Genomic DNA, 71274 nt, shown 5'->3' on the forward strand with positions numbered 1-71274 from the left:
TCAATATTTAACTTATTTCTTATCAACCTAGAAATACTGTAAGAACCCCTGCAATTGTGTAGAAAGGCTGGCACAAAAGTCAAGCAATATAGCTTCAAATTCTGGAGAAAGACAGGTAAATGAAACACAATATTTGATAAAGATGCTGGTCATTTACCCTGGCTTGACCCTTCACAGTATCCTACAGCATTACAATACATCAAGTTGCTTTTTTGCCTACACTGTATTCACATTGTGTCACAAAAATATAGAGTCAAAAAGTTATCTGTGGTTACATTACAATACGGTTGAGAGGTTTTTGGTTTGAGGAGCAGCACCAAAAATACTCAAGTTATTATGATGTAATTACTGCATTATTTCACAAAAAGCAACTTCACATTATAGTACCTCTGACAGTATTACCTGACTGCTTTTAGGTAGGAAACACTTCAAAGTAAGGAACATCGAAACCATAATTAAATGAAGGATTAAAGAAAGATGTAAGGACTCCTTTGAGAAAGATGGAGGTTAAAGGATGAGTCAGTCCCACTGGATACCGAGCTGTTCGCAGCTGACGTCCCACAGCCTCCTCGACGTCTCCTCACTTCTGCCCTGAGGGGCCACGAAAGCAGGGGCGCAGTCACTGTAAAGGGAGGAGAGAGTTATTACGTAATAAAGTGCTGCACGGATTATATAATTCTGTAGTGGACCCTGAAGGCAGCATCTCCTCGTTTCCCTCTGCAAATGCCCCAATGTGATTTTCCATTGCATTTTGGATTTTTGCTGAAAAATAATCTCTCGTTTATGATATTTACATGTTTTGTTCAGCGGATAATCTCCACATATCAACACCACTTACGATTTCTGAAGTAAAAGGCTAAGACTAGTGAGCCTTAGAAAGACTTGTGACGCCTTAGAAAGAACTAGTGACGCCTTAGAAAGACTAGTGACACCTTAGAAAGACTAGTTACGCCTTAGAAAGACTAGTGACACCTTAGAAAGACTAGTTACGCCTTAGAAAGACTAGTTTACGCCTTAGAAAGACTAGTTACGCCTTAGAAAGCTATTACGCCTTAGAAAGACTAGTTCGCCTTAGAAAGACTAGTTACGCCTTAGAAAGACTAGTTTACGCCTTAGAAAAGACTAGTGAACGCCTTAGAAGACTTGTGACGCCTTAGCAAAGACTAGTGACGCCTTAGAAAGACTAGTGACGCCTTAGAAAGACTAGTGACGCCTTAGAAAGACTAGTTACGCCTTAGAAAGACTAGTTACGCCTTAGAAAGACTAGTGACGCCTTAGAAAGACTAGTGACGCCTTAGAAAGACTTGTGACGCCTTAGAAAGACTAGTGACACCTTAGAAAGACTAGTGACGCCTTAGAAAGACTAGGACACCTTAGAAAGACTAGTGACGCCTTAGAAAGACTAGTGACGCCTTAGAAAGACTAGTGACGCCTTAGAAAGACTAGTGACGCCTTAGAAAGACTTGTGACGCCTTAGAAAGACTAGTGACGCCTTAGAAAGACTAGTGACGCCTTAGAAAGACTTGTTACGCCTTAGAAAGACGTGTGACGCCTTAGAAAGACTAGTGACGCCTTAGAAAGACTAGTGCACCCTTAGAAAGACTAGTGACGCCTTAGAAAGACTTGTGACGCCTTAGAAAGACTAGTGACGCCTTAGAAAGACTAGTGACGCCTTAGAAAGACGTGTGACGCCTTAGAAAGACGTGTGACGCCTTAGAAAGACTAGTGACGCCTTAGAAAGACTAGTGACGCCTTAGAAAGACTAGTGACGCCTTAGAAAGACGTGTGACGCCTTAGAAAAGACTAGTGACGCCTTAGAAAAGACTAGTGACGCCTTAGAAAAGACGTGTGACGCCTTAGAAAGACTAGTGACGCCTTAGAAAGACGTGTTGACGCCTTAGAAAGACTAGTGACGCCTTAGAAAGACTAGTGGACGCCTTAGAAGACGTGTGACGCCTTAGAAAGACGTTGTGACGCCTTAGAAAGACTAGTGACACCTTAGAAAGACTAGTGACGCCTTAGAAAGACTAGTGACGCCTTAGAAAAGACTAGTGACGCCTTAGAAAGACTAGTGACACCTAGAAAGACTAGTGACGCCTTAGAAAGACTAGTGACGCCTTAGAAGACTAGTGAACGCCTTAGAAAGACGTGTGACGCCTTAGAAAGACTAGTGACGCCTTAGAAAGACTAGTGACGCCTTAGAAAGACTAGTGACGCCTTAGAAAGACTTGTGACGCCTTAGAAAGACTAGTGACGCCTTAGAAAGACTAGTGACGCCTTAGAAAGACGTGTGACGCCTTAGAAAGACGTGTGACGCCTTAGAAAGACTAGTGACGCCTTAGAAAGACTAGTGACGCCTTAGAAAGACTAGTGACGCCTTAGAAAGACTAGTGACGCCTTAGAAAGACTAGTGACAACCTTAGAAAGACTAGTGGACGCCTTAGAAAGACTAGTGACACCTTAGAAAGACTAGTGACGCCTTAGAAAAGACGTGTGACGCCTTAGAAAGACTAGTGACGCCTTAGAAAGACTAGTGACGCCTTAGAAAGACGTGTGACGCCTTAGAAAGACTAGTGACGCCTTAGAAAGACTAGTGACGCCTTAGAAAGACGTGTGACGCCTTAGAAAGACTAGTGACGCCTTAGAAAGACTAGTGACGCCTTAGAAAGACGTGTGACGCCTTAGAAAGACGTGTGACGCCTTAGAAAGACTAGTGACGCCTTAGAAAGACGTGTGACGCCTTAGAAAGACTAGTGACGCCTTAGAAAGACTAGTGACGCCTTAGAAAGACTAGTGACACCTTAGAAAGACTAGTGACACCTTAGAAAGACTAGTGACGCCTTAGAAAGACTAGTGACGCCTTAGAAAGACTAGTGACACCTTAGAAAGACTAGTGACGCCTTAGAAAGACGTGTGAACGCCTTAGAAAGACGTGTGACGCCTTAGAAAGACTTGTGACGCCTTAGAAAGACGTGTGACGCCTTAGAAAGACTAGTGACGCCTTAGAAAAGACTAGTGACGCCTTAGAAAGACGTGGTGACGCCTTAGAAAGACTAGTGACACCTTAGAAAGACTAGTGACAACCTTAGAAAGACTAGTGACACCTTAGAAAGACTAGTGACACCTTAGAAAGACTAGTGACACCTTAGAAAGACTAGTGACACCTTAGAAAGACTAGTGACACCTTAGAAAGACTAGTGACACCTTAGAAAGACTAGTGACGCCTTAGAAAGACTAGTGACGCCTTAGAAAGACTAGTGACACCTTAGAAGACTAGTGACGCCTTAGAAAGACTAGTGACGCCCTTAGAAAGACTAGTGAGCAACCTTAGAAGACACCTTAGAAAGACACCTTAGAAGACTTGTGACGCCTTAGAAAGACTAGTTTAGAAAGACTTGTGACGCCTTAAGAAAGCTAGTGACACCTTAGAAAGGACACCTTAGAAAGACTTGTGACGCCTTAGAAAGACTAGTGACGCCTTAGAAAGACTAGTGACGCCTTAGAACAAGACTTGTGACGCCTTAGAAAGACTTGTGACACCTTAGAAAGACTAGTGACACCTTAGAAAGACTAGTGACACCTTAGAAAGAACACCTTAGAAAGACTTGTGACGCCTTAGAAGACTAGTGACAACCCTTAGAAAGACTAGTTTAGAAAGACTAGTGACGCCTTAGAAAGACTTGTGACGCCTTAGAAAGACTAGTGACGCCTTAGAAATACTTGTGAACGCCTTAGAAAGACTAGTCTTATCAGAAACAGGTTTATCACCAGGTAGTTTGACACGTACGAGGAATTTGACTTGATGTCGTGGTGCGTACATAAAAGTAAAAAGAAAGTAAAAACGCAGACAGAGAACTAGAAACGTCTGTACCTCTTTCCATCGCAGACTGAAAACACACCTTTTTCAAACTGCACCTCGGCCAATGAAATCTCTATACATATTGTAATAATGTACTAGCACTTGGAACGGATTGGCTTAGTTGAAGCTAAGGTATTAGCACTTGGAACAGATTGGCTTATTTGAAGCTAAGGTATTAGCACTTAGAACGGATTGGCTTAGTTGAAGCTAAGGTATTAGCACTTAGAACGGATTGGCTTAGTTGAAGCTAAGGTATTAGCACTTAGAACGGATTGGCTTAGTTGAAGCTAAGGTATTAGCACTTTAAATGGTTTGGCTTAGTTGAAGCTAAGGTATTAGCACTTTAAATGGTTTGGCTTAGTTGAAGCTAAGGTATTAGCACTTGAAATGGTTTGGCTTAGTTGAAGCTAAGGTATTAGCACTTAGAACGGATTGGCTTAGTTGAAGCTAAGGTATTAGCACTTAGAATGGATTGGCTTAGTTGAAGCTAAGGTATTAGCACTTAGAACGGATTGGCTTAGTTGAAGCTAAGGTATTAGCACTTAGAACGGATTGGCTTAGTTGAAGCTAAGGTATTAGCACTTTAAATGGTTTGGCTTAGTTGAAGCTAAGGTATTAGCACATGTAATAGTACCTACATGACTCTTGTTACTCTGTACCCTCCTGGTTGAATGCACTTATTGTAAGTCGCTTTGGATAAAAGCGTCTGCCAAATGAAATGTCATGAATAAAATATGGAATAAAATCTGCAGTAATACAAAAAGAAACGGATATTGTTTGTAACATTGTGTGCATGCTATGATGATCCTATACGCTCAGAAAGTTGTAATAAAGACAAATAATTTATGCTTCTTTAATTCTCATCACAGATCAAAGCCTACTTGCTGTGCGGAAAGCTGCGCCCGGCGTACCTGCTGGCGGTGAAGCTGGAGGCGGGACGCGCCGGTCCTCTGGTGCAGGACGTCCTGCAGGCAGCAGAGGGAGTGCAGGACTCTGTGATGCAGAACATCTGCAGCCAGTGGCTCTCGGAGCACCACAGCAAGTCTGCTCAGCAGCGCCAGGCCCGACCCAGCGCCAGGTAGAGCAGGATTCACAAGGGATCACACAGAACAGCACTTAAAAACTGAAGAGAGGATCCAGGGTGATAGAAACACGCTTTGAGATAGAAAGGACTGCAGGTTTTATACTTTTTGGTGCTGTAATAGTTGACATATAGCGCATTTAAGGCCATTAAAGTCAACGATGTGAACTGATGACCTAAACTACATTTGGTGTCTCGCTCAAATTTGACTTCTACCTGCAAAAGTTTCAAGGGACAGTTCACACCAAAATACGAAATGCACAATCCTTTCTCTTACCTGAAGTGCTTTATATTAATCTAAATTTCATGTAGGAACTATTTTATTTCAACACCTGAAAACCACATGCGTGAAAACATGGATTGTTTTTGTAACCAGGTCATGATTTCTTGACATCACTCTGGAGGTTATACAATAGAAAAATACATTTGAGAAAGACAGCAGGAATGTCTTTTTCTCCATTGATAAAAAGCACCACCGGGTTTTATTTGAAAGGTGTACTGTCCCTTTCAATTCTCACTGATCACTGTGAAACTGGGCGTGGCCTCAGGTGAAACACAATCTGATTTCCAGCCTGGAGTTGAGTTTCTCTTTGAGTAGAAACATCTAGAAGACCCTGATGATCACTTCCTGTGTGCAGCCCTGAAACTGTCCAATCACCACTGTGCTTTACTGCCAGTTTGCTTTGATCTCTCATCTCCACTCTGTTTGAGAGGGAGCAATGTTACAACAACTAATAGATTCTTACACATGACTGTATTGGACGAAGATTCATCTCCTACCTCAGCAAAAAGGGAAAATATCTTTAACTGACTGGAAGGCCTCGGACGAAATGTGTTTTCTGACTTTGTTTTTGTTTAATTTGTATGTCTATCGTTTCTGTGTGTGTGAATTTACTCCGCAATGAGATGTCGTCCGCCAAGAACGGTACACGAAACTGAACAAATGTTGTACTGTGTTTTTGTTAATCCCCATGAAGATGTTTACTGTTTTACCTGATGTTATATTGCACATGTAATGGCCAGCTTTCAGTGATTATTCCCTTTTTGGTAAGGGGAATTCATATTTAAAAATAAGTATGTTTGAGATGTTGAATATAGAAAGGGACTTCAAGATCATGTTATCAATCAAATTGATTTCTCATTATCTGGTTTTGATTTCTCATCTTGTGTTTCCCGTTTTGATAAGAGTGTGCCTAATTTTAAATCATGCTTTACACTTTGTTATAATGTCTAAACTCTATAAATCCACAATGATTAATTTACATAGTCAATGAGGTTAAAAAAAAAAAAGGGATTCAACTTTTGCCATATGGTTTCTTTTGCTGTTTAATGTTGTGTTCTCACCCTGGCAGTGCAAAAGGTAACCGTGTTTTGATTTACACAACTATCACCAGGTTGCAGAAACTGCCTTTTCAAGGATGCGAGGTTATGGATGTGAGATTAATTTATGATATAATCAAGGTCTTCTTTATTTTTATGAAGATCATGTGTCGCTTCCCTCTGCTGCGCGAGACTGACGGATGTTCCTGTGACAGTAAAGTCTCGTTGCCAGCCGAGTGAACCCGGACGAGTACCCCAACGTTGTATGTTAGAAATGTATAGTACGGGTCCAGTGCATGCCAACTTGAAAATGTTTGGCAATTCTCACAATAAGCATAAGTTCCATTAATTAGTATATGCAGACGATAGCTAAAAAATGTCTTGCCGATTTGGACAGTTTTTGTGGTTGCTGAAGTTATTGAGGATGTTGAATCAATCAAAATGTGCAGTTTTGAGTCCCGGAAAACTTTAATTTGACTCAAAAACAGCGAGTCTGTTTATCACTAAGCATATTTACAAATATGGCCACATTTCAAAAATGGATTCAACATCCTCAATACTCTCCAAAACTATGTGTCCAAATCGGCAAAGCCATCCTTTAGCTATTGTCAATGCAACGCAATTTATGCGAATTGCCCATCATATGCAAGTTAGCATCCGGTCGTCTCTATGTGCTGGGGACCCGTACTGTACATTTCTAACATAACACTTTGGGGTACTCAACATTTCGGGGTTCCCAATAGGACTCTGAGCAGACGGACTATTAAACGGAAAGAGATGAATGAAGACGTTCTTGCACTCTAATCCTCCTGACTGTTGTTTGATCACTGCCGCACTTTAAACTTAGTAAATACACTTCTTTTGGTAAAAAAATGAATACATCTAATTAAGTTACTGCTTTGACGATGCAGGTACAAATGATTTTGAAAAGTAATTGATTTCTTCATCCCCTGTAAAATAACATGTTGTAAAGATGATAATAAACATTTACAAAAATGTGGAATATTTGTGGATGGTTTCTTTAAAGGAATGGGAAAGTTTTGGGATACACTTATTTACTTACCTGCCATTCGTTAGTTAGTTAGGTGAAAAAAAGGATACCACTCTTTGTACGGTATGAAGCTAAAGCTAGCAGCCAGCTTAATATCATCTTAATGAGTCATTGAACTTTCTCAGGGTTTTATGACGTATGTTTCTGATGTTTTACACCTTGAAATCTACGCCTTCAATTTGCAGGTAAGATCGTTTTTTATACGTCTTTCTAAACACATCGATATCCCTGCAGTAGCTTAGCATATTTTAACCATTGCATTTAAAATGTCCACTTCTCTCCGTTTTATTTCACAATTTAAACTGTGACGATAGAGCCCTTACCAATGTTTTACAATTTCAATGTACATGAAGTAACAACGGACACCGGGATTTGTAGTCTTTCTAGTTGCGTATTTTTCATAGTCTTGTATTTCAACAGTTTTACGACAAACTGACTTTTTTGACATGGAAATTATTTTTTAAGATTGACAAACATGTGTGTAATTCGTGGCACAAAAATCAGGTCCCATAGGTCGGAAGTAGATGGGCGGGACTTCGCCTCTCTATTTGATTTAATACATAACTGAATGCCTCTCACATTAAAGTGCCGAAGATGATAGTGAATCATTTCTATTTTATTCTGGGTGGCATCAAAAACATTCTGAAATCTAATTTCCTTTAATATGAAGGAAGCCTGTTCTTTTTGCAATAAATAAGCACATTTTCAAACTTTTCCTTCCACTATAACACTTATCAAATTGGACTCCTTTGTTCTGTGGAATAATTACACTTTTTCAAGCATTCGCAGCTCTTAAAATGACCCATTTCTCCATTGTTGTTGTGTATTAATCCAGACCAATACCAGCACTTATAGTAATATCTCCGTTTATTTACATCAAATGTAAACATTCAATTCTTAACATGAATGTTCGTGTAGTAAAAGGCATGTTTGACTCGTATAAAACACAGAATGTAAACTCTTGGCAACCTTGCTTGTGAATGCTGAGAAGGAAACATGACGAGGGGGGAGATCCTTAAAAATGGAAAACTGTAGTTCCTCCGAGAAAGTGCAGTTTTTTGGCAAATGGGAAAAGTTCTGTGCAGATATTGCAACGACACGATTCTAACTCTGATTTTGGTTCAAATAGAAAAACCTTCTTATATCCTACATCAACTACATTATCACAAAATACATGTATGCAATTCAAGCGGTAATCATGTCTCAAGCTGACACTGATCCTCAATATTTAACTTATTTCTTATCAACCTAGAAATACTGTAAGAACCCCTGCAATTGTGTAGAAAGGCTGGCACAAAAGTCAAGCAATATAGCTTCAAATTCTGGAGAAAGACAGGTAAATGAAACACAATATTTGATAAAGATGCTGGTCATTTACCCTGGCTTGACCCTTCACAGTATCCTACAGCATTACAATACATCAAGTTGCTTTTTTGCCTACACTGTATTCACATTGTGTCACAAAAATATAGAGTCAAAAAGTTATCTGTGGTTACATTACAATACGGTTGAGAGGTTTTTGGTTTGAGGAGCAGCACCAAAAATACTCAAGTTATTATGATGTAATTACTGCATTATTTCACAAAAAAGCAACTTCACATTATAGTACCTCTGACAGTATTACCTGACTGCTTTTAGGTAGGAAACACTTCAAAGTAAGGAACATCGAAACCATAATTAAATGAAGGATTAAAGAAAGATGTAAGGACTCCTTTGAGAAAGATGGAGGTTAAAGGATGAGTCAGTCCCACTGGATACCGAGCTGTTCGCAGCTGACGTCCCACAGCCTCCTCGACGTCTCCTCACTTCTGCCCTGAGGGGCCACGAAAGCAGGGGCGCAGTCACTGTAAAGGGAGGAGAGAGTTATTACGTAATAAAGTGCTGCACGGATTATATAATTCTGTAGTGGACCCTGAAGGCAGCATCTCCTCGTTTCCCTCTGCAAATGCCCCAATGTGATTTTCCATTGCATTTTGGATTTTTGCTGAAAAATAATCTCTCGTTTATGATATTTACATGTTTTGTTCAGCGGGATAATCTCCACATATCAACACCACTTACGATTTCTGAAGTAAAAGGCTTACGTCAGGCTCTAAAGGAACTACAGCACGGTCACATGACTTTACGTCACCACCGCTAAGCTAAAGGTGGCTAATGTTGGGTTATAAAGGAACTACAGGTCGGTCACATGACTTTACGTCACCACCGCTAAGCTAAAGGTTGCTAATGTTGGGCTATAAAGGAACTACAGCACGGTCACATGACTTCACGTCACCACCGCTAAGCTAAAGGCTGCTAATGTTGGGCTATAAAGGAACTACAGCACGGTCACATGACTTCACGTCACCACCGCTAAGCTAAAGGCTGCTAATGTTGGTCTATAAAGGAACTGCAGCACGGTCACATGACTTCACGTCACCACCGCTATGCTAAAGGTTGCTAATGTTGGGCTATAAAGAACTACAGCCCGGTCACATGACTTCACGTCACCACCGCTAAGCTAAAGGTGGCTAATGATGGGCTATAAAGGAACTACAGCACGGTCACATGACTTCACATCACCACCGCTAAGCTAAAGGCGGCTAATGTTGGGCTATAAAGGAACTACAGCACGGTCACATGACTTCACGTCACCACCGCTAAGCTAAAGGCGGCTACTGTTGGGCTATAAAGGAACTACAGCACGGTCACATGACTTCACGTCACCACCGCTAAGCTAAAGGCGGCTAATGTTGGGCTATAAAGGAACTACAGCACGGTCACATGACTTCACGTCACCACCGCTAAGCTAAAGGCGGCTAATGTTGGGCTATAAAGGAACTACAGCACGGTCACATGACTTCACGTCACCACCGCTAAGCTAAAGGCTGCTAATGTTGGGCTATAAAGGAACTGCAGCACGGTCACATGACTTCACGTCACCACCGCTAAGCTAAAGGCGGCTAATGATGGGCTATAAAGGAACTGCAGCACGGTCACATGACTTCACGTCACCACCGCTAAGCTAAAGGCTGCTAATGTTGGGCTATAAAGGAACTGCAGCACGGTCACATGACTTCACGTCACCACCGCTAAGCTAAAGGCTGCTAATGTTGGGCTATAAAGGAACTACAGCACGGTCACATGACTTCACGTCACCACCGCTAAGCTAAAGGCGGCTAATGTTGGGCTATAAACCAAACCAAGATTTTCAGATTTTACTACAAATGTATATCGATTCCAAATATCTAATAATCGGTATCGGTATCGGCCTTGAAAAAGCCGTATCGGTCGATCCCTACTGTGTGTACCTGAAGTGTTTCCCAGAGATGGAGTGCAGCTCGTCGGCGATGGCGCAGTAGATGCTCGTCTGCGCTCCTTCCCGCGGCGTCTTGAGGAACGTGGAGAAGACGGAGAAGAATATCGTCATGAGGGTCGAGTGCCGGGTCAGGTCAGAGTTCACCGTGCCCGGGTGCACGGAGTTCACCGTCACATTAGTATCTGGGAGGAAGAAAAACACAAACAACAAGTTGTGGGTCTCTTTCTAAACAACAGTCATCACTGTTATGACTTAGCTTGCCTCTTTGTCCACGTGTTGTGTGTTTGTTAAAGGACACATGTTGATGTAGAAGAGACATGGAGAAGAGGGGACACATGTTGATGTAGAAGAGACATGAAGAAGAGGGGACACATGTTGATGTAGAAGAGACATGGAGAAGAGGGGACACATGTTGATGAAGAAGAGACATGAACAAGAGGGGACACATGTTGATGTAGAAGAGACATGAAGAAGAGGGGACACATGTTGATGTAGAAGAGACATGAAGAAGAGGGGACACATGTTGATGTAGAAGAGACATGAAGAAGAGGGGACACATGTTGATGTAGAAGAGACATGAAGAAGAGGGGACACATGGTGATGTAGAAGAGACATGAAGAAGAGGGGACACATGTTGATGTAGAAGAGACATGGAGAAGAGGGGACACATGTTGATGTAGAAGAGACATGGAGAAGAGGGGACACATGTTGATGTAGAAGAGACATGGAGAAGAGGGGACACATGTTGATGTAGAAGAGACATGGAGAAGAGGGGACACATGTGGATGTAGAAGAGACGTGGAGAAGAGGGGACACATGTTGATGTAGAAGAGACATGGAGAAGAGGGGACACATGTGGATGTAGAAGAGACATGGAGAAGAGGGGACACATGTTGATGTAGAAGAGACATGGAGAAGAGGGGACACATGTTGATGTAGAAGAGACATGGAGAAGAGGGGACACATGTTGATGTAGAAGAGACATGAAGAAGAGGGGACACATGTTGATGTAGAAGAGACATGGAGAAGAGGGGACACATGTTGATGTAGAAGAGACATGGAGAAGAGGGGACACATGTGGATGTAGAAGAGACGTGGAGAAGAGGGGACACATGTTGATGTAGAAGAGACATGGAGAAGAGGGGACACATGTGGATGTAGAAGAGACATGGAGAAGAGGGGACACATGTTGATGTAGAAGAGACATGGAGAAGAGGGGACACATGTTGATGTAGAAGAGACATGGAGAAGAGGGGACACATGTTGATGTAGAAGAGACATGAAGAAGAGGGGACACATGTTGATGTAGAAGAGACATGGAGAAGAGGGGACACATGTTGATGTAGAAGAGACATGGAGAAGAGGGGACACATGTTGATGTAGAAGAGACATGGAGAAGAGGGGACACATGTGGATGTAGAAGAGACGTGAAGAAGAGGAGACACATGTTGATGTAGAAGAGACATGAAGAAGAGGGGACACATGTTGATGTAGAAGAGACATGGAGAAGAGGGGACACATGTTGATGTAGAAGAGACATGGAGAAGAGGGGACACATGTTGATGTAGAAGAGACATGGAGAAGAGGGGACACATGTTGATATAGAAGAGACATGGAGAAGAGGGGACACATGTTGATGTAGAAGAGACGTGAAGAAGAGGGGAAACATGTTGATGTAGAAGAGACATGAAGAAGAGGGGACACATGTTGATGTAGAAGAGACATGAAGAAGAGGGGACACATGTTGATGAAGAAGAGACATGAACAAGAGGGGACACATGTTGATGTAGAAGAGACATGAAGAAGAGGGGACACATGTTGATGTAGAAGAGACATGAAGAAGAGGGGACACATGTTGATGTAGAAGAGACATGAAGAAGAGGGGACACATGTTGATGTAGAAGAGACATGGGGAAGAGGGGACACATGTTGATGTAGAAGAGACGTGAAGAAGAGGGGAAACATGTTGATGTAGAAGAGACGTGAAGAAGAGGGGACACATGTTGATGTAGAAGAGACATGGAGAAGAGGGGACACATGTTGATGTAGAAGAGACATGGAGAAGAGGGGACACATGTTGATGTAGAAGAGACATGGAGAAGAGGGGACACATGTTGATGTAGAAGAGACATGGAGAAGAGGGGACACATGTGGATGTAGAAGAGACGTGAAGAAGAGGAGACACATGTTGATGTAGAAGAGACGTGAAGAAGAAGGGACACATGTTGATGTAGAAGAGACATGGAGAAGAGGGGACACATGTTGATGTAGAAGAGACATGAAGAAGAGGGGACACATGTTGATGTAGAAGAGACATGGAGAAGAGGGGACACATGTTGATGTAGAAGAGACATGAAGAAGAGGGGACACATGTTGATGTAGAAGAGACATGGAGAAGAGGGGACACATGTTGATGTAGAAGAGACATGGAGAAGAGGGGACACAAGTTGATGTAGAAGAGACATGGAGAAGAGGGGACACATGTTGATGTAGAAGAGACATGAAGAAGAGGGGACACATGTTGATGTAGAAGAGACATGAAGAAGAGGGGACACATGTTGATGATGAAGAAGAGACATGAACAAGAGGGGACACATGTTGATGATGAAGAAGAGACATGAACAAGAGGGGACACATGTTGATGTAGAAGAGACATGAAGAAGAGGGGACACATGTTGATGTAGAAGAGACATGAAGAAGAGGGGACACATGTTGATGTAGAAGAGACATGAAGAAGAGGGGACACATGTTGATGTAGAAGAGACATGAAGAAGAGGGGACACATGTTGATGTAGAAGAGACATGGAGAAGAGGGGACACATGTTGATGTAGAAGAGACGTGGAGAAGAGAGGACACATGTTGATGTAGAAGAGACGTGAAGAAGAGGGGACACATGTTGATGTAGAAGAGACATGGAGAAGAGGGGACACATGTTGATGTAGAAGAGACATGGAGAAGAGGGGACACATGTTGATGTAGAAGAGACATGGAGAAGAGGGGAAACATGTGGATGTAGAAGAGACGTGAAGAAGAGGAGACACATGTGGATGTAGAAGAGACATGGAGAAGAGGGGACACATGTTGATGTAGAAGAGACATGGAGAAGAGGGGAAACATGTGGATGTAGAAGAGACGTGAAGAAGAGGAGACACATGTGGATGTAGAAGAGACATGAAGAAGAGGGGACACATGTTGATGTAGAAGAGACATGAAGAAGAGGGGACACATGTTGATGTAGAAGAGACATGAAGAAGAGGGGACACATGTTGATGTAGAGGAGACATGAAGAAGAGGGAACACATGTTGATGTAGAAGAGACATGAAGAAGAGGGGACACATGTTGATGTAGAGGAGACATGAAGAAGAGGGGACACATGTTGATGTAGAAGAGACATGAAGAAGAGGGGACACATGTTGATGTAGAAGAGACATGAAGAAGAGGGGACACATGTTGATGTAGAAGAGACATGGAGAAGAGGGGACACATGTTGATGTAGAAGAGACATGGAGAAGAGGGGACACATGTTGATGTAGAAGAGACATGAAGAAGAGGGGACACATGTTGATGTAGAAGAGACATGAAGAAGAGGGGACACATGTTGATGTAGAAGAGACAGGAAAACGTGGATTTTGCATAATAGGTGACCTTTAATACAAACATATTATGTGTGTGTGTGTGTGTGTGTGTGTGTGTGTGTGTGTGTGTGTGTGTGTGTGTGTGTGTGTGTGTGTGTGTGTGTGTGTGTGTACCTTTGAGTCTGCGTGACAGCTCTCTGGAGAACAGCACGTTAGCCAGCTTGCTCTGGCAGTATGCTAACCCGCTGTTGTAGCTGCCCTGGCTGTGAAGGTCGTGGAAACGGATCCAGCCGAAGTTGTGAGCGAGAGACGAGACGACCACGATCCGAGCGGGAGCGCTGCGCTTCAGCAGACCAATCAGCAGCGACGCCAACAGGAAGTGCCCTGACACAGGTAACACACACACACTTTAATACCATCAGTAAATACAAGACTCTAACCGTCAAATTCTCTTGATAAATTGAATTTATGTATTAATATTATTCTGGGTAAGTAAAAGATGCTGAAGTGAAAAACGACTTTTAATTGTAAATTGATTAACTTTTAAGGAAGACTAAAGCTGCCATTTTAATACATAATTAAATTCCATCATCATTAAATAAATGTGCAAGCTAATTAAGTTAATGAGGATATGAATAGTGAAAAAAGATATAAAATAATACGGAAATAAAAAACTTAAATAAATTTAAAGAATACATTGGAAAATAAATAAAATACTTTATTGTCAAATAAATATATGGATTTTTACTAATGCTGTCAAAATTATCGCGTTAATGGCGGTAATTAATTTTTTGAATTAGTTGCGTTAAAATATTTAACGCATTTAACGCATGCGCAGAATGGCCCGCCCCATACATCCCACCAGTGGCAGGCAGCGCCAGGGTATGGCTGGAGTAGGCTACAGCCATACCAAGAAATGGCTTAGCCCCACCATGAAAAATGATGTTAAAGTAAGCAAAATAAAGTCCGCCAACTCGCGCGGAGTAAATTGCACAGACAGCAGTTAGTAAGATTGATTTCAGCAGCCACTTGTCTGGAAATACCGAAGACTAGAAACGGTTTTGAAAACTTTTGTCACGTAGTGGTTCGTCTTCTCAATAGAACATCTTTGATAATGTCTTCTGGCCAATCAGAATCAAGATAACGGCGTGGTGTTGTTGCAGGAAGGCCCGACGGAGAATACTTTTGCTGCAGTACATCTCTTCTCTATACATCGATACAACATTGATAGAAATCAAAACACGTGATGAAATAAGACCCCACGGTTTGATGATTGATAGGTGTGTGGGCTGTCTTTCATTTTGACACGCAGAACAATGTTATAATAAACGTATATTAAAATGGATATATCCGCCTTCTTTCATTTATCTTTCCATTCCCACAACAATATACATAAAGAAATGGCATATTTTGGACATAGTTCGAATGGTGATTAATCTGATTAATACATTTTTAAACTGTGATTAATCTGATTAAAAATTGTAATCGTTTGACAGCCCTAATTTATACATTTTCTATTTCTGTGCATATTTATTTACTTTCAAATTAACTTTCACATTCCTTAATTATAGAGAAAACTAATCAATTTATTTCATAAAAAACAGAGGCACAATGTGAACAAATTGCCATTTCAACGGTAACAATTCTGAAGATTAATATTTGGTTGTTGTGTTTAGGACTAAAGTTGGTTAAGTAAATGTTAGTGGGAAATAATATTAATATATAATATATTGATGCCAGTTTTTTCATATTTTTCCACTATGGAAATCAGAGAAACCTTTTTAAATTGAAACACAGAGGTTACATTTAACAGGGTTCATACACTTTTTCACCAATGATTTTCCATGACTTTTCCATGACTTCTCAATGACCTTTACCTCATTTTCCATGACCAAAAAAAAATTCCCACTGAAAATGGTTTATTTTAACATGGAACAGGAAAATAAGGTCTGCATATGAAACATGTGGTGCCTATCTAAAACAAATCAAATAGTAGGCTTACTAGCTTCTACACGCTAAAGCAACTGTAGTCAGGGAGGCTGGTATGAAAAAGGTGGCAAGGACCCGACCCCTGACCCCTTGAAAGCAGCAGTGTCAATAATAACAGAAACGCCAAAGAGTCACATCTCATAGAAATATATAAAAGCATTTATTTTAATTGTGTAGCAGTCAGGTTATAATTCTGGCAGCACTGTTGAGCATTTTGAAAATGTATTGTCATGCCTGTGCAAGGCTTAGTCTTTCTATCTTTATAGCCACTGGTGTAAAGTAACTAAGTTCATAAACTCAACAAGTACTATGCGTGGGTACAATGTTGAGATACTTGTACTTTATTTAAGTATTTCAATGTTTTGCTACTTTGTACTTCTACTCCTCTACAGTTCAGAGGTACATGGTGTACTTCTACTCCTCTACAGTTCAGAGGTACATGGTGTACTTCTACTCCTCTACAGTTCAGAGGTACATGGTGTACTTCTACTCCACTACAGTTCAGAGGTACATGGTGTACTTCTACTCCTCTACAGTTCAGAGGTACATGGTGTACTTCTACTCCTCTACAGTTCAGAGGTACATGGTGTACTTCTACTCCACTACAGTTCAGAGGTACATGGTGTACTTCTACTCCTCTACAGTTCAGAGGTACATGGTGTACTCCTACTCCACTACAGTTCAGAGGTACATGGTGTACTTCTACTCCTCTACAGTTCAGAAGTACATGGTGTACTTCTACTCCTCTACAGTTCAGAGGTACATGGTGTACTTCTACTCCTCTACAGTTCAGAGGTACATGGTGTACTTCTACTCCTCTACAGTTCAGAGGTACATGGTGTACTTCTACTCCACTACAGTTCAGAGGTACATGGTGTACTTCTACTCCTCTACAGTTCAGAGGTACATGGTGTACTTTTCCTCCACTACATGTATTTAATACCTTTAGTTACTCTACAGATGTGGATGAATGATGGTAAATCTAATCAAGTGTTGAATCAGACTTTAGTTCCACCTGGAGTAAATCCACCAGCTACCCTTCAGTCTACAAAGCCATTCAGACTAGCTGCACCTTTACCAGCTTTGAGAACACTTTCATGATCAATCATTATAAAACATATCATATATATTATTCTGAAATGGACCAATCTGCACAACGACTACTTTTACTGTCGCTACTTTACTTTCACTATATTTTGATGATAATACTTTTCTACTTTCACTTGAGGAACATTTTGAATGCAGGACTTCTACTGTAACAGAGTATTCCTACACTCTGGTACTTCTACTTTTACTCAAGTACAAGATCTGAGTACTTCTACTTTTACTACATGATCAGAGTACTTCTACTTTTACTCAAGTACAATACCTGAGTACTTCTACTTTTACTCAAGTACAAGACCTGAGTACTTCTACTTTTACTCAAGTACAACATCTGAGTACTATACTTTTATTAAGTACAAGATCTGAGTACTTCCACTTCTACTAAAGTACAAGATCTGAGTACTTTAACTCAAGTACAAGACCTGAGTACTTCTACTTTTACTCAAGTAAAAAACCTGAGTACTTCTACTTTTACTCAAGTACAAGATCTGAGTACTTCTACTTTTACTCTAGCACAATATCTATACTTGTACCACCTCTGTTTATAGCCTATGAAAAAAACTATTAGAAAACGAAGGCTAAAGCTAACGATAGCAGATAGTGACAATGTATGCTAGCTAGCTAGCTCAACGATTCCTTAAATGATATTGTGACAGAAAAACATTTCAGTTCACATCACGCTCTGCCGCTCTGCTCTGAACACCTGAACGGCCCGTTCTAACAGCTGTTCACCAGCGGAGCAGTCTGTGCCACAGTGACTCCGCACAGTTAAAGAACGCACCGTAGATAATGTAGCTGACCGCCATACCGGAGCAGCAGAGTTCATCCGACAGGCAGGAAGACTCGAGCACACAGCTCGCGCTTCATATATTAAAAAATAACACCATGCGCGTCATGATGGCACATAACAGTTCGCGACCGCAGATTATTTTGGCGATTAGATAAAATGTAAATTATATTTGACGCAACTTTAGTTACATTTCCATGACTTTTCCAAAACTTTGGGATACACATCGTTTTCCATAACTTTTCCAGGTCCTGGAATTTGCATTTTGAATTTCCATGACTTTTCCAGGTTTTCAATGACCGTACGAACCCTGATTTAATTTCTCACCTAAATGATTGACTCCGATGTGCATCTCGAAGCCATCGATGGTCTTTGTGTACGGGCACATCATCACCCCCGCGTTGTTGATGAGGATATGGAGCTGGTTGACCTCTGCAGAAGAGAACATCACATACATTAAACAGGTGATCAAATAAAAACAAAGCGGTGCTCTGTATGTAGACGTCACTCTGTATGTAGACGTCACTCTGTATGTAGACGTTGTCAAAGAATATTTCTGTCTTTACTCCTAGACATATTTAACCTATTCTGTGTGTTGACATTTACGACCATCCCTGCTTCTAATGTCCCGTAAGGAATGTGATAATGGAGTCGTACGTTGATACCAGGTTTTATGGCCTGACCTAGCGGGCACAGGGGGGTTTACGACTGTGAGAACGCTGGCTTCAAAACACCACAGATGTGAGAGATATCTCCTGTGTCTCCAGATGTGTACACCCATCCCTAATATGTGGATTTGACTCTCTGTAAACTAGTTAAAGGGTTCTACCAAGATGCGAGGCTGATCACATTTGACATGGCAACCCACCCATGCAGTCAGAACCTGTGACTGTGTGACTTGTGATGTGAATTTCTCCGGCCGATGCTTGTATTAAATATCAGTGTTTGACATCAGAACTCCTGCTCGTCCTGTGTCTCCTTCATGAGTCGGTGACTCCTACTGCATTGCTACACAGAAGTTTCCTCCACAGACGTCACTCTGTATGTAGACGTCACTCTGTATGTAGACGTCACTCTGTATGTAGATGTGACTCTGCTCACCTGCAAGGAACTTCTGAGCGAAGGCCCGTATGGAGCAGGTGTCGGCGAGGTCGAGCTGCCGCACCTCCACCTGAGCGTGAGCACACGATGCTCTGATGCTGTCTGCTGACTCCTCCCCTTTATCTATGTCTCTGCAGGCCATGATCACACGAGCTCCTGCAGGGGGAACAAGAGAAGCTAAACTATGAACACAGAAGCTGCATTAATACAGAGAAGAGAGGAGGAAAGAGGGAGGGGCTTGTGCTGGAGCAGGAAGACATTTATTTAATTTATTAGGGTGTCTATAAGGATTTAAAGGTCACCTATCATGCTATTTTTAGGCAATAGCAGAGGTCTCAGATATATAAAAATATATAAAAAACATGTCTATGAAGTGTTTTGCTCAAAATAGCAAATAGATCACCCATTCTAGCCATGCCTCATATCCCTCTGTTTCACTTCCTGTTTCTAAAGTGCTGATTTGGGGATAAAGCTTTAAAAAAAGAAATATTGATAAAAAAAAAGGAGGGGTCTGAGCTCATGCGGGACCCGTCAGCTACCGTCTAAACTAAATGCTGCCGTGATGAAACGCCATATCATGGATCATCAAGGATTCTCTCTGAAACAGTCTGGAGCTCAAAGGCTTTCTCTCTTGCCGGTTACACCACAAGGTGAGTTCCTTTCTACTTCCTGCTTCTTCACACACATGCTCTCCAGTACAGGTTAGCTCTGAGTGTTAGCGATGCTAATGTGAACACCGACCATATTACGTCCAAAGCAGTCGGGCATTGTTTCTGATAGCAACGTTTCTGATTGGGCCGTGGGTCCACATTTCAGATATTACGTCATATCGGACGCAAATCTGGATCAGCTCCGTTGTTCCCCGTTTTTAGAGATTTGGGTACGGAGGAAAAGAGAGAGGGTTTTATTTTCTGACGCTGCGTGAGTTCCCCGACACACCGGGGACACATGTTGATGTAGAGAAGACATCACAAAGTGCATTTTGCATGATAGGTCCCCTTTAAAGAGGAAATTGAAATCACATTCAGTTCATCTCTAATTATTTATTTACGTGTATATATTTCCCCCATCTGTTGGCTTCTTATTGTTTTTTTGTTGTTTTTTTAAAGATGTTTTTGTTTATTTTTCTGGTTTTGTTTTTTAACTGGATTTTATGCAGAAAAAAAATTAATGCAGGAAATTATTTTTTCAGACTTAATCAGCGTGTCAGTTTTATTACCAAGTAGATGTACACATATGAGGAATTTGCTTTGGGATATGTGGTGCATACAAAGACACAGAAAGAAGAATACGTAGCAAAACAAAATTAAATTAAAATAGGTCTGTTATGACAGCTATTTAAAAGAACTATTTTAAGACTATAATATATACTGTATTTAAACCCACATCTTATGGCACTTCTAAATCAAAGCATTACTGTTATACCATGGCAAGGTCAACCAAGGACTACCAAGTCTAATACTGGGTTTTAGGATGTTCGGCTAAAGCAAACACACTGACTTTGTTTTAAATATCATTGCAAATCTACCAAATAAGCCCAAATATATACATTAATAGGTAAACAAAAAAATAAACTTGAAAATAACTTAATATGATAATTAATTAATTCATATATAAAAGATAATTGGATCATTTAAAAACAATTTTCAATTTCTAGACTCATGTATTTATTTCCAAATGTAACAATTTGATATTGGGGGCTTTCAATTCTACATGTTTTTATTTTTATTTATCTATTTTCCTATTTTTAAATTAATAAACGTAATGACACCTCACCGAATGTATAAATATGGAAATAAATATAGTAAAAAAAATTAAGGAATATGTTAAAAAATAATTGGGCTAATATTTATTTTTCAATTTCTGTGCTTATGTATTTGTTTTCAAGTAAATTGTATTTCTATTTTTATCTATTCCTTTTTATAATAATGGCAAAAATATGATGTTGTTTTTTTTGTAGATATAATAAATCACCTCTCACTGCGAGTTCCAGGGCCGTCTCCTTCCCGATGCCGGTGTTTGCCCCCGTGATGAGCACCGTCTTCCCCTCCAGAGAGACGGGGGACCGGCACACTCCTCCAGCCGCATACTTCCTGTTGACCAGAGGAGGAAGTATATAAATATATATCCTTTAAATACACCACACTGTGAAAACACTCTGATAAAGTCATGCATTGATAATGGTATCAAAGTAAAAGTATGTGAGTGTAGTCGGGGAAATGCACTTAATGAAAGGAAAGGTACTGAATGCATTACATTGACCTTATATCATGGGATTATTAGTAACCATGCATTAAAGGAAAGCAGGATTTACTGTTGTTCGAGGTGGAGCTCATTTTAACTTTTTGTGTTTCAGGCTGCAACAATTTCTTATATTTTTATAATGGATGAATGTGCTGCTCACATTGGGTTGGGTTTATCAAAATTCAGGGAATAGTGAGAAATGCTGTTGAAATTACCCAAAAGTGACACCTTCACAATGCTCGTTTTGTCCAACCAACAGTCCAGACCTCAAAGATTATTAAACAGAAAATTACATAATTAAAAAGGAAAAATCAGCAAATCCTCACATTTAAGAATTCGGAACCATGACATGTTTTTGCAAGAAAAATGACTTAGGGTTGTATGTCTGGAAGAGCCAAATAATAAAATGTTCATATCATATTTATTATTTTAAATAGGGATTTGTTGAATTAAGTAAAATTGTATCATACCAGATTTTAATATCATATAATTTATTATTAGTGCTGGGCGGTATACCGCTTCATACCGAATACCGTGAACTTTAAACCCTACGATATGAAATTTTCATATACCGTGAAAAATGGCAAAGTGTGCTCGAGCGGTGCGACAGTGAAAAGCGTCCCCTGGTGACTCCTTTCACTGCTGCACTGCTGAAATGCATGCAGTTTCAGGGAAGGGTGGATTTGTTTACATTTTCCAACAGTGCTTTTGTTGTTATGTGGTACTCAACATTACATTTTGCAGCTGATCAGGTGTTTTTTGTGGGGCCAAAATGTATAAAATGTAAATACATTTCGGATCATTGAAAAGTAAATAAATACCGTGATATCGTTATAATTTGGAGAAATACCGTCATATGAGTTTTATGACATACCGCCCAGCCCTATTTATTATCATACAAAATAGTGGCCATAGTTAGTCGATTAATCAATACCTTAACTGTGCTTTTTTGGGACCTTTTGTGTGCAAAAGTGTACATTTGGAAAGCTGAATTTAGCATATAAAAATAAAGCACATTAGGGTTAGGTCATAATTCAATAGCGATCCCTTTCATGGAAACGTATAATGGTCGTAATCAGAGGTGGTAGAGGTACTTTGATGTTATACTTGAGTAAAAGTAGAAGTACTCAGATCTTGTACTTAAATAAAAGGACAAGTACCACAGTGTAGGACTACTCTGTTACAAAAAAGTCCTGCATTCAAAATGTTACTCAAGCAAAAGTACAAAAGTATTATCATAAATCAAATATATATATATAATATACTTAAAGTAGTAAAAGTAGAATCATTATTTAGTTCCACCACTGCTGTTAATACACAGTAACACATGGTGTGGAAATTATATAAGAGAAGTCAGACAGCTCCATGTGACTGACTAGCAGCCTCTTCTGAAGCCATGAGTTACTGTGTCCTCATTATTATGGGACATATGGACGTCCTTTCTTAATTATTCACAGAGGCAAACTTGGAACCTGAACACACACACACACACACACACACACACACACACACACACACACACACACACACACACACACACACACACACACACACACACACACACACACACACACACACACACACACACACCACACACACACACACACACACACTCGGCGTCAGGTCGTACGACCCACGCCACCGTGCAGCAGAAACCAATGGCTCTGCAGGAGTACGAGCTCTCCCAGAAAACTCCTCCTACACTCAGCCTGCTGATAGGCCTGACTCTGTGCACAGTTAAAAAACTACCATCATTCTATTTCATTGATTTTCCTCCAACAATATCAGCCAGCATCGTGTGAAATGTAAAAAATCCTCAAAAATGGCGAGGGCACAGTGTTTTATGTAATGTCACCTCATCGATATGATTACATCAGTGCAATGCAAAGCCCTGAGTGCATCCGTGCTATGTGTGTTTCAATAAATGGATTTAAATGAGAATGCACGAGTGGTTTAATTGCATTCTTACCTTATGTGTGGAGCAAATAAAATGACCAGTAGCGTCACCACTCCGAGCCCCGCGACTATCACTAAAAGCACCATCATAGCACGGATACCTTCCTGTCTCCTCCGCGGCTCTGTGGGCTGAACAGCTGATGTCAAAGCAGAGAGGGTCAAAGAGCCACCGCGAACTGCATCATGGGATTGTAGTTTTTATTTTTTATTAGAATATATATAGATTTCAATTTACTATAGGATGTATTATAAATTAAACCATTCAAGAGGGAAAACTATGTTGACTATAAATGAAATACATACGTGGATAATGAAAAAAGTAAAGCAAAGATTATATATATATATATATATATGAAATTAAATAGATATTTAAAAAATAAATATATATATAGGCTACTCGATATGAGATAAGATTTTTTTTTTTTGCCCACAAAGGGGAAATTAAAATAAATGTTACCCAAGCAGTCGAAAACAAAACAAATTGATGGAATAGATAGGATTAGATTAAATATATCCTCCTGGGACCCAGCCCATTGATTAACATGCATCTCCTTTTACCCTTTTGAGGTACTCTATCAATCTGTGATGTACTGTACAGAGGACATCCTGGGCTTTCCAGTGATATGTCATTGGTTAAAATTGCATGCTGGGAAGTTCCTCTTTGTTTTCATCCAAAATGGCTGCATACCAAAAACAACATTTTATAGAAGCATGAGGAGAAGTCAAATATTGTTGAATAATTGTTATTTTTTGTTTATTAACACGTGAGGAACTATATAATTAGTTCTGAAAGCAATTAAATAATTCAAGTTTGGAAATAACAGGTCTTTTATAAATGTCCATTCTAGTGGACGTCATGACCGTCTTCATGGACTCAATATTGTTGCAGGAGACGGAACCAGATAGTTCAGGGAGATTAAGACGTTGAGCTCTCAGATGATGAGAGAGATGAGGATTTCACACCTGCAGGGATAGAAGAAGAAGGAGGGGGGAGATGCAGGAGGCTCCATGAGCGCACAGATACAGACAGAGACAGATAGGGACGAGCTGGAAAGACATGTCCCTCTGGGCCAAGAGTAGCACGTATGTCTTATTGTTGTTTTTATTTTAAGTGGAGCCATGAAAAATGAGAGTTGCCTCAGGAATGCCAAGTGTGTTTCTATGAGCAGGTCAAATGAAGACCACATCCATAAAACTAGTCAAGATGACCCTACAGCCCGTGCCGACTGGAGTCAATGACTTTCCCAATTTTTAAGTCCCCGACCAGACCTAAATATGGAGTGTGGACTGCTACTAGGAGAGGTCCCAGTTCACCTCCTGCCCTGCCGTGGTGCCCTTGAGCAAGGCACCGGACAAGCCCCCCCCCCCCCCCACTCCCATTGCTCCCTGGGTGCTGTACAATAGCTGCCCACTGCTCCTAGTACTAGACTCCTGGTACTAGGATGGGTTAAAAGCAGAGCACACATGTCACTGTGTGCTCTGCATGTGTGACCATTAAAGAGGGTTTCATCCCTCTGATTCTATCTAATATAATATAACGGAAACAAATTAAAACAGATTTTTCCAAGGAGTTTTTCAATTGAAACCAATGAAAAAATACAATACTCAAATTTGACATGTTTATATGAGGACCCCCTTAGTGGTTGTAGAAATATTTTATATCAAATTGTGTTTTCTATTGAACTTATTGTACTAATATTATTTTTGTAATCATGCATGGTATTTTTTTAATTAACCTTTTTATTTATTTTTAAATCTCACGTACCCCCTGCAGTACCCCAATGTACCCATAGGGGTCCACGTACCCCCATTTGAGATTAACTACTCTAGGAAGCTAATTTAACCTTAAATTATCAAGGAGAAACCAAAACGGAAGCAATTCTACAATAAGCATAAACAAAAACAAACAAACACTACATTACTTACTAGTAAAATTGTTGTGGAGCGTTCATAATTTAGTTAGAAAACATCATATCCCATGATGCACCGCGTAAACTGTCTGCGTAGTGCCTGGATAACGGTTGTTTAAACATGTATTTCATCAACATGTGTTATAATCTGTGTACGTGCTATTCCTATTTGGTATCTTAAATGTAGTTTATATTCCTATTCTATGTTTTAAATAAATAAAAACCGAGTTATTTTTATTTTTAATCCGGAGTTTTTGCCGTTGTATCACGAGGACCTCAAAGCGGAAGCGTCTCGTGCATCTGATTAACGTCAACATCAAAACTAACAATTGTGCTTTTAGATTAACCTCTTGAGAGCTGTTTTTAAAAACAACACCACACCATTATCTTTAGGATAAAAGGCAGTTTAGCTACTCAGAAATGTCGTCGGAGGAATTTGAGAAGCTCCATGAGATCTACAAATCTCTGTTCGAGGAGCTGAAGCTGCTGCCGGAGAAAGCTCTGAGGAGCCAGGGAGGTAAATGTTGTTGTTGTTGTTTTATAAGCTAATGCTAACGGTAGCTAACAGTGTAATAAATGTGTTTTCTGTGCTGTGACACTGGATGTTGTTGTTGTTGTTTACAGAGGAGAGGAAGAGACTGGTGAGGACCTTCGATGAGAGGAAGGGAGAGGCTGAGGAAGTGGTGAGCTGCTCTCTTTATTATCTGTTCAATATCTGTTGTTTTGTATGTGTTATATGTGTATGTATAAATAAGAAAGGATGTACCTAAAACATAAAAATACCTCCAAAAGTACAATAAACATTTGATAAATAGCTGTTAAAAAATATGTACACTATGTCTGATATATATCTACTGCTTTTTCCTCAAAGCAATAGGACCACCAAATAAATAAGAGACGACACACACTGCAAAATATGCATTAAATGCAATTAGATTTATATATATTTGTATCGTTTTTCTTAATGCATGTATGTGTTTTTTTTACAGCTCTTACGTCTTATTCATATTATTCTATTTTACTTGTGTTTTTCTTTTTTTCTTTTATGAACTTTAAAGTGGCAGGGTAAATGCACTTTCCACCACTATTGTTATAACTAGTTAAACACTGTCACTTCACAGAGACGGAGCTTTCTCTTGAATGTCTCCGTCTTTATGTCTTCAGTTACAGGGAATGGATGAAGAGCTGCGTTCTGCTCCGTCCGCCTTCAGAAACATGATGAGCACAAAGCTGCGGATGTACAACCGAGACCTGGGGAAGCTGCAGAGAGACATGAAGACCTCCGATTCTGGGTCCTCTTCTCAGGCGGGGGTGGGGAGTCATCCAGGCGTCTACTCGTACGAAAACCAGCAGAGTGTGAGTGTGTGTTGGCTGTGATATGTTAGAAATGCTGTTCGGGCACCGTGTCATCTCATCATGAGGGTTATCAACTGGAAAATATCCCTCGTCCCCGGCTTGAGCTTCAGCCTCAGGATCCACGTATCTGTGATCCTCTCCAGAATGAAAGGAGTCATCACATACAGAGCATCAACTAGTTCCTGAGCAGTGTCCTTCACATGCTGATATCAAGAGAGGGAGTCACACAGTCACAAGATGGAGGAATAGAAAGCAGTCTTCAATGTTTACTTCAGATTAGCTCCACGTCAGAAATGAGCATGCTTGATGTCTCTCTCCATAGAGGCTGAATCCTCATGTTAATCACATAGCTATCATCTGCCTCAAACAGTCCTGATGCTCTTCCAGGTCATCACACATGCTGTCATGTTCACAGCTACAGTTGGGATACCTTTGTTAGCATGCTACTCTCATGTTGGAAGAGGACATTCAGTATTTTCCCAACATGAACAATTACAAGGAAGTGTGAAGCAGGAAATGTTTCGGGTGTAAACGAATGTGGAAAAACTTATTTTCAGCCACAGATCGAAAGCAAGACTTCTCTTTTCTGCTTTATGTAAAAACTAACTCGAGGTGAATGTAGAAGTTCAAGGAAAAGTTGACACATTTCCTTTCCTACAGACTAACCCCTGCAGACGACAGTACACATTTATAAGGAAAGATTAAGGATGTGATTTTGAACGCTTTGTCATTTTTTTTAATCGCCCGCCCATTCTCGTAAAACAGGATATCACAAGAACGCCTCGAGGGCATTTCTTGATGATGGGTCTAGTCAATGCGTCCTTAAACAACACATTTCTGTCCATAACGCAATAGCTTTTACACGACAGTCCACACAAATGTCTAAAAGGATAATAATGATGTTACTTTTGACGAACATGGATTTTAATGAAACTTCTTCTACAATCTGAACCCTCCAGAGCTCTCGGGTGGTCTGCAGGTGGTCTGCTTCAGTGTTATTGAGTGAAGACTATCGTAATGTAAAATGACTGAAACACACAGCTGTCGACAGTGTGAGGTGCTCTATGACCTGTGAACAGAAACACCGTGAGAACTAAACGTGGAGAAGCAGCGTTCAGATATTATTCTGTTATCTCCCAGAAAGCTGCAACTCTCTCTTCTTTTACATCTATTTGTTTATTTGGCAGGGACACTAATGAACACTTAAAACATGAAATATGCCGGATTTAGCTTTGAGCTACTTTCCATCCGCTGTCGCTCACATAAAACATTAAGAAAATGAAAATTACAAACATAGCAGTACAAATACATAAAATGCAAGAGTAAGAATACCCAAGTATTTAGGACATGGTAATACAACATAGCAGCATCGATACATAAAGTGCGAGAGGAGATACCCCTGTGTTAAAGTGGTGATCGTGTGTTTCTCAGCCATTGTTTGAGTTGACCTTTAAAACTATTGAGAGGCACGATCCAAAGCTAATAGCATGTACCGTACTTTCCGGACTATAAAGCGCACCTGCATATAAGCCGCAGCAGCTAAACTGTCCGTCGGTCTTGCTCTCGTTCTGTCTCTCGGTTCCACTTTTACTTTGGCGCGCGACCTGTCTCACTCTTTTCCGGCCTCCAGCTTTTCCTGCTCGAGCCCGCCCCTTAAAGGTGGCGGGCGCGGACCGGTCATAGAGCCCGTAGCGTTAAAGGTGGTTAATTTGACCTGTAAAACCCATAGATTTAGGAGGTTCCCTAGTGGCCGTTAGCTGTACACAAAAAATGGGGAAAAAAGTCGCGGCTTATAGTCCGAAAAGTACGGTAGTTTCTCCACTCTACTTTCCTGGTTTTCCGCCTGGTTGTAACGTGCTCCTCTCCCTCAGACCCAGACCCAGACCCAGAGAGCGCTGCTGCTGCAGGGCACCGACTCTCTGACCAACGCCAGTCAGAGCATCGAGAGAACTCTTCGCATCGCAGCCGAGACGGATCAGGTCGGCACCGACATCATCGAGGAGCTGGGAGGGCAGCGCGAGCAGCTGGACCGCGCCAGGAGCAAAGTGAGATGTTGGGTCCTTATAACCAGGGGTGCACATAACCTCTTTAGTGACTTACTCAGAAGAGCACCAGGAGACAGCGTGTGGTACTCACCCCACACGAAGCGGGCTCCTCCTCAGTGTCTCCTTCACTGTCCTCTATTTACACTTCTTGCATGCTCGATGATGAAGATGATGAAGATGCACCTCCCTGTCTCTTTTTAAGCCTCCGATTTGCTTTCTCCAAAACTTGTTGCCAAAACTGTGAAGTCCTTGCATTTCCTGAGGTACAATACTAAGAAATGATCGCATGACTTGAAGTCACATCTGATTTCAGATGTGGGAAGTTACGAAGTACACTTCTTCAAGTACTCTACTTAAGCACAATTTTGAGATATTTGTACTTGACTTGACTTTGATCTAATTTGTAAAATTAGCTGCACCTTTCATGATCAATCATTATAAAACGTATCATATATATTATTCTGAAATGGACCAATCCAAACGACTACTTTTACTGTCGCTACTTTCACTAGATTTTGATGAGAATACTTTTCTACTTTCACTTGAGTAACATTTTGAATGCAGGACATTTACTGTAACAGAGTATTCCTACACTCTGGTACTTCTACTTTTACTCAAGTACAAGATCTGAGTACTTCTACTTTTACTCAAGTACAAGATCTGAGTACTTCTTCTTTTACTCAAGTACAAGATCTGAGTACTTCTTCTTTTACTCAAGTACAAGATCTGAGTACTTCTACTTTTACTCAAGTACAAGATCTGAGTACTTCTACTTTTACTCAAGTACAAGATCTGAGTACTTCTTCTTTTACTCAAGTACAAGACCTGAGTACTTCTTCTTTTACTCAAGTACAGACCTGAGTACTTCTTCTTTTACTCAAGTACAAGATCTGAGTACTTCTACTTTTACTCAAGTACAGACCTGAGTAATTCTTCTTTTACTCAAGTACAAGACCTGAGTACTTCTTCTTTTACTCAAGTACAAGACCTGAGTACTTCTTCTTTTACTCAAGTACAGACCTGAGTACTTCTTCTTTTACTCAAGTACAAGATCTGAGTACTTCTACTTTTACTCAAGTACAGACCTGAGTACTTCTACTTTTACTCAAGTACAAGACCTGAGTACTTCTTCTTTTACTCAAGTACAAGACCTGAGTACTTCTTCTTTTACTCAAGTACAGACCTGAGTACTTCTTCTTTTACTCAAGTACAGACCTGAGTACTTCTTCTTTTACTCAAGTACAATATCTGAGTACTTCTACTTTTACTCAAGTACAGACCTGAGTACTTCTTCTTTTACTCAAGTACAAGACCTGAGTACTTCTTCTTTTACTCAAGTACAGACCTGAGTACTTCTTCTTTTACTCAAGTACAAGATCTGAGTACTTCTTCTTTTACTCAAGTACAAGACCTGAGTACTTCTACTTTTACTCAAGTACAAGATCTGAGTACTTCTTCTTTTACTCAAGTACAAGACCTGAGTACTTCTACTTTTACTCAAGTACAAGATCTGAGTACTTCTTCTTTTACTCAAGTACAAGATCTGAGTACTTCTTCTTTTACTCAAGTACAGACCTGAGTACTTCTTCTTTTACTCAAGTACAGACCTGAGTACTTCTTCTTTTACTCAAGTACAAGATCTGAGTACTTCTTCTTTTACTCAAGTACAAGATCTGAGTACTTCTTCTTTTACTCAAGTACAGACCTGAGTACTTCTACTTTTACTCAAGTACCAGATCTGAGTACTTCTTCCACCTCTGTCTGATTTCAAACTCTTCCATTAACCCCCTGAGGAAGTTTGTAACTGTGTGTTTTACTCCACTTTGTTGTAAATGAAACTGCAGCAGCTTGACCACAGAGCGTGGACGTTGTGATCAGCTGATTTTGCCCAGTTCTCCAGTGTGTGCGCGCAGGGCACAGAGTGTGCTCAGGGCACAGAGTGCGCGCGGGGCACAGAGTGTGCTCAGGGCACAGAGTGCGCGCGGGGCACAGAGTGTGCTCGGGGCACAGAGTGCGCGCGGGGCACAGAGTGTGCTCAGGGCACAGAGTGCGTGCGGGGCACAGAGTGTGCTCAGGGCACAGAGTGCGCTCGAGGCACAGAGTGCGCTCGGGGCACAGAGTGCGCTCGGGGCACAGAGTGCGTGCGGGGCACAGAGTGCGCTCGGGGCACAGAGTGCGCTCGGGGCACAGAGTGCGCTCGGGGCACAGAGTGCGCTCGGGGCACAGAGTGCGCGCGGGGCACAGAGTGCGCGCGGGGCACAGAGTGCGCGCGGGGCACAGAGTGCGCTCGGGGCACAGAGTGCGCTCGGGGCACAGAGTGCGCGCGGGGCACAGAGTGCGCGCGGGGCACAGAGTGCGCTCGGGGCACAGAGTGCGCTCGGGGCACAGAGTGCGCTCGGGGCACAGAGTGCGCTCGGGGCACAGAGTGCGCGCGGGGCACAGAGTGCGCGCGGGGCACAGAGTGCGCTCGGGGCACAGAGTGCGCTCGGGGCACAGAGTGCGCTCGGGGCACAGAGTGCGCGCGGGGCACAGAGTGCGCGCGGGGCACAGAGTGCGCTCGGGGCACAGAGTGTGCTCAGGGGAGTCTCCCACCGCAGCCAGTTGGCGGAGTTTTGGCACAATTCTGTTGTTCATACCGACGTTAACCCCGTCTGTGCACACGGCACCAGCTCTGTCGTCCGGTGCTCTAAGCCTCTGCCTCCTGTAAGCTGCGCAGGTCCGTCGGTTATGTCCTGCGCGGCTCGGCCGGCTCCAGTTCAGTCAGTCACAGAAAGTCCGAAGAGTGTTTGCAGGGATCGAAGCGGCACCGTAGCTGCTTAATGTCTTTGTACATGTCTCCTAGTTTACTCCATTGACTGTTGACAAGAAACACGTGTCGACAAAATATGTTTTGTTTTGAGGTACGCAAAGGCGCGTCGTGACACAAGTGACGTTACGCAATTCAGATTGTTGCCGCGCATGCGTACCCGTTATGTGCACCCGTTATGTGCACCCCTGATTATAACGATGTATAGGAAGAGATGTAAGATACTGTATGCTAGATATCTGAGTGCCCTGATTCAGCTTCTTGTGGAATAGAGTTTTGAAAGCAGTCCAGCATTTTTACAACATTTGGTGTCAAAAAAAGTGAAAAGGCCCAGGTTTTAGTAAGAACTGTAAGTAAAGAGACTGCGGGGGAAACTTCTGAAGCAATTGGAAACAGGACTCAGAGGCCCGAGGAGAGCTGGAGCTTTGATGGCAAACACTGACGGTTTATTCGGAGATTTGGCCGGAGAACTGACAAAACCGGTGGTGTGTCACGAGTTGACACGGCGGCTGCCAAACCAATTCTGAAGAACTCTTCTGCAGCTCGAGGTTTTAACTAGTTCGGAGTGTAATAATCAACATTCTTCATCAGCGAGACTAAACATTATGGACCCTGAATCTAACGAGAGCTGTCGTCCATAGGAAAGAATGAGCGCCAGGGAACCTACGTCCCTGAACATGGCGGCTTGTGCTCGGTCATAGACTGGCAACAACAATGCGCCCAAGCTGCCCCTCCTTAAGAGAGATAGCAGCAACACCCAAGGCCGTAGACCTGTGCCGTGGGAAAGAGACCGTGAGAGGAGAACATGATGAGCTGTGTCGAAGGTCGAATACCTAAGCAAATGATTCCCTAACAGAGGCTATTTGTTGTTGTCAAATTCTGTGTCTTGTTTTATTTAAGTTGGTGGATACCGGAGAGAACCTCAGCAAAAGTAGGAAGATTCTTCGTGCGTTATCACGACGGTAAGTGCTTCCCCTGAAAAGATTATACAATTCAGTTATCTTGTTTTATTTGTTCCCAATAAATTGAATGTTGAGAAATCGTGTTTCCATTATTCTCTGTTTTTGCATGCTTTCATTTTGAGGACGAGAGAAGTCTCTGTAGTTTGTATGACCGTAGACTTTCATTAAAAACCACTCATTAAGTTTATCGCTGTGAATTAATTAATTGCATATTTCCTCGGGATAATGATGTGAAATGAAGTTGTTTTTGTACAGGATAATCATGACATGATTAAATGTTCCTATCCTCCCATGTCTTCAACTAAACATCCGTCTCCTTCTTCTGGTGCTGTAGGCTGATGACCAACAAGCTGCTGCTCGGCGTCATCATCATAATGGAGTTGGCGATTCTAGCAGCTGCGGTTTATCTCAAGTTCTTCCGATGATGAGCAAACTTACAATCCAGAATCTGACTTCCTGCAGTAAATACTTTTCATCTATTAAGTGAACTTTTACTCAGCGGGGATTCCGGGACGAAACGTAAATCTTTGAACTTGTTAAAGGACCGAATCTACAGAAACGGGACCTGGGATTTGCACTTTTTCATCAGACTGTTATTACCCCGGATGCTCTGCAGGGGGCGTTTCTGGATTTGCTGCCACAGACCCCAGAAGAAGCTCATCAGGATGTATTCACCCCTAAGTTCATGTCAAGATCGTCTGGTGGCTGCACTTGAGAAGTGTTACTGATGGTGCAGACGGTCTGGGAATGGGATTCTTTATTATTCGTCACACAAACACTTTTGCTTAGGGCTGTCCTCGAGCAGACATTCTTAGTCGACTACGATTTTCCTGCAGTGCGTACTCAAAAGTAGAACGTGTATGCAGTGTGTGTTTTAGAATTGTCCGTAGAATTGTTCTTGTGAACGTGCTATCTCAATCACCTGGAGGAAATGTCGTGGCACAAACATCCATTTTGGGCCAAGAACAAACTGATTACAATGTGTTGGTAAAATGTCAAAGTCATTGTGACCTTACCGAAAATAGTTGTGTCCATAACCCAATAACTTGTTTGCTTATTATGATAATTCTCCCAAATGTCTAACAGGATAACATGATGGTGTTTAATATCTGTAAAACTAAGCTCCTCCACGAAGAATCATGCAGAAGCACCACATTTCATCTGATTAATAGAGATTTGCACTGGAATAAGTCATTCAGCCTGGAAAAAAAGCATTTAAAATGAAGAATCAACTCCGATATCGACCATTAAGTGGATTTAGAGGGGCCATTATATAATAACAGTATTTGATTAAATGGCACCAGTTTAATCTGTCATCATGCCCAGTTTCCCAATACTGTAATAAACTTGAGATGTCGATACAAAATATGGGTGGAAGCTTGTACTACATGCTATGTTCTTAACAGTAAATAATGTCTGTCTAATCACTGTATAATACAGAAATCGCTATTTAAAAAAACGCTTCAGTTTTCCTTTATTCCCCAGCGTCACTGAAGCTAATGGTTAACGTCAGTGTGATGTCGACAGCGGTCAGAAAAACATCCGGCGGGTCTGCCTCAGGTTAGTGCTGCGCAAACAGCATCTGTTACTACGCTCCTAATTCTCAAATAATCGCTGATAAGGTTATTTTTAAGTGCTGTGTTTTCAAGTGGCACATCTGCCGTCGCGATATCACGCCTGGCTGGTGTGATGCCAGGCAAACATGTTGTGAGACTGAGCAGCAGGTGGAGAGAGGAGGAGGACACTTCTGATTTATTATTGGTGCTGCAATCTGAAATGCTGCCTTCATGCTCCCTTTGCAATACTAAAACAAAACCGGGTTTTAACCTACTTTAAATAATAGTAGTATATATTTGGGCTTGTCACCACCACCGCCGCACCCCCTTTCTGTATGTGGCCCTCGGTGAAAATGTTTGGATGCAAACTGTAGTTCGTTGGGCAATGACAAGAAAGTTTAATCTAATTTAATTTTGTTTGTAAAATCCTACCAATTGTTCTCCTAACATAGAAGAGAGATCTAAGAATTGTAGACAGAACTCATTATCATAAACCAAAAAAACACTATTTAAAAAACGAAATGGTCTGAAATTGAGAGATTTGTTTGAATATTAAATGGCAAAAAGTGACCCATCAAAGGTGTGGTATGTAATTCACTTCAGAAACACGTGTTATATTCCATGGAATGCTCTTAACATCCCGATAGCAATGAATGCTTTGACAATACATACATACAAATATTTCATCTGTGGAAGCCGTGGCGCTGTAAAAAGCACGATCAATCATCTGAGCCTGCCCGGCTAAAGTAACTGGATGGCCTACCTGCCTGTCAGCCTTCCATCTCGTGCACACATTTACCTCGTGCCCTCATTGGTCATGTGCGCGTTCGTGTGTGTTGGAGGAGGGGCTCTGTGAGGAAGTCTGAAGGAAGGGGCAGATTTTTTTCAGCTGCGTATTTTCAAATTCTAGCGCACTCGAGCTGGTTTCTCCATTCTTAGGGGGTAGGTAAGTTTGAGAAACCGGCTCGAGATACACTTTTTGTTATATTCCATGGAATGCTCTTAACATCCCGATAGCAATGAATATCTGAAGTGCTTTGACAAAAAATCCATAAAATAATGTCATCTGTAGAAGCCGTGGTACTGTAAAAAGTACAACCTATGGCCTACCTGCCTGTCAGCCTTCCATCGGGGCACAAACTTATCTCGTGCCCTCATTGGTCATGTGCGCGTTCGTGTGTGTTGGGGGAGGGGCTCTATAAGGAAGTGGCAGATTTTCTCCGGTTGTATATTTTCAAATTCTAGCGATGTCAAGCCGGTTTCTCAAATTTACCTACCCCACCTTTAAGTGCTTTTAAAATGTTTCTAAATGTGGACATTCAAACTGCAAAAGGTTACCTATAAAGTAAAACAAATGTCATGTTCAAAAGGCTGTATCCAAAATAAATCTTTACAAATGCAAAAAGTGATCCTTTTCATTTTCTATAAGCACTAACATGATGTTCATTTGAGTTTTTAGTGAAATATTTCAACAACTATTGTATGGATTTCCATGACATTGGGTAAAAACATTCATGTTTCTTTCAGGATAAAAATATTAATATAGTTTATAATAACTTTGGTGACAATGTGATTTGTCACTAAAAACTCTTCAAAGTTTTATTTGTCCAACTTAAATAAATACACTTTATATACTTGCATGCTAATGACATTCCCATCAGCTTTGTGTTTAGTAAAATATAACGAGGAAATAAGACACCTGGACACATGCACGAAAAATGTAATAACATTTATGGAAGACCAAAATATAAACTCTTTGTTACAAGGACAAAGTCGAATGGTGGCAACATCAAGTGAAGCTCTGGAGCTCAGTGATGCAAACAGGTGGTGTTGTTCTGCCAGCGTTTGAATCAAAGCTGCATTTTGGACTTTTCAAGCCAATTAATACTCACGTAGTCATACAATATCAGTTCCCACTAATAATAGTAAGTGAACTAGTAGGTTCAATGTGGAAATACAAAAGTAAACTCTAAAGAACATACAGTAACCACAGCTGGTCCAAAAGTGCAAACACATCATTACTAGGTTTTAGTAACTGGCACAAAACAGTTGTGAGAGTCAAACTAAGGGAAACTTGGTTTATCATACCTCTGAGGCAGGTTCATTCTCTTTCAACCAAACACACAATAAATATGAGGAACCTGTGTGCTCTTAACTTATTACCCACATAAGTTAGTATTGCTGCTTTAAATTAATAGTATTTCCATCAATCAGTGTCTCGGGGGCTTCCGTCTCAATCGGTGAAGCCCTCGGTATTATAGTTTGTCTTCATAACACATGACTAAACATCAGACAGGGAACAACACCTCTACGTTTAGAGTCAGTCTTTTTACAGTCTTGTTTTCAGGATTGTGGAATGATCACGGGGTCAGTGTTGATATAAAGTCCGAAGCTTTTCGTTTGCCTCTCTTCTAGAGACGCAGCTGCTCCGTGTCGTCCTTCACGGACGGGATCTCGAGGATGGAGACCGGAGCGCCTTCTCTCGTCTGACCCAGAGACGAGGCGATGATGTCCACCGCTAGAGAGGCGGTCGCTTCCACGGCCTCGCGAGTCGCCCCGAGCGTCGGGTTCACCTCCACCAGGTCCATGGCTGACAGCAGGCCTGAGGACACGACACAGGAGCAGGTTAGGTGTGAGAAGTTAGCAAAACTCTTTAAAGACAGAAAAACTGGAAATGAAAGCTGCACATTAATTGGCTCCTACACTGCGCCTGTCGTCCCCTCGCATCGTCCTGCACTATTCTGACACAGTGTGCACGAGTTAAAAAGTTATATCGGAGAGTTTTTGGGAAAGAGACGCATTGAGAATCAGTTTTTGTTTCTGTGTCACACATTTGAGAACGAGACGAGCAGCAGGTTAGGGAGAAGTAAAAGTGAAGGCGGATTCTTGTGCCCCAAAGTTACCAAAGTAAATATTTGACCAAATGTTCAAAAGCCACATATCTTCCAAATGTTCTGACACAAAAAAGCATTGGTCACGTGGATAAGTCTGTATTTTAGACAAATTAGTCTGATTTGCTTTGGCAACACAAGATCTGGCAACACAAAGTGATTAACGTCAAGACTTTAAGCCAACATCAATTACCGTTTGCTAGGCCCAAAGCGAACTAATGTTTTGTTACTCTGAATATAAAACGTTAGCAAATTAAAATGTATATGCATTAGACTGCGCTCATTTCTTTGGGACAGGGAGTGTTTACGGCGATAGTAACAAGCCATATTTATTTTATAGAACATCTTTAGTTATATCCTGCGTTGTGTGGGGGTGTTGGAAAAGCACTTCCTGTATCCACTTTGTCACGTGTGCACCACCCACTAAAACTCATGTAAATCTGATGAGGTTACACAATACCCGATCTCTCTTGTCAATAGGTGGCGCTGTGACTATGTTCTTTATCGGCCTGTAGATGTCTTCAGGCTTATCCAGAATTTGAAGTTTGGAGCAAGTTTAATTTACAAGGACTTCCTGTTTTATGGCTGTATGAGCTGTTATCACATGGTATGCTTCTCCACAATGCCAACATTGCTGCTTGACACGCCTGAAAGCGTGAAAGCGCCTGAAAGTGCACAGGAAATTCAAAGTCCTGTCCTCCCTGCGGGGTTCAGGGTTTACCTCCAAGAGGCTTCTTTTTAAGTCTGTCTTACATCTGCCTTTCAAATTTCACATAATGACTTGTATGTTAAAGATGGAGGCTTCAGCTTTCAAAACAGTTTCCACGCCCGAGGCCAAGACCAAAAGGGATGTGTGCACAGGTTTATGAGTTCTCTAGCATCCCAAACATGCCAGAGGTGCGCTTAAAGCCTGGGCTCTAATGAGGGTGCCTGCGGCTGTCTGCGTATCATTGTATGAATCTGTACCTGTGTTGTGGATTTCCTCTGTGATGTAGATCCCCTCCCTGTAGGTCAAGCCTCCGTTCACCGGCGTTCCTGTGGCCGGAGCCAGAGACGGGTCGAAGGCGTCGATGTCGAAACTCAAGTGGATCGGTCTCTGTTTTCTGTTGGAGGTGAGAGGATTTAAGATTAAAAGACATTTAGCAAATAAACAAAGCAGAAATGGAGTAAACAAAGTCACAATAGCAAGGCTGGGAGAAGTCTTCTAACTATCTGGAGTATCCTGAAACATTTGTGATGCTGGAAGTACACAACGAGATACATAACATAAGTCCAGTGGATACTATGTAATACCAGAGGTGGGAAGTAACTCCGTACATTTACTCAAGAACTGTACTTAAGTACAATTTTGTACTTTACTCTGTAGTTCTACTCCACTACAATTCCGAGGTAAATCGTGTACTTTTACTCCACTACTATTTAATAGCTTTACTTACTTTACAGATTTACAGGTGAGAGGATTTAAGATGAAAAAACAGACATTTAGCACATAAACAAAACAGAAAGGAAGTAAACAAAGCCACATGCCTGGACAGGAGGTGGTCCAGAGTGACCTCCATGACTCTCTGGATGCCCAGCCGGTCGATGTCCCTCATGGTGAAGTACTGGATGCCCAGGTTTTTAAGGATGTGGCTGCGATAAACAACATCAGAATAACATTAACATCTATTTCCACATGGAGGATCAGGTTGGTATTGACGACATCTGATAAGCGTGATGGTATGTACTCACTACTCTCCGGGGTCAACGTCTCGCAGGCCGATGTACACGAGGTCGCTTGAAGAGAGGAAGGGCTTCGTCCAGGAGAACCCTGGGATATCTGGCATCTGTGGGGAACCGGAGATAAGGTTATATGGAAGAGACAGGGACGAGAACACATCCCCCATTGGCTGATATCTGACCATTCATGTACTGCATTAAAAGTAATGTTTAAAAAAAAAATGTATATCTCTTTCATTCTGGGTGTCTTGGAGACTTTGAATAATAATAATACAAATAATAATGACATTTTTTAAAATATTTTATACATATTTAATAATAATAATTACAACAATTATAATATTTTGCACTTTGCAAACACATTTACAGATGGCTTAATAAGTTAAAACTCAAACAAAAAATATCAAATATATAACATTCTGACAATTACAACTATACTAATATAGTGGAAATAAAAAAACATGGGAATAAAATGATGTGCTTGAATTATTAAAAGTTTTTTTTTAACCTTTTTCTTTTGGATAGATGTTTAGCTCATTCATTTAATAATTGAAGTGTTTCTGCAAGTCTCAGATATCAGTGCACAGGAGCTTATGACCCCATAATCTGTCCCTTTTTGCACAACAGGAAATTCTGTCAGTGTTGCAGTTCCTCAATTACTTCATACAAATTTTGTAAAACAAGGATTCTAATAGTAGTTTGTTCGTTTTACATTGAAACTGATGAAGTCATGCTTAAACTTAATCAGAACACGGTGAATTACATAATCTTTTACCCATGTGCCCAATATAAATAAACAAGCTTTGCCTCTAATTCCTGCTCACCTTGTCCGTCAGCTCTTTGAGCATGAATGCGACGGGCTGTCCGTGGAGGTTTCCTGAAGGAGAGCTCATGGGCGTGTTGATGTCTGCGTGAGCGTCCACCCAGATCAGACACAGGTCAGGACACTGCTGCGCATGGCCGCCCACTGAGCCAATAGCAAGGCTGTGGGAAAAGAGACGCAGAGTCTTTGAAATATCAGTCAAATTAAGAGCATTACATAACATTGCATTTAGCTGAGGCTTTTATCCAAAGAGACTTACAATAAGTGCGTTCGACCAACAAAATACAAACTTGAAGAAAACAGAATCATATAAGTACATCAGGCTTCATAGAGCTAAAACATTTCAAGTGCTACTCAACTGGCTTTAGATAAGCCAGTCCTTTATTAGTATATAAGTGCTTTGTTAATAGTTCTATCGCTCGAGGTGGAGTCGAAAGAGATGAGTTTTCAGTCTGCGCCGGAAGGTGTGTAAGCTGTCTGCTGTCCTGATGTCAATGGGGAGCTCATTCCACCATCTTGGAGTCAGGATAGCAAACCCACGTGTTTCTGCTGATGGGAACTTGGGTCCCCTCGCATTGCGGGTGCAGCGAGCTGTTTGGCCGCTGCAGAGCGGAGTGCACGTGCTGGGGTGTACGGTTTAACCATGTCCTGGATGTAGGAAGGGCCAGATCCATTCGCAGCATGGTACGCAAGCACCAGTGTCTTGAAGTGGATTCTAGCAGTTACCGGAAGCCAGTGGAGGGAGCGGAGGAGCGGCGTGGTGTGGGAGAATTTAGGAAGGTTGAAGACCAGACGAGCCGCTGCATTCTGGATGAGAGAGGTCGGATGGCACATGCAGGTAGACCAGCCAGGAGGGAGTTGCAGTAGTCTAGGCGTGAGCTGACGAGAGCCTGGACCAGAACCTGCGTGGCTTTCTGGGTCAGCTGGGGACGCATCCTCCTGATGTTGAAAAGCGTGTATCTGCAGCAGCGGGTTGTAGCAGCGATGTTTGCAGTGAAGGACAGGTTGTTATCTAGGGTCACACCCAGATTCCATGCAGTCTGAGTCGGGGAAACAACAGAGGTGCCGATGTTGATAGTCAGGTCAAGAGTGGGACAATCTTTTCCCGGAAGGAAAAGCAGTTCAGTTTTGTCAAGGCTGAGCTTGAGGTGGTGATCAGACATCCACTGAGAGATGTCAGCTAGACAAGCAGAGATGCGTGCGACGACCTGGGTCTCTGAGCGGGGAGAGGACAGAATTAATTGGGTGTCGTCAGCGTAGCAGTGGTATGAAAAACCATGCGGGCTAATGACTGATCCGAGCGAGTGTACAAGGAGAAGAGGAGAGGACCAAGAACAGAGCCCTGAGGGACCCCTGTAGTTAATTGACACGGGTCGGACTCCGACCCTCTCCAAGTAACCCTGTAGGTGCGGTCTTTGAGGTATGAGGTGAGGAGGGAAAGTGCAGAGCCTGAAACTCCAAGTTCTTAGCATAAGCATAAGAGCATGTAAACGAGATATGGAAAAAGGCTTCTAACTAGATAACAAGTCCATTCTCTGGCTCAAATAGGCTTTTCCCTTAAGGGGCCAAAGAACAACCTGCCTTTCAACTCTGTTACGCAACATGTGTTGTTACAACTTGTGTAATTCTAGAAATGTTAGAATTACACAAGAACCAATGACCTCTTCACCTGGTGGTGCAAGCGGCTGAAGTCCCTACGGCAGGTGAATATAACTTATGCATTTTAAACCCCCTGTGTGCCCCTTCGTCTAAATAAAAAGACATACATATGACAGCTTATGGCATTACCTTTATTAACATTTCCTGAAACATTTGGGATGTTGTAACAAAATAGTTTGAATGGATTTACACTCTACTTTATACTATTTAATGCCAGATGTGGGAAGTAACTAAGTAAATGTACTCAAGTAAATACAAACTGAGTATTCCTACACTCTGGTACTTCTACTTTGACTCAAGTACAAGATCTGATTACTTCTACTTTGACTCAAGAACAAGATCTGATTAATTCAACTTTTACTCAAGTACCAGATCTGAGTACTTCTACTTTGACTCAAGTACAAGAACTGAGTACTTCTACTTTGACTCAAGTACAAAATCTGAGTACTTCTACTTTTACTCAAGTACAAGATCTGACTACTTATACTTTGACTCAAGTACAAGAACTGAGTACTTCTACTTTGACTCAAGTACAAAATCTGAGTACTTCTACTTTTACTCAAGTACAATATCTAAGTACTTCTACTTTGACTCAAGTACAAGATCTGAGTACTTCTACTTTGACTCAAGTACAAGATCTGAGTACTTCTACTTTTACTCAAGAACAAGATCTGATTACTTCTACTTTGACTCAAGAACAAGATCTGAGTACTTCTACTTTGACTCAAGTACCAGATCTGAGTACTTCTACTTTGACTCAAGTACAAGATCTGAGTACTTCTACTTTGACTCAAGTACCAGATCTGAGTACTTCTACTTTGACTCAAGTACCAGATCTGAGTACTTCTACTTTGACTCAAGTACAAGAACTGACTACTTCTACTTTGACTCAAGAACAAGATCTGAGTACTTCTACTTTGACTCAAGTACCAGATCTGAGTACTTCTACTTTGACTCAAGTACATGATCTGAGTACTTCTACTTTGACTCAAGTACAATAACTGAGTACTTCTACTTTGACTCAAGAACAAGATCTGATTACTTCTACTTTGACTCAATTACCAGATCTGAGTACTTCTACTTTTACTCAAGTACAAGATCTGAGTACTTCTACTTTGACTCAAGTACAAGAACTGAGTACTTATACTCTGACTCAAGTACAAGATCTGAGTACTTCTACTTTTACTCAAGTACCAGATCTGAGTACTTCTACTTTTACTCAAGTACCAGATCTGAGTACTTCTTCCACCTCTGTTTAATGCTACATATTATCCCTTTACCACAGGTGTGTGTGTTTACGCCTCATCTACCTGTGGTCTCCCCCCAGCATGACGAGTGTGTGCCCTGCACCGATGGCTCGGCTCACGGCTCCCGACAGCATCTTGTTGGCTCCGCCCACAGAGCGAGGGAACTTCACGTCCATGTAGGGCTCGTCCTTCTCCAGGTGGTGGAAGTTCAGGTCCCCAAAATCGTGCACGGAGTAATCTGAGAGAAACACAACGACAAGGAGCTGCCGTCAAGTAAAGACCAAATGCTTTTCCTGAGCTGAGTCACTCTGATGGTGAGGAGTTGCATACATAAATAAAAAGGGTATTTTTAGATGTCCATGTTTGCAGTAAAAACAGGGCTTTCATTATGAGGATTAAGATTACATAAAGGATTGAGTAAGACAGAGTTTTAAAACAGGACATTTAACGGTTACATAAAGGAAGCTGCAATCTGATGGTTTATGACACTATTGTCTGTTTAGAGCACATGTGTCAAACTCGAGGCCCGGGGGCCAAATCAGGGCCGTGGTGGATTTAATTTCGGCCCGCAGGATCATTTCTAATTCCTATTAGATCTGGCCCTCCGGTATATTGCACGCACGCCTTCACTCCATCCTGAGGGTCTCCTCCGCTCAGAGCCTGAGCCCAAACATGGATGACCTTGCACCCGAGATGAGACGCCAAGTATCTGAGCTAGCATCTCAGAGCAGCACACTGAGTTCAATGGATGCTTCCTTCTGCACTTTCTCTCTCACAACAACAGGGCATGTTTGTTTTTTCTTTGAGGGGAAGTTTTGTTGAAGCTGTTGTTGGCCTGTGGAGAAATGTGATCATAAGAAATGACTCTGGAGAAGCTGCAGATAGAGCCATGAGAAATGAATGCAGCTGATTATTTAATGTTGTTTTTATAGGCAATAATTTAAGCTTTGTTAGTTCCAGGTTTAATATGTGCAATAAGTTCATTTCAATACGTTCTGCAATAAACATTGAACCAGTCCGGCCCTCCACTAGTACCCATTTTTTAATTGTATTTGAGTTTGACCCATGTGGCTTAGAGGAAGTATCTCTGCTTTAAAGACTGCATGTTCCAGTATCACTTGAGAAGCCTTGATAATCTGTAGCTGCTATAGTAGGAAGGCTTTATTGTCATACGCACATTAGATACAGTGTAGATATGGCAATCAAATCTAAAGTCCAATACCCTCCAACAATGCAATATATTATAGAGGAGATCAAACTATAAAACGTGAAAATAGTGCAATATAATGATGCGAGACTAATGTGGCGTCATGGATTGCTGCGGTGTCGCTAGCTCGTCTCCAACATGGCGTTGTTATCGTTTTATTTCGGTGTTTGCTTTCCCTTCCCGTAAGCGTGACTCGAACACGTGTCTGCCTCTCAGTCTGAGGAGAAGGCCAGAGGAACGTTGTGATTGAGCGAGACCTCATACTTTATCCTGCAGAACCTGCAATCTGTGGGTTTTAAATATTCTTTATAGTTGTTTGGAAATTACCCCTTTGTTGGATTTGAAGACACCCTTTGCAGGTGCCAGTTTTAGTTCAGAGGCCTCCTCAATCTGTGGCTTATGGGCATACGACTATATACAATTTCACATGACATTACATTTCATATAACTTGTATCCAAAGCATGTGAGTTTTTGTTATGCCGATAATTATCAAATCGTGCTTACAACGTTTAAATGGCACTTGTAGACACTGTTTTCTATTGCATCACATGTAGGACATGTCTTTTTTAAGTGAAAACAGAACAGACAGAAAACCCTAAATAAGTCATTAATCATAAGGACTGGATAAATATAGGATAGAAAAAGGTATTTTAAAGGATACACATCTTTAACTCTGTGTTTCTTGCATCCTAATTCTTGTATTGGGTTCTTCACAATTCCCCCGGCGATGGAAATCCCCCACGATCCATCCCATTTCTATTGTATAAGCATGACTATACACATATCTGTGCCTATCTATACACAATTCTAAGGGTATGTAATTAAATCTGGCTCTACTTTATACTTCTCTAAAATGATAGTGAGCTAGACAGCGTTTTTAGGTCACTCATGGAGATGTTCCCAATTGTCACAATAATGGCAATTGTTAAAAAAAAGGGCCTTTTTTCCGTAGCGTGACTAAACGAGTCTGAGAAGGCTGAGTCATTGAGAGCCAGAGGAGCGTTAGTGACAGAGCACTTTCCACGTATCCCATTTCCCACGTCGGCTCTGGTTTCAGCCGTGGAGCCTGAAAAATGTCCACTGGCTTTAGGGGCTCGCACGGCGGAGTAAACAAGTGATGTGATACACCACTTTGGGGGTTCATCTGGCAACGTGAGCCTTTGTGGCAGGGTAGTGTTTCTCTGCTGATCTGAGGGGACCCAGTGAGGTTCATTTCCATTAGTAGACAGGACAGGAATAGCCCTTGTGACGATGCAATCTTCAGCATCTATTGCAGGACAATAAACCGTCTGTTATGGAGAAGAAAAAGCTGCTTTTGTTAGCTGGGAACGTGACGGTACGGTGCACTTTGAGATTACTGGATGGATTTTAAAAGAAAGACTGACACTAACCCTAAGAGTTTAACGGTGGTGTTTAGTTCGGTTCGGGTCGGGTTTCCTGTGTTTGGCTCAGTTAGTGAGATGGCAGCGGGATCTGTTTCACTGCTGCCAAGTTGATTTCAGCTTAAACCCATAAGGAGCCACCGTGACACAGGACCTTTAAATGTTCTGGAAAGTTCCTTATACAGCTATAGCCTTTATTCTATCTCATGAAGCCGCTAAGTGACACTGAACAGTCTGGTGGGTCATGGTCCAGGTCATTTGATTTTGTGTTCCCATGACAACATGTCCATGTGCCAGGCTAACACGTGTGACATAACGAGCTACATTTCAAAAGCTTTTGTTTTGTTGCTAAAGGTAAAATTCAAGCCATTTAAGAGTTAAAATGCTTACATACACTGAACAAAAATATAAATGCAACACTTTTGTTTTTGCTCCCATTTTTCATGAGATGAACTCAAAGATCTAACACAGTTTCTATATACTCAAAATAACCATTTCTCTCAAATATTGTTCACAAATCTGAAAAGATCTGTGATAGTGAGCACTTCTCCTTTGCCGAGATAACCCATCCCACCTCACAGGTGTGGCATATCAAGATGCTGGTTAGACAGCATGATTATTGCACAGGTGTGCCTTCGGCTGGCCACAATAGAAGGCCACTCTGAAAGGTGCAGTTTTATCACACAACACAATGCCACAGATGTCGCAAGTTTTGAGGGAGCGTGCAATTGTCATGCTGACAGCCACACACACTGTCTGCCATCTGCCCTGAATAAGGCAAGGCAAGGCCAGATAAGGCAAGGCAAGTTTATTTATATAGCACCTTTCAGCACCAGGCAATTCGACGAGGACGACGAGCATGCAGATGAGCTTCCCTGAGACGGTTTCTGACAGCAGAAATTCTTTGGTTATGCAAACCGAATGTTGCAGCAGCTGTCCGAGTGGCTGCTCTCAGACGATCTTGGAGGTGAACATGCTGGATGTGGAGGTCCTGGGCTGGTGTGGTTACACGTGGTCTGCGGGTGTGAGGTCGGTTGGATGTACTGACAAATTCTCTGAAACGCCTTTGGAGACGGCTTATGGTAGAGAAGTGAACATTCAATTCACGGGCAACAGCTCTGGTGGACATTCCTGCTGTCAGCTTGCCAATTGCACGCTCCCTCAAAACTTGCGACATCTGTGGCATTGTGCTGTGTGATAAAACTGCACCTTTCAGAGTGGCCTTTTATTGTGGCCAGCCTAAGGCACACCTGTGCAGTAATCATGCTGTCTAACCAGCATCTTGATATGCCACACCTGTGAGGTGGGATGGATTCTCTCGGCAAAGGAGAAGTGCTCACTATCGCAGATGTTTCAGATTTGTGAACAATATTTGAGAGAAATTGTTATTTTGTGTTTATAGAAAATGTTTTAGATCTTTGAGTTCATCTCATGAAGAATGGGAGCAAAAATAAAAGTGTTGCATTTATATTTTTGTTCAGTGTAACATGTCCTTTATTACATTTAACCTGTTGTGGACACATGTTTTGATCAAATTGATATGAAACAAATGAGATAAACATCGCTGTGATACTGATCGGGACTTTAACCCTATCAAAATCATCCTCATTAATGAAGTTATAAATAAGAGTTACTTTACCATTCAAGTCACTTTTCAGATATTTGGCATATTTGTTGTGAGAAATGTGTTCTAGGTGGTCTCTTTAGTCTAAATGATGTTCCCCTTAATTTCCCAAAAGTAGAAATGTGTCCTGGTTCTTATGGGTTAAGATAAACCCGACAACTCTTCAGAAGGAGATTAGATTTAGAATTTTATAAAGAAAAATTACACATTTTTTCCCCAGCAACCTTATATTTGAAGGCGATAGAAATGTTCCTTTTTTTTCTTGAAATTAATCATTTTTTAATATAACACGTTAACATATATGTGTCGTAATACTGAGAATATATCGGATACTGTGGAGCAGGACAACCTAACCCCTAACTGAGATTTAACAATAATTAATATCATAAAATCTGTTTGAAAATTCTATTTATAATCAAAGAGACAAAAGTAAGGATAAGATTAGGATAGTAGCACTAATATATAATGTTTATAATTGTTGTTTTTCAATGCTTAAAAATACATTTTGCAAGTGTCTGAAGAGTTCCTAAATGCTTCCTTAATATAGATTATTCATAATTAGATTTTTAACAATGTCCATGTCTATGAAGGTTACATTCATGAGACATCTTATGTTATACACATCTCTCATCTTTCTGGAGAATATTTGATATAGTTCAGCAGCACCAACAAAATATTGGATTAGTGCCAAGTGGCTTATCCCATTCAATACAAATCCAGTACAAATACTATTAAATTGTAAGAAATATGCAAAAGCAATGCTTGAATTTGCAGGAATACATTAAAGGGGGTCTGCAAGCAGTCATTAATATGCGATGGTAATACTGTGTGGAAGGATAAAGGCAAGTCAGTTAAAAATAAAATAATATCCCAGCTGTTAAACAGATTGGCTGTGAGGATGGGGAGGGCGGCACCTGTTGCTCAACATCTGACGTTTACACCCTGACAAATCTGAGGCTGGCACGCTTACATTGGATCTGTTACATTACATTTAGCTGAGGCTTTCATTCAAAGTGGCGTGCACTCGAATACCCTGGACATGCCTGCACGAGCACTGTGTCTTGCTCAACGACACTTTGACTTGTTGACTGCAGAGGGATCAAACCGCCGATTGTTATATCATCGAATTAAACCCTGAGCCACAGAATGAAAGCGATCACTGGCAATTCATCTCTTTTTAATTCTGTTATATGTGTATAAAGGTTGCTGGGGAGGACATATGTTGTTTGCGGTGTGAGATCGGTGAGATTTTTGTTATACTTCTATCTCTTCAAGGCGATAAGAAAGGTCGTTTTTTGGGTGGAAAATGACCTCCTTTTATGTTGATTTTCTTTGGCCAGGGATGGGATTTTATTTGCAAGCCTTGAAAGAGATGGAAGAATATTTTGTGTAAGACTGAGCGACAAAACAACCTTTAATTTTGTAATGAAATGTTTGACTCATACTTAGTCTGTGTATAGTGAGCTTATTTATAGCAGCCTTATCGTGAGGAGCTTGTTTTAACCTCATGTTGAGTCAACAGGCGTGAGACTCATCAGGGCAAAGTGACCTCTTCCATGTGTGTTGTGTAACTGATGTAAAAATTAGGGCTGTCAAACGATTACATTTTTTTTATCAGATTAATCACAGTGACAAGTGACGGTACGCATTTCAGATTACGCACATCATCTGCGTACCAGTTATGTGCACCCCTCTACTACAGCAAAAGTATTCTCCGTCGGGACTTCCTGCAACAACACCACGCCGTTATCAAAGATGTTCTATTGAGAAGACGATCACTACGTGACAAAAGTTTTCAAAACCGTGGCTACTGAAATCAATCTTACTAACTGCTGTCTGTGCAATTTACTCCGCGCGAGTTGGCAGACTTTATTTAGCTTACTTTAACATCATGTTTCATGGTGGGGCTAAGCCATTTCTTGGTATGGGTGTAGCCTACCCCAGCCATACCCTGGCGCTGCCACTGGTGGCACGTATGGGGCGGGTCATTCTGCACATGCGTTAAATGCGTTAAATATTTTAACGTAATTAATTCAAAAAATTAATTACCGCCGTTAACGCGATAATTTTGACAGCACTAATATATATATATGTATTTTACATTTAATCACACATTTTGAGAACCGGCATTCTCACGATAAGAAACCAATACAAAACACATTACTGGTGATTACAATACGACCTGCAATTATTTGTCAACTTATTGCTCATTAGTTGAACGCTGTTGTGTGTGTCTGTGAGACTGAGCGGAAGGAGGAACCTATTGCGGTGAGCACGTTGCAACTTCCGGTTGTTGTTGTCATCTCCGGGTATCCCGTGTGCCTGTTCTGTTGCTGATAGCTTATTAACTTAAACTTAATCGATCGTTTTAAAACTCTTGATCACGGCAACTGCCTGACGTTGTAATCACACGTTACTACAGCTTAAGCACTCACAACTCTCCTTCTCTTAGCGACTGTAACTCCACAGTTGCCTACACTCTTTTCGGGTTTGCTAACGGTAGCTACTTTAGCTTGATAGCTAGCCATGGCTCTTTCCCCACCTTCTGGTGCTATTTCCTGCTCTTCCTGTCTCATGTTTGGTTACCTCCCGGCCTCCCTTACTGGTAAGGATACATGTGTTAAATGTAGTATAGTTGTTAGGTTGGAGGCGGGAATCATAGCCATAGAAGCCCGGCTCCGCATCTTAGAAAGTAACTCAGCTAAAGTAAAGCCCATGTTAGCATGTGCGGACCGGCAAAATGTAGCTCCTCTTAGCCGTCCCCCGGCAACTCCCGAGCAGCAGGGAGGCTGGGTGACTGTTCAGAAGGGGCATAACGCGAAACCCGCAGGTCCCCACCAACCCGTTCACGTATCTAACAGATATTCCCCACTCAGCGAGACACCCGCTGAGAAGCCAACTCTGGTTATTGGTAGCTCTATTATGAGACACGTGAATTTAGAGACCGAAGCCTCCACAGTCACATGCATTCCGGGGGCCAGAGCGGGCGACGTTGAGGCGCATCTTAAACTGCTGGCTAAAGATAAACGTAAATACAGTAGGATTGTTATTCACGTCGGTGGTAATGAATTACGCCAATCAGAATGCACAAAACTTAATGTGGAGTCGGTGTGTAGTTATGCTAAAACAATGTCGGACACCGTAATCTTCTCTGGTCCCCTCCCCAATCTGATCAATGATGACATGTATAGCCGCATGTCATCATTTCAGCGCTGGTTGTCTTGGTGGTGCCCAGCAAACAATGTGGGCTTCGTAAATAATTGGACAGCCTTCTGGGGAAAACCTGGTCTGATTAAGAGAGACGGCATTCACCCTACTTTGAAAGGTGCAGATCTCATTTCGGCAAACATTTCAGGGCTTTGTGGACGTAATCCATGACAAACTGGAGTTGAGACCAGGAGGCAGAGTCGCAGTCTTACACGCTTCTCTGCGCTCTCTCCTAGGCAGTCACCCATAGGAATCCCGAACCCAATAAAATACCCAATATTAGCGGTGTGTGTGTCTGCCCAAGGACAATTTAAGGTAAAACCTAATAGAGGTGTCATACATAATAACCTAATAAAAGTAAATGTAACAACTACTACAGTGCAACAAAACAGGAAGATTAAATGTGGTCTCTTAAACATAAGATCTCTAGCATCTAAAGCAATATTGGTAAATGATTTAATATCAGATTATAATATTGATATATGCTGTCTCACTGAAACTTGGTTGAGACATGAAGAATATGTCAGCATAAATGAGGCCACTCCACCCAGCCATGTCAACAGTCATATTGCTCGAGGCACGGGCGGAGGAGGTGGAGTTGCAGCAATCTTTGACTCAAGTTTACTTATCAATACTAAACCAAAATGTAATTATACCTCTTTTGAAAGCCTCGTTTTTAGTCTTACGCATCCGACCTGGAAAACTTTGCAGCCAATCTTATTTGTTACAGTGTATCGTGCACCAGGTCCTTATTCAGAATTCTTATCAGAATTCTCTGAGTTTTATCAACTTTGGTTCTTAAAACAGACAAAGTAATTATCGTAGGTGACTTTAATATTCATGTTGACGATGATAAAAATAGCCTTACTGTTGCATTTAACTCTATATTAGATTCTGTTGGTTTCTGTCAGAGTGTAAATAAACCAACCCACTGTTATAATCACACTCTCGACCTTGTTCTGACTTATGGTATTGAAATTGAGCAACTATTAGTCGAACCGCATAATCCTGCTTTATCCGACCATTTCTTAGTAACTTTTGAAGTACTGTTACTAGACTACAAAGCATTAGTCAAAAGCTCTTGCAGCAGAAACCTATCTGTTAGTGCTATAGCCACATTTAAGGAAGAGATTCAACCAATACTTAACTCGATAGCATGTCTGCATGTAGGGGAGGAAACTTATACAAAATGTACACCACCCCAAATTGATCATGCTGTTGATAGTGCTATAGATGCGCTGCTAATAAAATTAGACTCTGTTGCTCCTTTGAAAAAGAAGAAAATAAAACAACATAGACTAGCTCCATGGCATAATGCCGAAACCCGCAAAATAAAGCAAAAGTCTAGACAACTTGAAAGGATATGGCGTTCCACTAAACTTGAAGAATCTCGTTTAATTTGGCATATTACTCTCAATGAATATAAGAAAGCACTGCGTAAAGCGAGAGCAGCCTACTACTCTTCATTAATAGATGAGAATAAGAATAATGCAAGATTTCTTTTCAGCACTGTAGCCAGGCTGACAGAGAGCCACAGCTCCATTGAGCCTTCTATTCCCTTAGCACTCGGTAGCAATGATTTTATGTGCTTTTTTAACGATAAAATTGTTACTCTTAGAAACAAAATTAATGACCTCTTGCCTTCGACCAGTATAGTGTTATCAACAGCTCCCGGAATCGTAAGTTCTAATATTACACTAGATAGTAAACTAGAATGCTTTTCAGCCATAAACCTTGAACAATTACATTCAATGATTCTCTCTTCTAAACCATCAACGTGCATGTTAGACCCAATTCCAACTAAGCTGTTGAAGGAAGTTTTTCCATTAATTAGCACTTCTTTATTAAATATTATGAATATGTCTTTATTATCAGGCTATGTTCCACAATCATTCAAAGTAGCAGTGATAAAACCGCTTCTTAAAAAGCACAACCTCGATCCAGAGGTTTTAGCCAACTATAGACCTATTTCTAATCTTCCGTTCCTCTCAAAAATTCTTGAGAAAGCGGTCGCAAAACAGTTGTGTGATTACTTAAAAAACAATGATTTATTTGAAGATTTTCAGTCTGGCTTTAGAACACATCATAGCACAGAGACAGCTCTGGTTAAAGTCACAAATGATATTCTAATAGCCTCAGACAAGGGACTTGTCTCTATTCTTGTTTTGCTCGATCTTAGTGCTGCATTTGATACTATCGACCGTGATATCCTATTGCAAAGGCTAGAGCACTTAGTTGGCATACAGGGAACTGCTTTAGGCTGGTTTAGGTCCTATCTATCTGAACGCTCTCAGTTTGTACGTGTTAACGATGAATCTTCCACGCAAACCAAAGTTAGCCATGGAGTGCCACAGGGCTCAGTGCTCGGACCTATTTTGTTCACATTATATATGCTTCCGTTAGGCAATATTATAAGGAATCATTCTGTAAACTTTCATTGTTATGCGGATGATACTCAACTATATTTATCAATCAAGCCTGATGAAATTAATCATCTAAATAAAATTCAAGACTGCCTTAAGGACTTAAAAACGTGGATGACCTTAAACTTTTTGATGTTAAACACGACCAAAACTGAAGTTATTGTACTTGGCCCGAAGAATCTACGAAACAAATTATCTAAAGACATACTAACTATGGATGGCATTAATTTGGCCTCCAGTGAGACTGTAAGGAATCTTGGTGTTATATTTGATCAGGATTTATCCTTTAACGCCCACATAAAATCAATTTCAAGGACCGCCTACTTCCATCTACGTAACATTGCAAAAATCAGGCATATCTTGCCTCAAAACGATGCAGAAAAACTAGTCCATGCATTTGTTACTTCTAGGCTGGATTATTGTAACTCTTTATTATCAGGGAGTACCAAGAAGTCAATCAAGTCGCTTCAGCTGATTCAAAATGCTGCGGCTCGTGTACTAACCAGAGTTAGGAAAAGGGACCACATTACTCCTGTTCTGGCTGCCTTACACTGGCTCCCTATCGAACACAGGATAGAATTTAAAATTCTTCTTCTCGCCTACAAAGCCCTTAATGGGCAGGCGCCATCTTACCTTAAAGAACTCATTATACCCTACTGTCCTACTAGGGCATTGCGTTCCAAGAATGCAGGGTTGTTGGTTGTTCCTAGAATCTTTAAAAGTACAATGGGAGCCAGAGCCTTTTCTTATCAAGCTCCACATTTGTGGAATCAGCTTCCAGTTTGTGTTCGGGCGGCAGACACCCTATCCGTTTTTAAGAGTGCGCTTAAGACCTTCCTTTTTGATAAAGCTTATAGTTAGGGCTGATTAGATTCAGCCCCTAGTTTTGCTGATATAGGCTTAGTTTGTCGGGGGACATCTTACTTCTTCCTTCTCTCTGTCTATACCCGTGTACACTCATGTTCCGATTAACCCAGCTTCCCCAAATGTCTTTCTTTTTGGTGTCTATATACGCCGGGATCCGGAGTCATGGATGATCCTGCGGTCCTGTGTCCTGGATCGCGAGCCCTGGATCTTGAGTCGTGGCTGTGGTCCTGGATCATAGGTCCTCGATGGATATCCTTGTGGATTCATCTTCCTATTATACACACATGCATTTCCAAACATTTGGACTACCTATGTTGCAAATGTATTATCTTTTCAATTTACACACGGCATCTATTGCACGTCTGTCCGTCCTGGGAGAGGGATCCCTCCTCTGTTGCTCTCCCTGAGGTTTCTCCCATTTTCCCTTTAAACTGGGTTTTCTTTGGAAGTTTTTCCTTGTACGATGTGAGGGTCTAAGGACAGAGGGTCTAAGGACAGAGGGTCTAAGGACAGAGGGTGTCGTATTGTCATACTGATATTCTGTACACACTGTGAAGACCACTGAGACAAATGTAACATTTGTGATATTGGGCTATATAAATAAACATTGATTGATTGATTAGTTCAGCTTTTGTGGGGAGGCTGTGGCGCAGTGGGCTAGTGCGTTGGTGTTCAGATCAGGGGAGCACAGGTTCAAACCCCACTGCACTGTCAGCATGTCGTTGTGTCCCTGAGTCGCTTCACCCCAAATTGCTCCTGTGGGGACTGCCCACAGTATATCACTTTGGATAAGTAACATGTCATGTTTTGTGATAATCGATTAATCAAGTAATTTGCCAGTAGCTTCTTATAGATGTATTGTACCATATATTATCTACAGTACTCTGCGTCCTCGGTACACATTAGGAGACTTGTCTGTATCCTGACCTGCTGATAAACTTATTATAATACTGACTTTTCTGTAACCCTCCTGTGCCGCAGTAAATCCCTCCCTCTCACATCACTGCTCTCTATGCTAAGTCTCCTTTTGTTGCGTGGGCGTTGTATTTCCATCACAAAGAGAACTCATTGACCTGAGCTCCAAAATATACTGCGGATTCTTTCCGAGTGATTTCATGTGCAACCGCAGCACTCCCCTTTGTACAGAAAGCGTGTATTAAAGTAGTTTAAGAAGGGGGAGGGGGGCGACACAGGAGAAACTCATCAGCCTCTTCCTGCAGCCGAGCATGTGCGCAAGAATGACTCAGGCAGACATGTGGCTCCAGACCGGGTAACAGAGAGAAAGCAGAATACATTAGCTGCCTGGTGCAGGGTTACCACAGTGTCCTCTCTGTCCTCTGTGCTGTCTCACCCGGTGCTGCTTTATGGCTTAATGCCCTTCTATGGCACCGCTTCCAGTGGCTGAATCGAGCTGTCGCCATTACTTTTTCTTAATGAAGCTATTCTCTTAATTCGTGCATGCTCTACAGGGATCTAACATGCACACAGACACCCATTAAACCCCAGCTTTGTGATGCCACAAAATCAGATAATCAAATGTAGTCTTTATTCTAATTAGATCGCTATCCGTGAAAGGATGTTGCGCAGAGCTTTAGGGTATTAGGAGAGATCACGTTGTTCTCTAATAATGCTCGCTGCTTTCAATCCCCTCGGATGTTTGTATTTACAGCCTCGCTGTGATGTAAGAAGCTGGAGGAGGGAGGCAAGGCGGTACATCTAAAAGCTGTCCTGCAGGTTACCCCCATCCACCGTTACATAACAATTGTGTGCCCCGTTTCCCGCACCTACCTAACCCGGAGAGCCTGTCGATGAGCCCCGCATCTCTGATGGCTTTAGGGCCGTGCTCCACGCCTCTCCTTTTCTGATTTAAATTGAAAAACAGGAAGGATTTAAGTGAGTAAAGTTGATCTGAAAATGAAGATTGAAAAACTGAAAATGAAAGTAGGATTTTCTTACCTGTCCTCTTGAGAAAGGAGCTCCAAGCACAGCGACGGATTGAGCTCTGCTTTGTTGGCACGTTTGGCCAAGTTGAGGTCTGAGAAGACGGAATAAAGGTCCTCTCAAAGCCATGTTTTAGTTTTTAAATAATCTGAATCGTCCAGTCCTAACCAATCGGATCGTTGTCTGATGAAACCTGAGTGAGAAGTGGCTCTTGGCTGCTGGATGCTGAATGAGTTCGCGCTGCTGCAGGAGGCCGGTCTTATTGCGCCTAAAGCTACTTAATATTCATGAGCTGGGGAAAAGGAGGCCTAAGAATAACATCTTATCATCACACATTCCTTTTTTCTCGCACTTGGTACTTACTGTGTGAGAATTTCAGCGATGATTAGCGTTTATAACATGCAATAAACTATTATTACCGGACGTACACTGCTGTTCCATATGCAGCTAGTGACGTCAGTTTGAGTGGCACCAGAGCCCTAGAGATACGAAAGAGATATTAGTATCTCTCGGGCTCTGAGTGGCACACCTTCGGAGCAGCCAATAGGAAGCTGGGAAATGAGTGGGTGCGCTGAAAGGGGGCGTGGCCTGCGTGCCGTTGTGGGTCAGGTGTTTTTGTTTTCGTGACAGGTTTGTTGTGAAGCGCATATCCTGCAGTGTCATCGCTGTCGAAATGTTCAGCGACACAGCCGATGGGATTTAGAGGCTTGTTTACCTTTAGCTTTTGACCCTCACTGGTGCCAGGCACGCCAAAACTAAAAGGTATTCAGGTCAAGAACAAGACCCAACTTTCCATAGACTAAATTACCCCTATAGGGTGACAGGTGTCTGGGTCCTTTTCCTCCGAGGAGAAATAAGTATTTTAATCCTGTTACATAAACCAGCATGTAGAAACAACCTCTATAAATAATAAATTACAATTACTGTGAGCAGGATTTAGCTTCTTATCAAAAGGGAAAGTATATTATGCAAAAATATTTGTATACATATGATTATTATAATTGAGCACTGATGTGTAAGTAGGATTTAGTTTTGTTCTAACCAGACTCCACTCGGTTGTGTCCATAACCCTGAACAATCTGTATAGTGTTCTCTCTACTACCTCATTGAATTTCAATTGTAATTACAAATATTGTATTTCGTGTTTTAACAGTAGTAGGTTGGTTATAGTGTATTCTGTATATTTTACATTATTTATATATTTTGCATATTTGTACTTTTGATGTGTATATATCAACAGTTTATTATGTTTTATATGTGTTTATTTATCATGTAATGCCTTGCTAACCTGCTACTCCTGTACACAATGGGGATCAATACCTAAAGTACATTACAAAAAGAAAATTATTTATATATATTTTTAATACATTTTTTAAGGCAGAAGAAAAAGGGAATACATATGTGTTATTACTTATTAGTGATTATAAAAAACGAAATAAACATTAAGATAATGTATGGAAGCCCATTTCCGCCACTTGAAAAAAATAAAATCCCCATGAGTAGCAAGGTGATGAAGGGACCTTTGAAGACAGCGCCACTGCAGTGCATGCGCAATTCTTATCTCATAATTATGACTTTTTATCTCATTATTATGACTTTTTATCTCATTATTTCGACTTTTTGATCTCATAATTTCGACTTTTTGATCTCATAATTATGACTTTTCAAGGGGGTTTTAATTTTTTTTAAGTGGCGGAAATGGGCTTCCATAAAACGTTTATTTAACACTTAACATAACACAAAGTAGTCGTTAACCGACTGAACTTCCGGTGGTTACGAAACGACAACGAACACACCCCAACAAGTGTTTATCCCCTGACGTCATAATCTTCCCGACCGCTGATTGGCGCAAAACGACCGACAGTTACAGGTCTGTACACATCGGTGAGTCAAAGGACGGCCAAGATGTCTCCACCATAGGTCCACCTCATGGTCCACCTACGAAAATAAAATGAATGCATCTGGCGCCACCCAGCGTTTGAGAAGTGGAGAATCTCTGAGTTACATGAGGTGTAAAGTAACTAAGTACATTTACTCAAGTATTGCACTTTAGAATCAAAATATCCTTAAAGTACCAAAAGTAAAAGTAGTCATTGTGCAGATTGGTCCATTTCAGAATAATATATATAATATGTTTTATAATGATTGATCATTAAAGTGTTATCAAAGCTGGTGAAGGTGCAACTAGTTTGAATTACTCTGTATACTGCAGGGTAGCTTGTGAATTTACTCCAGGTGGAACTGATTTCAGGGTTCATTATATTTCACATCATTCATCCACATCTGTAAAGTAACTAAAGGTATTAAATACATGTAGTGGAGTAAAAGTAGCATGACATTGAAAGGCTGAAGTAAAGTACAAGTAGGCCTATCTCAAAATGGTACTTAACCCATAAGAACCCGGACACATTTCTACTTTTGGAGAAATTAAGGGGAACATAATTTAGACTAAATAGACCACCTAGAACACATTTCTGACATTTCTGGGCTTTAATGGTACAATAACTCTTATTTTTAACTTAATTAATGAGGATGATTTGGAATAAAGAACATATTAACTCAATATAATTGAATCAGCTAAATTACCTGAGCAGATCATAATCATATTTCTAATTGTGCATATATGTCACTTTGGGTTTACTGTGAAATGTAGGGTTAAAGTCCCGATCAGTATCACAGCGATGTTTATCTAATTTGTTTAATATCAATTTGATCAAAACATGTGTCCACAACAGGTTAAATGTAATAAAGGACATGTTATGTAAGCATTTTAACTCTTAAATGGCTTGAATTTGACCTTTAGCCCTTTAGCAACAACAACAAAAGCTTTTGAAATGTAGCTCGCTATGTCACATGGGTCATTTTTTTTATAGGGTGCCTTTGGTGTCCCCAGTACAAAATATGTTGTTTTTTGTCTAAATCTGGACAAATACATTTAGTTTTTAATGTGTGTTCAATTGTTAATTTATTATTAATACAATGATATGCACATCTAAGTTTTTTTATTTTATTTTAAAAGCTTTGGTTAAAGGGATATCGAGGAGTTTTTCCATGTCCCCACTGCTGGTCATTCAACTTAGATCTAAAATATAGCTATTAAAAACAAATTAATTTATAAATATGTTATTATTATTTTATTTAACTAGTCAAAATCTATGTAATCAAATGATGTTTTTATTCAAATTGTAAAAAAATAAAGTAAAAAAATAAGGTTTAATGTTCGTCCCCGCTGGTCGCTGTCCACCCTGTTGAGCTGTGTATCTGTCCCTTTAAAAAAAATACATATTTATCAGTGACATCACACCTATGAACTTAGATGACACCAGAGGTGGGAAATTCAACTGAGGTTAGCTGTGTGGGTTTCTACTGCTCTTACAACTGATTTGGATGTTTCTGTCAATTTTGTTTGATGTGTTTGAACATAACATGTCCAACCTGTTAGGCCTAAGTATGAAGGATATTAATCGAAATCTATTATTTTAAAAAGTTTCTTTAAAAAGTGATTGATTCCTCATAAAGTATCCAAGGTCATGCTAGCAAATATGCTAACACAGGCAGGGTAAAGGCTAACTTTAGCTCAAAATGTCCACCCTGTTAGTGTCCACCCTGTTAGGCTTATTCAACTAACAGGGTGGACAACATCCTAACAGGGTGGACATTTAAGTATTGTTTACTTATTACAACATGTGTTAATATTATATTAATATTATTTATTGTTATATTATTATATTACAATTATAACATTATAATACTGTTTTTATAATATAATAAATGATCACCACCATTAGATCTATAGGCACAACACAAACTGCTGCAAAAAATCCTAGGGAAACACTGATGGGTATATTATCTAGTATATTATGTACACAAGGATTATAGGTATAGTACTTAAAGTAATGGCATGCATTTGTATAGGAATGGCACCCCTGATAAGTGCAGCTGAATCACAGCGGTACTACAGAGCACGCCGTGATGCTGACCCAGAGAGAAGACAGCAATACCTTGAAAAAGAGAGAGAGAAATGGAGGAGGGACAGAGAGAAAGGCATAAAGATGGGTATTAATGAGGTCTGTGAGAGGGAGAAAAGGGCAAAAAGGAAGAAATGGAGGGGGGCAAAGAAAGCCGCGAGGGCCAACGTTTCCAGAGCCAGGGATTCCCTCAGCACTCCCCCTGCAACTCCCGAGAGTCAGTCAGAACCAGAACCAGGGCCTTGAAGGTTAGTGCAAGTTTATAGGAAATGTACTCGGCATATGGAACACAATACACAGTTTTTAACACTTTTTGAGCTGTTTATAAGGACTTATTATGTTTGCTTTCGCTGTGTGTGTGTTTGTGTTTAGGCAGCGCCTTCAAGGGGAAAAGAGGGCAAGAAATGGAAGGAGAAGACTCCAACATGAGCTAGCCTTTTTAAAGGCCAAGCTGGATAGAGAGATAAGAAAGAAAGAAAAGTATAAAAAAAGATTTTTACGGTGTAAGAAAAGCTCCTCATCCCCACGTGCATTGGTGAATAGGATGCTACATGATCAGAGGGTTTCTCCACATGTTCGTAAGAGCCTTATTCAGTCTGCCCTAGTTGCGGACATAGCTCAAACATAGCTCAAACATACAAAGCCCCAAGAAGAGAAAGGGTGAAGCAAACAATAGCCAAAGTGGCATGTGGTAGGCTATTAAAAAAGTACAGACTGCAGTCATTTGCATTCAGGGCTCTTGGATTCTCCAAGAAGAGGGGGATGTTCGACAGGGATGCAGACCTTAATACTTTTCAGAGGAAGAAGAGTTCAAGGAGTCTAGAAAGTAAAGCCAGTAGCCTATCCATACCTTCTTTCTTTCGTGATGACGTGAGTCGTATGACAACTGGGCGCAAGCAGACCATCACAGTGAGGAAGAAGAAGATGCAGAAGCGACTGCTTTCTGACACACTCAAGAACCTTCACAGGAAATGTGGATCCGAAAACTCAGACAACGTCTTTTGTCTTTTTTGTGCATGTCGGCCATTTTGGGTTGTGGCCCCTACTGATGCTGATCGGGCCACGTGCCAGTGTAAAACCCATGAAAACCTCCAGTTCATGGCTGACACCCTCTACAGCCATGGGATTGTCGTCTCCAAGAATATTGAGGAGATGGTTGACCGCACTGTCTGTGCCACATAAATGAAAGCGTGCGCCTATGGTGATTGTGTAGAGTGCCGTCTCACCACTCACCCAAACCTTAAATCAGCCACAGAGGAAATTGTACAAGTTGTATAATGGTCTACTGAAAGGACAGGTGAGGAAGAGAGGAAGACCATTACGCTTAAAAAAGAGGTCCAGAGCACTGAATCAGACCTGGTCAGCAAATTTCAAGAGAATCTATTCAAATTCCGTAAGCACCTTTTTAACATCAGGTGGCAATACAGTGCTTACAGACAGCTACGGGAAAGCCAACGAGTGCTTAATCCACATCGATTTCAGCGAGAATTACTCAACGAGTTACAAAAATGTACACTTAAAATTATAGGGCCTGGAGAGAAGGTCCTGAAGGCCCTGACAGACTTCCACTGGTGTCCACCCTGTTAGACGTATGTCCACCCTGTTATGTTGGTATTTTTCTAGCATAGTTTAATGAAAATATCAAATATCAAGTGTATATTTGTACTTTTATAAAGAAATGAGAGAGATTGATTATATATTCTAGAAATTTTTCGTAATTCTTATTGTATTTAAGTTTTCTCATGAAAAACAGTGGAAAAATATGCCACGTTGTCATAATCTACACTTGTTTTTCTCAATATATACTACTTAAAACTAATTGGGTATGAAATATATATCTAATTAGAGTTAGGGACATACAACTCTTGTTAAAAAGTCACTTTAATTGTAAGAATGCACTGAAAACTCATTTAAGCAGTTATGTGTATGTCCTTAACAGGGTGGACATATCCCGGGTGTCATGTGTTGTTAATATATCTATATATATATAAAGATTTAGGTGCCTGAGCTTGACCAACATGTTTTTTAGCAAATTAGATATGTCCTTTATAGAATAGAACATAAAAAAGTAGGTAAATCAACTATTTATTTCACCCAACTTGTGAAGTCCAAATGGCACCCTATAAAAAAAATGACCCACATGTGTTAGCTTGGCACATGGACATCTTGGACATGTTGTTATGGGAACACAAAATCACATGTCCTGGATCATGACCCACCAGACTGTTCAGTGTGTGTCACTTAGCGACTTCATGAGATAAAATAAAGGCTAAAGCCGTATAAGAAACTGTCCAAAACATTTAAAGTTCATGTTCGTGTCACGGTGGCTCCTTATGGGTTAAGTTCAGTAGGCTACTTGAGTAAATGTACTTAGTTACTTTACACATCTGAATAACCGTCAGCGTCAGTGGGGGCTTGTTAATGACATCGGTAGCCTCATTAAGCCAAACATGATGTCTACATCTGTTCTATTTGTTTGGTTTTATATAAAAAAAATTAAAAAAGGATTTGCCTGACAGTCTGAATTTAGGGCAATAAAAACAAACTCGATCTCTGCTTTCCCACAATCCATTGCGAACAGAAAGGGTCCCTCTTATTTGTATCCATTGGGGCTCCTGCAGCGAAATAGAAACGCTCATCTTACGCGTTACGTTTTCCCGTTAACCGTATTTAATGGGCTTTTATCCGGATATCCCACAGTGTTACTAGCCGCTGGGTTTTATTTCACACGTGTTAGCAGCAGGTGAGTGAATCCTCACATGACCGCTGAAGCTAACAGAGCTAGCAAGGCCACAGCTAGCTAGCTTTAGCTAATGATGCTAGTTAACGTGAAGGAATTACACTTTTTTTTTTACTAAACAGGTAGTAACTGGTTATTTTGAGACGTCAGATAACATATATATAGTTAAAGTAAAGTGTACTATTATGATTAACATGAATTAGCCCAGGTTAGCCTCTGAGGAACACTGTTTCCCTGGTTTTCAGCTGATCATCCTCTGTTCCTGATAGCTTTCTGTGTATTACAAGTGTTTCTGATTTGTTGATTTCTTTCAGGATGTCATACCCTCCTCCCATGAACCGCCAGCAGATCGGCATCCCGCAGTTACCCCCCCGGATCCCCCCTCCTCAGTATGCGGGGTTTGCACAGACGGTCCCCCCAGGTACGTTACTGTTGGCTTCATATCAGAACAAGTGCCCATATATTAGTCAAAGCAGTAATAACAGATTGTAAATATGCTATGTGACAAGTCAAAGTCCTGCATTGACAATCTTATTTAACTACAAAATAATTGCCTTCAAAATAATCCAAAAGTACTTGTTATGCATAAAAGATCCTTTCTTCCTGTATCAGTCAGGCTGTACAACAACACAAACAACAACAAAACAAACAAAGACTGCGAAACCACTGTTTGTCAATAACACCAATGTGCAATATATACCCATATATATATATATATAATTACTGACTGCCTTCTTAGTTTGACAAACTAATTAATCTGTAAGTAACTCTGTCTAGGATATAACAGTTTAAAGTAGTTTGTTTTAATCCTTTACATGATCTCCTTGTATTTACCATCTGGATTTTCTTGCTCAAAAATGTTTGCAAATAGAAAGAGAGTTGCCAACATTTCTTTGTAAACTTTACTGCTATAACCTTGGGTAATCTCACACAACAAAACATAGAATTGTGTGAAGTTATATTCCTCACTACATGGTTTGTTTATTGTATCTTGTGTTTATTTCCAGGTACTCCCATGATCCCGGTTCATATGGGCCTTTTGACCCCCACACCCTCAGTGAGTTGGAAGCAGTTCTTACTGTGTGTGTTTTTAAAGCATCGGCTGTTCTATTAAACCTGACCGATCCTTACTTACTGGCACTCTTGAATCGGTTTGATATTCTGCTGCTCAACAGAGCGGTGCAGTGATGACTGCACCGCTCTGTTAGGCCGACCCGGAAGTAAGCTGCACAAGGGTTCCCTCGACAAAAAAGGATTTTGGAATAAAAAAAAATAAGATGTGTGGAAAACGAACCTGTTTGATAAATGCACGTTTTGTTCAGCCGGAAAATCTCCACACGTCTACCCTACTTATATAATTTTCGAATCTTAAATCTAATCGCCCGAAGCATAATGCTAACGTTATGCTATAAACGAACTGCAGCCGAGTACAGCAGCACGACTTCAACGTCACGCCAACTTAAAGGTGGGGTAGGTAATTCACTTCAGAAACACTTTTTGTTATAAATATAAACAGTAATACAATAAATACATTAAAATATTTCATCTGTGGAAGCCGTAGTACTGTAAACAGCTCGACCAATCATCTGAGCCGGCCCGGCTAAAGTAACTGGATGGCCTACCTGCCTGTCAGCCTTCCATCGGGGCACAAACTTATCTCGTGCCCTCATTGGTCATGTGCGCGTTCGTGTGTTGAAGGAGGGGCTCTGTGAGGAAGTCTGAAGGAAGAGGCAGATTTTTTCCGGTTGTGTATTTTCAAATTCTAGCCACTCGAGCTGGTTTCTCCGTTCTTACCTACCCTACCTTTAAGATCCATATTCAAACATACAGATTGTAAATGGTACAAGTTGAAGCGTTTGTTTGAACACTCTGCAGGAGGCAGGGACTTGCTTTCAAGCAGAACAAGGCAAACAAACTTAACGGAGTGTTTACGTGTTCGGCGTAATGATGTACAACGGCCTCGACAACTTCTGTAGTCCTATTCAGCCACTCGGTAACAACCATCGTTTCTCAGACACGTGCTGATGGATTCAATGTCGTAGAACAAAACGTGATCCGTGTCTTCAATGCGTCTCAACCACAGACCTGATTTCCAGATATTTTCCAAAAACGAGTTCAAAAATCCCACTGGCTCTGAGGCGAGGGAACAGGAAGTGGGGAAATGCTAACTCACTTCCGGGGTTTAGGACTCGTCTCTTCACCGCTCTATAGAGACATTCGTAATCCAATTATAGTCATTCTAGCACTTTTTGTGACATGCCTTTGTTGTTGCGCTGGATTACAGTAACACCTGTTCTGTGATGTTCAGGTTCTCATCCCGACCTCAGTGTCTATAACCCATAAGCCGATGCTCATAAAGAAGGACCCGATCATGAGAGCCTCGGACGACAACGGCGGCCCGACCACCACCGTGTTCGTGGGGAACATCTCTGAAAAGGCTTCCGACATGTTGGTCAGACAGCTGCTTGCGGTAAGTGTACCGACCCCACCCTTTTATTGAAGACGTTATTTTAAGCGGTAAATATTCTAGGAATGCTCAAACGGTTAATTGCATAGGTCTGAGTTTCAGACGACAGGCAGTGTCTACACATCGAGTGACGCAGCATCTTGTGTCCGAGCAAATCGATTTGACAGAAAGTCACTTGAACAGTCCCAGCGTAACAGGTTTTGAGCATAACTGGTCTCAAGGGTGGGACTCGTACTGTGGTCTATTCTGACACTCATACCGTTAAAACCTCACAGCGCTGCAGCCCTACTCGTCACGACAGAACCCCGGAACAAATGAATCAGAAATACTGCAACCTTTCCTAGCACTGAATCTTTAATCCTTTTTTTCCCTCTTCTCTTTCAATAGAAATGTGGTATTGTTCTGAGCTGGAAAAGGGTGCAAGGTGCCTCTGGGAAACTTCAAGGTAGGAAACGCAACGCATTATTTCCCCAAAAAAGCCAAGCTGTTGCAAGACAATGCGATGGCAGTTATATAGAAGAAAATAGCCTATTTATTAGAGCATTTTGAAATATGCTTATCCCTCAGTAATAGAAGAGATGGGTCGAGGTTTTTTTTTTAAATAACCCAGCCATTATTGAAGCTAATACACACGCGCCCTTACCGCAAAGGTTTGCCTGAATCAGCCGCTGACACAGACCCACAGGCAGAATTGTCTGAGAGCTGAGACGAGCACTGTCAGTGAGGGAACCCGTCTCTTAATAGAAGTGACACTGACGATCACTAATGACATAGAGGCGAAGTCCCGCCCATCTACTTCCGACCCATGGGACCTTACGTATTGAAGTCAATGGGGAGAGAAAGATTATCTTTCGATCCCGTTTGAATTGTGCCATGAATTCCACATATGATGTTTGTCAATCTTAAAAAATAATTTCCATGTAAAAAAAGTCACAGTTTGTCGTAAAACTGTTGAAATATAAGACTATGAAAAATACGCAACTAGAAAGACTACAAATCCCGGTTCCTAAGAGCCAGCATGCGGGACCGGGCTTCTGGGATTTGTAGTCTTTCTAGTTGCGTATTTTTCCCCTTGTGTATGTACAGCTCTCAACGCGCCCAGACTTGGAGTGATTTTCACCTCTTAATACTTTCCACCTCATTCTGAAAGAAAGAAGTGAAATGTGCCAACGTGACAGCCGTCTGGGTGTGTGGTGCGAGACGGGAGATTACATGACACGTCACTTGTTAGACGCTTTCATCCAAAGCGACTTACATACTCAGTACTGTGGGCAATCCCCACAGGAGCAATTTGGGGTGAAGCGTCTCAGGGACACAACGACATGCTGAGTGCAGTGGGGTTTGAACCAACGCACTAGTCCACTGCGCCACGCGCCTCCCTAGGAGATGTAGTTCATTGAGCGGTTTCACACAAAAAAAAGTGTTACTTCACAGTTTTACGACACATTTAAAAAAATTGACTTCAAAATGATCTTTTAGATTGACAAACATCATGTGTGTAATCCGTGGCACAATTCAAACGGGATGGAAGGATAATCTTTCTCTCTCCATTGACTTCAAAACATACTTTTCCCGAAGTAAAGTCCCATGGAGCTCCCCGGGAAGGGAGGGACTTCGCCTCTCTATAGTAGAATTGACTGATTAACAAGACAGCGATAGACCTACCAACTGTTATTTCCAGCAGTGAATATAAATGGGTATTTCTTTGCACACATTTCCCGAAAAATCATCATTCTTTGTTAGATTTCATATTTTTCCCGGCAAATATTGAAAGATATCAGGTTTGTTTCTGTAAACCATCGTCTCTCTGCTCTCCTCTCCTGAAGCGTTTGGGTTCTGCGAGTACAAGGAGCCGGAGTCCACGCTGCGAGCGCTCAGACTTCTCCACGAGCTGATGTTGGGAGACAAGAAGCTGCTCGTGAAGGTCGACGCCAAAACCAAGAGCCAGCTGGAGGAGTGGAAGGCCAAGAAGAGGAGCGCCAACGGGGTACGCTCTTCGCCCGATGAGGCTTTACTTTTTCTCATGTCTTCATCCGAGAACCATCAAGTGCACACGAAACGGTGCTTAGCTGCGGTACACGAGGAAAAACAATCAAGGGATATTAACAAGAGCTGATATCATTGGTCCTTTAAATATTCAATTTCAAACATTAGTTTTTATTACCTTCTTATTTAACGCTTACCTTTTTTTTGTGCCATATGGATTCAGTTATTGGCAAAGTTAGTTAAGATAAAGAGATCCTAAGTAAAAATCACGAGTACGTTTCTCATTATTAATTCACATTTTAAAGGTCCCATGTCTTGGCCATTTCTACTGATCATAATTCCTTTGTTGAGGTCGACTAGAATAGATTTACATCGTTCAATGTTCCAAACTCACATTGGTTTCTCACAGCATCTCTGTGTAGTCTGTGTATTCACTCTCTGTCCTACACGGCTTGTTGGAGCTCCTGCCCCCCCTCCCTGTGAGCCCACTGTGCTCTGATTGGTCAGCTCGCCCACTCTGTTCTGATGAGTTCACCACCTTTACAGATGAACATCAGTGGTTATGTTTTACAATGGCGTTTGTTAGCAACCAGGAAATGACACCAGTAAGGACAAACAGATGAGAATGCTGCGTGGGGTCTGGGTGCCGTGTTGGAGGGCTCGCTGCTCCGCCCTTTGAGGCTCGAGGAGCCGACAGTGTGAGCTGGATTACTGGTGTCGTTTCCTGGTTGCTGCGTGGGGTCTGCGAGACACAGCTAAACCCAGCCCGAGCACACACACACACACACACACACTCGCCGCGTCCCGCCGTCTCAGGCTGAGAAATCCGCGGAGCTGCAGCTGAGAAAAGATTACTTACTTAAGATACTTTGAGGATTTGAGACTCTGCAGACCGTTCACATGCAGAAACACCTTCATAACAACAAGGGGACGGGTGAGAACCGGAAAAGCACGACATGGGACCTTTAAGAATATTAAGTTTATCATTTTTTTTAAATGCTATATCAATATTTTAGGTAGTTTCTCATAATACAGAGTCTTTCTTTCTTCCTCTCATTGACCGAATGATGTCTTCTTTAAAGCTGCAGATTCAAATATAATTATTCATTTATGTTAAGTTGGGGTTATAAGTTTGTAATTTTCTGGTTTTGTCTCTCAGGGCGTCGGTGTTGGGTCAAAGAACGGGGACGACGACGGGGATGACGAGGAGGTCCTGGATGAAGAGACTCTGCACCGGGACCAGGTGGTGAAGGGAGCGATAGAGATCCTGACCCGAGAGTACGCCAGCGAGCTGAACGCTCCGTCACAGGACCCCGACAGCCAGCCGCGCAACAAGAAGAGGAAGGAGAAGAAGGAGGAGGTAGGTTTTAATTAAGAAGGCTCAAGGCTTTTATTAGTCATGCGTATATAGCTACAGTGTAGTCATGACGATGAAAATCTTAGATCACACGCTCCACCAACAGTGCAACACAATAAAACAGAAAAAAGCTAAATAATTGATGTAATGGACAAATATTTACTTTATAGTAGCTTAAAAATTGGGTTCGATACCTTATTTCTTCTCACTTGTTTTACCACACGGGTAAATCTGAATTAAATATACTTTGGTGCTCATCCAGGGGGTCCGCGGGGTCTTAAAAAGTATTAAAAGTTGATAAATCAATTTAGCGAAAATGAAGGCTATTAAAAAATATTAAACGGCATTTTCCAAGGTGTTACATTTTGTAGTTTGTTTTCAGTAAGTATCTGAATGGTCCAGAGAGGTTGTGTTCTGCAGTGTGCCTGAATGTAGTCATGGCGTAGGTGTGTAGTGAGATTCTGTGGAGTTTATTGATGGCATCCCGTTGGGTTTGACGTCATCTGAACAGGACGTCTCACGCTCACTGCTTGATAGCGCGAAGGTCCGTTTACGCCGGTTGCTAAGCAACAGCGTTATGGGGAAATGCAAGTCTGCGTCCAAATGGTTGGAAGATAAGGAGGAAGGACAATCAATACTGTGTATAGTCAATGTGAGGTAAAGTGTGTCGCCAAGGTAACCGGTTAGAACTCGAAGTGGCGATGAGGTCTTAAAATGTATGGAAAGGTCTGACATGTGACTTCAGGATTCCTGAATACACCCTGTCATCGCCAACTAACTGAATTATGGAGAATCTACCGATTGTCCGTATTGACAAAATTAATCGGCCGTTTAATGCAAGCCACACTTCCAAGTAATTTCAGTTGTTTCTGTTAACTTTTGATAGGGCTGCTCGATTATGGCAAAAATCATAATCACGATTATTTTGGTCAATAATTGATTATTAAATACGATTATTCATCGACTTTGAAAACATCCATTTATTGAACTTTAAAACAAATAATAATTTGAACAGTATCTTTTTAACTGTTGATTACCCTGAACGTATAATTCAACTGAAAAACCAATACAAAAATAAATTAAATAAATGACACATTTAAATAAATAATAAATACCAATACACAAGATCAACAAATATTTTGGAGCGCACTTCCACAAGCTACTAAACATATATATGTATATATATGATAAATAAGAATAAATTAGATCAAATATGTCACCCTAGCAAAGCAAAATAATCGTTTTGTCCGATTATGTTGTTTTCGTAATCGTGGCAGGCCAAAATCGTAATTGCGATTAAAATACGATTAATTGCACAGCCCTAACTTTTGAGTACTTAGTTTGTCTTTCTGGTCTTTCTCTCCTTTATGGAAGGAGGATATCAATGCCATGGAGATGGAGGACGACAAGAGAGACCTGATATCCAGAGAGATCAGTAAATTCCGAGACACACACAAGGTAATGTATCAAACTGCTCTTATTACTCACTCATTTTAGATATGAAGTCCTTTTATAATTCCTCTATGCCTCTATGGAGCTGCAGTTAAGATAACTTGTGGGGTGAATTCCTCCATAACATAGAGAGGCGAAGTCCCGCCCATCTACTTCCAATCCATGGGACCTTATTTCGGAAAAATGATGTATTGAAGTCAATGGAGAGAGAAAGATTATCTCTACATACATACATACATACATACATACATACATACATACATATATATATATATATACAACATTATTTTTTAAATAGACAAACATCATATACTCGTAGCATACTCGTGGCACGATTCAAGCGGGATGCAAAGATGATCTTTCTCTCTCCATCGACTTCAATGCATAATTTCTCTGAAGTAAGGTCCCGTGGAGCTCCCCGGAAAGGGAGGGACTTCGCCTCTCTACTGTTAGTCAACTCTAGTAAAAAGGCAATGTGTTTATATTCAGAAGCTGAAATTCAAACGTTAAAGGAACAGAAAGTAGTAGATTTTCCAATATTTGTATCCTATCTATTTGATTTCTCGAACTAGTGTCTGTCAGTGTTTCCACATTGGACCAGAGTACTTATTGGTCTTTATAGTTCACATTTGAGACTAAAGGCTTTGCACAGACTTCACACAGAGTGCATGGACACGATGTTAAATCCCTCTAAAGCTAATCTATTGATTAAACCCCACCAATGTGGTAGTGTTCATTGGGTGACTAGAGCAAGATGAATCTCACAATCTCTGCTTGAGGATAGGATGTAAGTATGATCCTCCATTTCTTCTCTACTCATGTTGGGCGCCCCCTGCTGGAGGCTCTGCAGAGGGGCAACTGGCTCTCAGCGAGCTGTGAATACACTTCATTTAAATGTGGGTTGCAATGACCTGTAGCTTACCGTTAAACTGTATTTAAAAGCTAAATAATTGATGTACAAATATTTACTTTATAGCAGCTTAAAAATAGAGTTTGATAGCTTATTTCTTCTCACTTGGGTAAATCTGAATTAAATATCACGGTTCTTACGGTCATTACAAACCTGGAGAAGTCGTGGAAATTCAAAATGCTAATTCCAGCCCCTGGGAAAGTCGTGGAAAACAATGTTTCCCAACGTTTTGGAAAAGTCATGCATCTATCATTTATATTTGAGCTAATCGCCGAAATAGTAATACTTTAATGATAATAAATACTGTATCGTAATGAAACGTAAAATGGCATTTAACTGTCGAGGTGTTTTGCTGGTGAGAGATTTGAGTTGCTTCAGCGTGTAGGCAACTGGCTCTCAGCTCACGGTGAATACACTTAGTTTAAATGTGGGTTTTTGGGGAAACTGGCTTCATACCGATGTCTGGCGCAGGTGTCAGGGCAGCTCAGTGAACCTCTGCAGTTCCTCACATGATAAATGACGTGTTTGAGGAACAAGCACAGCCTGTATGAGCCTAACCACTGCAGACTTTGAACTGCAGCAGCTAGTGTTGTGAAGCAGGGCGCGCCCGTCCACAGCACTCGGAGTCTGGAGACATGCAAGGTGAGTGGATTCATTTCAGTTGTTTTCTTTCCCCTGGTCTGAGACTCGGCGACTCCAGCCCCACTAGACTTACGCAAACAAGGGCACATACGAGTGGATCAGCGTGGTGTTCTCAATGAGGAGGACGAAGCTGCAGGGACAAAGGGAGACGAGGCTAAATCAGAACTTCAAACACTGTTCCTGATGGAGCTGCAGCGATAAAGCAAAGATATCAGAAAAAGGTTGTTTTAGCCTCTCGGATAAAACGACAATTACGCTTTCCCATGCGTTATGGAAAAAGCGTAACACTTAGACACTTCTTCATGTCTCTTCTACATCAACACGTGTCCCCTCTTCTTCATGTCTCTTCTACATCAACATGTGTCCCCTCTTCTTCATGTCTCCTCTACATCAACATGTGTCCCCTCTTCTTCATGTCTCTTCTACATCAACATGTGTCCCCTCTTCTTCATGTCTCTTCTACATCAACATGTGTCCCCTCTTCTTCATGTCTCTTCTACATCAACATGTGTCCCCTCTTCTTCATGTCTCTTCTACATCAACATGTGTCCCCTCTTCTTCATGTCTCCTCTACATCAACATGTGTCCCCTCTTCTTCATGTCTCTTCTACATCAACATGTGTCCCCTCTTCTTCATGTCTCTTCTACATCAACATGTGTCCCCTCTTCTTCATGTCTCTTCTACATCAACATGTGTCCCCTCTTCTTCTTGTCTCCTCTACATCAACATGTGTCCCCTCTTCTTCATGTCTCTTCTAC

General features: G+C 41.3%; 4 protein-coding genes across 9 annotated transcripts in view; 2 read left to right on the forward strand and 2 right to left on the reverse strand.

The window, feature by feature from the left end:
- Window positions 1-8160: 8160 nt before the first annotated feature.
- rdh12 (retinol dehydrogenase 12) lies at window positions 8161-23510 on the reverse strand. Of its 2 annotated transcripts, XM_034078559.1 has the most exons (8): window positions 23381-23510; window positions 21627-21677; window positions 21142-21260; window positions 19168-19323; window positions 18394-18498; window positions 14361-14570; window positions 10602-10791; window positions 8161-9155 (listed from the first exon to the last, which is right to left on the reverse strand). In XM_034078559.1, exons 1-8 carry the CDS (start codon window positions 23455-23457, stop codon window positions 9053-9055), a joined length of 1011 nt encoding a protein of 336 aa, XP_033934450.1. In that variant the 5' UTR covers window positions 23458-23510; the 3' UTR covers window positions 8161-9052. The 2 variants fall into 2 exon arrangements, with proteins under 2 accessions (XP_033934450.1, XP_033934451.1); XM_034078560.1 differs by lacking the exon at window positions 21627-21677.
- Window positions 23511-25530: 2020 nt separating this feature from the next.
- On the forward strand, window positions 25531-33814 carry vti1b (vesicle transport through interaction with t-SNAREs 1B). 2 transcript variants are annotated; one of them, XR_004551532.2, is made up of 6 exons: window positions 25531-25794; window positions 25902-25960; window positions 26442-26633; window positions 28505-28678; window positions 32126-32446; window positions 32781-32817. XR_004551532.2 is itself a non-coding variant. In XM_034078561.1 (6 exons), the coding sequence occupies exons 1-6, from the start codon at window positions 25698-25700 to the stop codon at window positions 32869-32871; spliced, it is 675 nt and encodes a 224-aa protein (XP_033934452.1). In that variant the 5' UTR covers window positions 25531-25697; the 3' UTR covers window positions 32872-33814. The 2 variants fall into 2 exon arrangements, 1 of the variants encoding a protein (XP_033934452.1); XM_034078561.1 differs by having other exon boundaries at window positions 32385-32446; window positions 32781-33814.
- A 1902-nt stretch (window positions 33815-35716) lies between these two features.
- On the reverse strand, window positions 35717-55379 carry arg2 (arginase 2). Of its 2 annotated transcripts, XM_034078558.2 has the most exons (8): window positions 55009-55379; window positions 54841-54913; window positions 42405-42579; window positions 39437-39596; window positions 38625-38719; window positions 38421-38525; window positions 37860-37996; window positions 35717-36604 (listed from the first exon to the last, which is right to left on the reverse strand). In XM_034078558.2, exons 1-8 carry the CDS (start codon window positions 55120-55122, stop codon window positions 36414-36416), a joined length of 1050 nt encoding a protein of 349 aa, XP_033934449.1. In that variant the 5' UTR covers window positions 55123-55379; the 3' UTR covers window positions 35717-36413. The 2 variants fall into 2 exon arrangements, with proteins under 2 accessions (XP_033934449.1, XP_071058544.1); XM_071202443.1 differs by lacking the exon at window positions 54841-54913 and having other exon boundaries at window positions 55009-55094.
- A 6161-nt stretch (window positions 55380-61540) lies between these two features.
- LOC117442578 (RNA-binding protein 25-like) overlaps window positions 61541-71274 on the forward strand; it is a 30021-nt gene continuing 20287 nt past the window's right edge. The window contains exons 1-8 of one of the 3 annotated variants that reach the window (XM_034078546.1): window positions 61541-61704; window positions 62016-62122; window positions 62709-62758; window positions 64010-64171; window positions 64556-64613; window positions 65995-66155; window positions 67314-67514; window positions 68886-68969. In XM_034078546.1, the coding sequence (XP_033934437.1) occupies window positions 62017-62122; window positions 62709-62758; window positions 64010-64171; window positions 64556-64613; window positions 65995-66155; window positions 67314-67514; window positions 68886-68969 (822 nt within the window). In that variant the 5' untranslated portion in view covers window positions 61541-61704; window position 62016. Of the gene's footprint in view, window positions 61705-62015; window positions 62123-62708; window positions 62759-64009; window positions 64172-64555; window positions 64614-65994; window positions 66156-67313; window positions 67515-68881; window positions 68970-71274 lie in introns of all 3 variants that reach the window. The other 2 variants (XM_034078547.1, XM_071202444.1) reach the window with 2 other exon arrangements.

The sequence above is a fragment of the Pseudochaenichthys georgianus genome, unplaced genomic scaffold (genome assembly GCF_902827115.2).
Source record: "Pseudochaenichthys georgianus unplaced genomic scaffold, fPseGeo1.2 scaffold_444_arrow_ctg1, whole genome shotgun sequence".
Classification (NCBI taxonomy): domain Eukaryota; kingdom Metazoa; phylum Chordata; class Actinopteri; order Perciformes; family Channichthyidae; genus Pseudochaenichthys; species Pseudochaenichthys georgianus.

What these genes read in the sequence shown, in the direction of transcription:
- vti1b (XM_034078561.1), top strand. Translation starts at nt 25,698, where the DNA reads ATGTCGTCGGAGGAATTTGAGAAGCTCCATGAGATCTACAAATCTCTG. An exon ending in CGTACGAAAACCAGCAGAGT is followed by an intron (nt 26,634 to 28,504) that starts GTGAGTGTGTGT and finishes CCTCTCCCTCAG; the next exon opens with ACCCAGACCCAGACCCAGAG. An exon ending in TGGACCGCGCCAGGAGCAAA is followed by an intron (nt 28,679 to 32,384) that starts GTGAGATGTTGG and finishes GTTTTATTTAAG; the next exon opens with TTGGTGGATACCGGAGAGAA.
- arg2 (XM_034078558.2), bottom strand. Translation starts at nt 55,122, where the DNA reads ATGGCTTTGAGAGGACCTTTATTCCGTCTTCTCAGACCTCAACTTGGC. An exon ending in CGACAGGCTCTCCGGGTTAG is followed by an intron (nt 42,580 to 54,840) that starts GTAGGTGCGGGA and finishes TGTTTCTCTCAG; the next exon opens with ATTACTCCGTGCACGATTTT. An exon ending in ATGCTGGGGGGAGACCACAG is followed by an intron (nt 39,597 to 42,404) that starts GTAGATGAGGCG and finishes CTTTTCCCACAG; the next exon opens with CCTTGCTATTGGCTCAGTGG.
- rdh12 (XM_034078559.1), bottom strand. Translation starts at nt 23,457, where the DNA reads ATGATGGTGCTTTTAGTGATAGTCGCGGGGCTCGGAGTGGTGACGCTA. An exon ending in TTATTTGCTCCACACATAAG is followed by an intron (nt 21,678 to 23,380) that starts GTAAGAATGCAA and finishes ATAATCTTTGAG; the next exon opens with GTCTGGACTGTTGGTTGGAC. An exon ending in ATCTCTGGGAAACACTTCAG is followed by an intron (nt 9,156 to 10,601) that starts GTACACACAGTA and finishes CTCCCTTTACAG; the next exon opens with TGACTGCGCCCCTGCTTTCG.